This window comes from Somniosus microcephalus, chromosome 11 (genome assembly GCF_052327205.1).
Source record: "Somniosus microcephalus isolate GS21.2 chromosome 11, FLI_Smic_1.0, whole genome shotgun sequence".
Taxonomy (NCBI): Eukaryota; Metazoa; Chordata; class Chondrichthyes; order Squaliformes; family Somniosidae; genus Somniosus; species Somniosus microcephalus.
In genome coordinates, this window is record NC_140997.1 from 46448420 (window position 1) to 46520508 (window position 72089).

Below are 72089 nucleotides of genomic sequence, written 5' to 3' on the forward strand. Positions count from 1 at the left end.
TCAAAATAAGAAAATAACATTAAAAGATACCAATTTCCACCCTTCCCTCACCTTCACATGGTCCATCTCCAACTCTTCCCTTCCTCGACTTCTCTGTCTCCATCTCTGGGGATAGGTTATTGACCAACATTCACTACAAGCCCACTGACTCCCACAGCTACCTGGACTACACTTCCTCCTGTAAGGACTCTATTCCATTCTCCCAGATTCTCCGTCTCCGCCGCACCTGCTCCGACGATGTCACCTTCCGCACCAGTGCTTCTGACATGTCTTCCTTTTTCCTCAACCAAGGATTCCCCTCTACTGTGGTTGACACGGCCCTCGACCTTGTCAGTTCTATCTCCCGCACTTCTGCTCTCACCCCTGCCCCTCCCTCCCGGAACCACGATAGGGTTCTCCTTGTCCTCACCTTTCACCCCACCAGCCTCCACATTCAACGGATCATCCTCCACCATTTCTGCCACCTCTAACGTGATCCCACCACCAAACGCATCTTCCCCTCCCCTCCCCTTTCAGCATTCCATAGGGACTGCTCCCTCCGAGACACCCTAGTCCACTCCTCTATCACCCCCAGCACCCCTTCCACTTCGTCTGGCACCTTCCCGTGCAAGCGCAGGAGATGCAACACCTGCCCTTATACCTCCCCCCCCCCCCCTTCCCACTGTCCAGGGCCCCAAACACCCCTTCCAGGTGAAACAGTGATTTTCTTGTACTTCTTGCAATCTAATATACCGTATTCGCTGCTCACGATGTGGTCTCCTCTACATTGGGGCGACCAAACGCAGATTGGGTGACCGCTTTGCAGAACACCTCCGTTCAGTCAGTAAGGGTGACCCCGAGCTTCCAGTCGTCCGTCATTTTTTAATTCACCGCCCCATTCCCACTCAGACCTCACCGTCCTCGGGCTCTTGCATTGTTCCACGGAAACCCAGCGTAAGCTCGAGGAACAGCACCTCATCTTCCGATTAGGCACTTTACAGCCTTCCGGACTCAATATCGAGTTCAACAATTTCAGATCATAACCTCGGCCCCTATTACATTTTTATATATTTTTTATCCACACCTTTGTTTTGTGCCCTTCCCCCTTTTTTTCTCTCCCACGTGACAGCTGTCTCTCATTTTGCCAGCACATTTCACACTTCACGCTGCATCCATTTAATAAACATCTAGAGCCGTCTTTTGTCTCTTTACTAGTCCGATCACCATCTCGTCTCGTCTTGAATACCTCTTAATATCTCTTCACTTCTCTTTTGTTCTTTCATCCCCATTTCCCAGCCCCCAAACTGGCCTTTTAATCTGTTTCATTTCCTGTGTTTTCTCTCAGTCCTGACGAAGGGTTTTGACCTGAAACATTGACTCTATTTCTCTCTCCATGGATGTTGCCTGACCTGCTGAATTTTTTCAGCATTTTCTGTTGTTATTTTGGATTTCCAGCGTAAAAGATACCAGTTTTCTCACTAATAGCCCAGTAAATAAAGCCATCTTCAGTGGGGCACTAAGCCAGAAGATCCAATGTTCAGATCTTGATTTGTGCTTAATTAGTTGAACTTGGCCAGGACGGCAGATACAATTGACCCTGAGCTCGTAAGAGGGAGAAGAAAAAAACAACCAAAGTTCCCCCTCTAATCACTAACTAGTGATCCCCCGTTGAAAAATGCATGTATGTCAATGTCAGGTGAGAAGATTGAACTAAACAGTGATCCCCTTAATGATCCAAAAAGTCTGCCAGCATTGACTGTCTAGACTCGCACATGAGCGTTTCCCGTGGGTTCGTTGCTGCTGCCGCCGCTTTTGGGGGCCTACCTGCCTCGCCTCTGGGCCTACCTGCCTCGCCTCTGGGCTTACCTGCCTCGAATATAGGCATACCTGCCTCGCCGATGGGCTTACCTGCCTCGAATATAGGCATACCTGCCTCACAGCTGCCGCCTTGTCTACCACGGGACCGCTGCTGCTGCCGTCGCCGCTCTGGGCCTATCTGCCTCGCCGCCGCTTTTATCATCGCCGCCACTCGACCGCCTCGTCTCCCGCAGGTTCGCTGTTGCTTTTTATTTATTATTATGTGTATCCTGAGCGCGAAAGTGGTTATTATATATAGTCGCCAAACACTCTTGGAATTACGGAACATCCCAGTGGATTTTTACGGAAATACAGACATCACAACAAGAAACTTAACAAAAGACTTACCTGTGGAGGTACTGAGGGACAATGGAGAGCAGCGGGGGCAGGGGAGTCCACCCCTCGACCAGAACCATCAGGCCCCGGGGAGTAGGTGCAGACGAGCCCACAGGCGGGGGTCGCGGGCAGGCCTGCTAGTTAGATCACGCAGACGGGGGTGGAAACCAGCTTTGCCCAGCATTCTCCTTGCCAATGTTCAATCTCTGGCAAATAAGATTGACGAGTTGAATTGCCGTATCGCCTCAGCGGGACATTAGGGAGTGCTGTGCCATGTTCCTAACAGAGTCGTGGCTAACCTCCATGATACCTGACGAGGCAGTGCAGCCCCAGGGATTCCTTCTGTTTCGGGCTGACAGAACAGCTGATTCAACGGGGAAGAACAGAGGTGGGGGTGTCTGCTGCCTGATCAACAACAACTGGTGTACAGATGTCCAGGTACTTTCACAACACTGTTCACCTAATTTAGAACTACTAACAATTAAGTGTCGCCCTTTTTATTTACCGAGGGAAATCTCTGCTATTCTCATGGCAGCAGTCTACATTCAGCCACAAGCTGATGCAAACGCTGCACTGAGTGAACTTTACAGTGAGGTCAGTAAACTTCAGAACCGGCATCCCGAGGCAGTTCCTATCATTGCGGGAGACTTCAACCATTGTAGTTTAAAGAAAGTATTGCCGAAATACTTTCAACGCATCTCCTGTCTGACAAGAAATGGAAAAACTCTAGATCACTGCTGTACAACAATAAAGCACGCCTACCGTGCCATTGCTCGGCCGGGCTTCGGCAAATCAGACCACATTTCCGTACTTCTACTTCCTGTTTACAAACAGAAGTTAAAGAGCACACCTACAACAGTAAAAATGGTGCGAAGCTGGACAGCGGACACAGAACTACAACTGCAGGGCGGGCTGGAAATAACGGACTGGAGTGTTTTCAAGAACCCAGGCCTGGATGTGTACGCAGGCCACGTTACTGGATACATTAACAGACTGGTGGATGAATGCATTCCTACCAAGACAGTCCGTTTATTTCCCAACTGCAAACCATGGATGAACTCAGACATCCGCAACAAACGAAGAGAACGGCGTACCGCTTTCAAATCAGGGGACACCGAACTCTACAAGAAGGCCAAGTATGACCTCAGAAAGGCTATCAAAGCAGCAAAAAGAGACTATAAGAACAAACTAGAGTCTCAGTACGGCAGGGGCTCCGACGCCAGATGCATGTGGCAGGGACTAAGGGCCATCACCAACTACAAGGGGAGCTCAGCAGGAGTCACCAACACCGATCCCTCCCTACCAGATGAACTGAATACTTTTTATGCTCGCTTTGAGAGGGAGAATACTGAGCCGGCCATCAAAACCCCCAGCCACCCAGAGGATTACACATTACAGCTGACTGAATCCGAGGTCTGGAGAACCTTCAGGCGGGTGAAAGCATGGAAGGCAGCCGGCCCAGACGGGATTTCACCCCGTGTCTTCAAGACCTGCGCAGACCAGCTGGCTCCTGTGTTCACGGACATTTTTAACATCTTATTGCAGTAGTCTGTTGTACCAGTGTGCTTCAAGGAGACAACCATTGTGCCGTTACCTAAGAAGACCAAGGTAACAGGCCTCAATGACTATCGTCCCGTGGCTCTAACATCTATAGCCATGAAGTGCCTGGAAAAGCTGGTCATGACACACATAAGCAGCATCATATCCGATTCCTTGGACCCGTTCCAGTTCGCATATAGGGCGAACAGGTCTGTAGACGATGCCATCTCCCTAACACTACACACCGCCCTGGAACACCTAGACAGGAGGGACACTTACGTCAGACTGTTGTTCATTGACTACAGCTCTGCATTTAATACTATTATTCCCTCCAAGCTGGTCCTGAAACTGAGGGACCTAGGCCTGGGCACCCCCATCTGCAATTGGATTCTGGATTTCCTGACTGGTAGGCCTCAAGTGGTGAAAATAGGGAACAACACCTCATCCACTCTGGTCCTCAACACCGGAGCGCCACAAGGCTGCTGCCTCAGTCCTTGGCTGTACTCTCTGTTTACACATGACTGTACAGCCATACACAGCAACAACCGGATTATCAAGTTTGCCGACACCACAGTAATTGGCCTGATAAGCAACAATGACGAGACGGAGTACAGAGATGAGATAGTCCAGCTGATGAGATGGTGCAATGACAACAACCTTGCCCTGAACGTTGACAAGACTAAGGAGCTCATCGTGGACTTCAGAAGCTACCGAGGGAACCATCGCCCCATCAGCATAGACGGGACACCAGTGGAAGTCGTCAGTTGCTTCCGATTCCTGGGACTGCAGATCTCTGATGGCCTGGCCTGGAACCATAATACTGAGGCTATGCTGAAGAAGGCACACCAGCGCCTCTACCCTCTATGGTGCCTGAGGAAATGCGGCATAAGCACACAGTGGCTTGTGAACTTTTACCGCGGCACCATAGTGTCCTGACGAGCGGTGTCAATGTGTGGTATGGTAACACCACTGCACAGAACAAGAAAGCCATCCAGAGAGTTGTGAATACGGCAGAAAAGATCATCGGGTGTGCACTTCCATCCATCGAGGAGATCTTCCAGACCAGGTGCCGGAACAAGGCCCGCTCCATCATCCAGGACCCCAATTACCCTGGGCACAAACTGTTCTCCCTTCTGCGGTCTGGACGCCGGTACCGCAGCATCCGAACCAGGACCAGCAGGTTTAAGAACAGTTTCTATCTACAGGCAGTGCGCCTACTGAACTGCTAACCGCACTGCCCCACATATTATAGTTATATGTTTATGTAAATATATATATATTTATATTACCATATATTTATCATATTACATTACTATTATTTCCAGTGGTAATTGAGGCTTTTTTGCACTATTCATCATACCCTGCAACTTGGACTGTTATTGCTATACTTTCTGCTTATTTGCTTATTGTTTTTATTTATACTTGTTTTTACTTTTTGCTTTTATATTTATATGCTTGTATTGTGGGAGTGAGTGGGGAGTAAGCATTCCATTGTACTAGTTACATATGGCAATAAAATGATCTTGAATCTTGACAAATGATGTCAGGCAAGGTATCGTGATGGCTGCTGACATCAGTGGAACTGTTTCCCAGCGAGAGTCAGGAAGGGGAGGGGGGAAACATTTTGCGAGGGGAAAAAACGGTTTGTATCTAAAAATGTAAATTATTAATGAAAACAAGAGGCACAGGAATAATGAGTGAATATAGTAGAAATGTTGCAGTGTTGTGATAGTAATAGCACTGACATTGTTTCAGTGGATTGAGATAGAATTAAATGACCATATACATAAACATTTTATTGAAAAGTTGGAAAAATTCTGTAAATCAGTATTTAAGACATATTACAGGTAAGGTTACAATACACTGCAAGATAATTCTTCAGTTTCATAAAACAGAAAAAATACAGATTATAGTGCACCATCTTTCCACTGCATTATCATCAAGGTTCAATTTTTTAAATATTATTTATCAATTCCTGAATATGTACATGTAGAGGATAATTTAAAGTATGATTCATGGGATTGTCATCTCAAAATATTTTCCATATTTTCATGTTTTTTTTAATTGAAAATCAAGTTGTATGGACAGGGTCGATCATGCAGGACATCACCAAGCTTGCAAAGAGTAAAGGAGAAGGTGAGTTAACTAGCAAGTTTGTAATGTAATAATCAAACAGTTATAATATCACTGCAATTAGTACAATAGAACAGAGACTTAAGGGCAATTAGGGATGGGCAATAAATGCTGGCCTTGCCAGCGACACCAACATCCCAAAAACTAATTAAAAAAAAAAAAAAAATTAATTCAGAACAATGTTTCCTCTGTGGTTTGGGCATTCGATTCTGGGGAGCAAGGGATGTAGAAAGACAGATGTCAAAACCATTTTGTTTCAAGATTATATATGTTTAGATGTGGCATATGGAACTGATCACATGATTTTAATGTGATAACATCATGTGACATCCAAGTAATTTGTGTCAACTTTGAAAATATTTCTTTCAAAACTTGATTCACAAGAGACTTGTAAATATATACATAATTCTATTCAGTATAATTTACTTTACATATGACAAGCAAAGTTATCTACTCTCACCATCTGGTAAATAAAATGGGCTTGGTATGTTCCTTTATCTGATATATGTAGGACTTAATAGAATAGTTAAACATGCAAAAAATGTCATGAAACTGATGTCAGCAAGTTCAATCAAAGTGAAGGCAGCATTACAATTTCTGTTTAAGAATTTCAAGTTAAAATATTGCCCATCATTCTGCTCTAACAATATTTTGGAATGAATAATCATTGATCCTTTCTTTAGATAATCAATTCAAATATAATAAAATATTTGGCGCTGCGTTAGAAAATTTGTCACTTTTTGCTGCCAATTTCATGTTTTCATTTATTTCAGTGGGACAATCGGCAGCTGTTGCCAAGATGAAAACAAGTAGACAGTTTATAAAGTTATCTTTATGATGTAAATATGAAAGCAAGTAGGGCAGTTTATAAATCTATCTTTATAAAGCATTTTCTTTTGTCTGTACAATATTTAGGTCAGAAATGGAAGTGGAGTTTTCAAAAAGCTCTTTCAGTAAAATACTCTATCAATGAAATAATGGCTAGATCTAACATAGTCGTCTCCAGTTACTGATTTTGGGGGAGAAGCAGTTTCAGAGGAAGTTCTTTTTTAAAATTCATTCACAGGATGTGGGCGTCGCCGGCAAGGTCAGCATTTATTGCTCATCCCTAATTGCCCTCGAGAAGGTGGTGGTGAGCCGCCGCCTTGAATAAGTAGCTTGCTTTGCCATTTCAGAGGGCAGTTAAGAGTCAACCACATTGCTGTGGGTCTGGAGTCAGATCAGTTAAGGACAGCAGATTTTATTCCCTAAAGGACATAAGTGAACCAGATGGGTTTTTATGACAGTTTTGTGGTCACCATTACTGATGCTAGTTATTTTATGCCAGATTTATTTAATTAATTGAATTGAATTTGAACTCCTGTTTATTCATGAACTCAGGATTATTAGTCCAGGCCTCTGGATTACTAGTCCAGTAACATAACCACTATGCTACCATACCCCAAGGTTCAGAAACCCAGAAAAGAAAGCCCATTAAACATGGGCCTTTTTGTTTAGGCTAATTTGACATTTTGATGAACATTAGGCATCTAACCTATCAAGCTAGTTTTATTATGAACCCTGTGGCACATATATGTATTTCACTTTCCAGAATTTCATCTTTCTTTCAATTGTAAATGGATTAACTTCCACAACAAATTTCACTGCCACATCATCCTCCATTTAAATGCTTTATGTTACAGAATTTGCAGAAAGACAAGAAAAGTTGTCACCTGAGAAACATATTTCATTAGAAATTCAACATGTATAGATGTGCTAAATAGTAGAGTATTCTGAAATGTTGAATTATTACCTACATGGACATTTACATTATCATTGTGTCATATCACAATCAGCACAATTCTAATTAAAGATTAGACTAAGAAACAACACTGCTCTAACATACTACACATTTAAGAGTTTCATTAATTTTTTTTCTTCAGGTTTATATCAGACATACAAATATTAAAATCAAGACCGTTAACAAATGGGTCGGACAAAAAAAAGGACAACTCCTGTTGGATTGACTTTAAAATTGTGTGTCTGATTTGAAGTAAGAGACCCAACAAGCTTCTTGTCAAAAACATCATAAATGGTGTAACCAAGATTACAATCCACAATATATAGTGCAGGCAGACTTAGTGTGAAAATCCTAGCATTCCCATAAGTGGCTGTGTAGAGATAGGCTACAGCAAATTGTCCATCAGTCAGGTTCCGCTTCCAGACTTGAACATCTTGGTCCTACAAGCAAGAGTAAAGAGCATAAATCAACCTTCACCTTTATAGGGTAGAGGGCTATAAAAATAGACAACCCCACATTACAGTCGTAGCAATGTTCTGTGCCACAAACTGAAAGGAATGGATTTGTTTTACCCAATTCTTAGATGGCAGGTTCCTGATCTCATCTGGCCTGGCAGAGGAGGCATCAAGTTGAAGGTAGGTACTTTCTGACAAGGAGGGGAGGGGGAACTGTAGGATGGTTCATCTTCCACACTTCCTTGCATAAGGCGGGGGTGGGGGGACGAGATGAGTTTGTTTGCTAACTTTCTCAGCAAGGAATGGGGGCACCAAAAATGACAAACAAATAAAGCAGCCAAAGGCAACAAACTAGTTGTCATATATAAATGGAATAATTTAGGGGGGAATTCTGAGTTGTCAGTTGAAGTACTATTAGTTGACAAGGTAAGGAAGAATATTGGCAAATTCATTTAAATGGAGCTATCAAAGAAACTATTTATATTTGTTTTAGGTAAATACCTCAAAACAAGAGCGAGTGTATTTTTAATTTTCATTCCCCTCCCTTCCCACTTGTACTCAACATGTATATTAAAATGGAACTATAGGTACCTTCTCAATCCTTACACCTTGCAGCCCTAGATGGTCCTGGTCTATATGAATAAGCAACCTGTTCTGCAGAAGAGTCTTGGCATCGTTAGAGATTGTACGAAGATCATTGGACATAAAGAAAGGAGCTGCCAGCACTGCCCAGAGAGCCAGCTGTGCTTTGGACTGGTCATAGTTCAGGCCGAAGTCACCAACAATTAGCTGGAATCAACAAACAGTGCAAATGATAATTTAGATACTTTGAACTTCCAGCCCTAACTCTTATTTTTTTAATTCACAGGGAAATATTGCTTTTCTTCTCCGTGTGGGAGGCTTTGTGTGATATCATGGGTTAATAATTTATAATAATTAATAATAAAGACAAAAGGAGTTTCCCCAATGCCTTAGCTGATAAATGCACCACACAGTGTGGCGTGTACACACCAACTATCCACACATGACATGGACAATCAGCATCCTGTTCATATTTACCAGTCAAAATCAACCTGGGGATAAGATCCCTTCCTTAAGTGCCACTCCCCAGTTCCTACTTGATGGTGCTCCTGCTGTGATTGATGGCGCTGTACACTGCGGGTGCAAATTCAGGCACTTGGTGGAGAAACCAGGGGAGCAGCACTTTGGAAGGAGAGCCACAATATTAGGGGAGGGTTAGAGGTTGGGGGGGCGGGAGTATTGCTTTAGAGTCAGAGTTATACAGCACAGAAAGAGGCCCTTTGGCCCATCATGTCATCGCCGACCATCAAGCCCTGTCTATTCTAATCCCATTTTCCAGCACTTGGTCCATAGCCTTGTATGCTATGGCGTTTCAAGTGCTCATCTAAATGCTTCTTGAATGTAGTGAGGGTTCCTGCCTCTACCACCCTTTCAGGCAGTGAGTTCCAGATTCCAACCACCCTCTGGGTGAAAAAGTTTTTCCTCAAATCCCCTCTAAATCTCCTGCCCCTTACCTTGAAACTATGCCCCCTGGTTATTGACCCCTCTACTAAGGGGAAAAGTTCATTTCTATCTACCCTATCTATGCCCCACATAATTTTGTACACCTCAATCAGGTTCCCCCCCTCAGCCTTCTCTGCTCTAAGGAAAACAACCCCAGCCTGTCCAGTCTCTCTTCATAGCTGAAGTGCAGGTAACATCCTGGTGAATCTCCTCTGCACCCTCTCTAATGCAATCACATCCTCCCTATTGTGTGGCGACCAGAACTGCACACAGTATTCCAGCTGTGGCCTAACTAGCGTTTTGTACAGCTCCATCATAACCTCCCTGCTCTTATAGTCTATGCCTCGAGTAATGAAGGCAAGTATCCCATATGCCTTTTTAACCACCTTATTTACCTTTCCTGCTGCCTTCAGGGATCTATGTACATGCACACCAAGGTCTCTCTGATCCTCTGTCCTTCCTAGGGTCCTACCATTCATTGTGTATTCCCTTGCCTTGTTAGTCCTCCCAAAATGCATCATCTCACACTTTTCAGGTTAAATTCCATTTGCTACTGTTCTGCCCATCTGACCAACCCATCTATATCTGTAGTGTATGTACCCGTCTACCTTTAAGAGAACTATTGTATGTAACCGTTCACCTTTAAGAGAACTATTTTAGGTGTGGCACTACTTTGTTTGGCTTCTGTATACTGTAATACCGACGGTGACCACACCAGTATATAAGTGTTGTGTCAGGATTTATTGGGCAGATTCGCCCTGACCTTCGAATAGTAAAGTCCTGTTTTAAGTTACTCTGGTAGTCTGTGTATTAATTAACTAAACAACCCACAGACTTTACAGTGGCGACGAGTCCGATCGTACCCTGCGGCAACAATACTTCCGAAGCAGTTAACGAGCGTCGAGAAGAGGCAACCGCCCTCGTCGTTCTGCTGGGAGAAAACCTCGAGGCTGCAGAACTAGAAAGGAGGAAGAATTTAGAGACAAAGACTTCCATCAGCAACAGGCACTGACTGTCCCTTCTGCCACGGTGAGGAGTGAGCCGATCAGCACGAGAAGCAAGGCGGCCACGGTGACTGTGAGTAAGGGAAAGTAAAAAGAATAACCGGAGGAAAAGGGCGGTGCACTCGACCACGGTCGAGGGGGAAAGGAGCCGGACAGAAGTCGGGTCCAGAGGCGCTGAGACTGGGGCAGCGTGGAGCAAGGAAGCCGCGGTACAGACAGGCTGGGGGACGCAACGGCGTCGTGAGACAGCTAGACCGCGACCGGCGAAAAAGGCCGGGCAGCGACCGAAGCCACGAAGCGCTGCGACCGGGAACGTAGGCGCGGGAAGAGATAAACTCAGCCGCAGCCGGGGAGGGAAGCACCGGACTGCAAGAGGGCTGGGAGGCGCGATTGGGAGCCGAGCGAGCAGGAGAGGCAGAGCCGGCCAAGGGAGACTGAGCGAGAGCCAGTCCAGCGGCTGAAACTGTTCTCCGTCAACGGCGAACAGTTTCAGCCGCTGGGCTGGCTCTCGCTCAGTTCCCCCAGCGCCGGTAGAGCCGAGCGAGCGGGAGAGAGACAGAGCCCGAGCAAGGGGAACTGAGCGAGAGCCAGCCCAGCGGCTGAAACTGTTCGCCGTCAACGGGGGGTACCCAGCGCCGGTTGCCCAGCCGAGAAAAGGGAAAGCACTGAAGCCGACGCGCAGGCTGTGAACCTGAAAGCCAGCGGCCGTCGCCCGTGGGGAAAGTGTACCCCTCCCGCCAGGGAAGAAACGCGGGAAGCCGCCATTAGGCGGGGAAAAAGACAGAAGCGGGAAACCGCCATTGAAGTGGGCAGGAAGAGAAGATAAGCGCGGGAAACTGCCATCTTGGGGGAAAAAAATTTTTTTAAAGAAATAATTCATGGTGTTTATCAGGAAGAGAGGAAGATGCCTAAGCGTGGTAACATCAATGATTTTAATTCCGAGGTAGAAGACTGGGCCACGTATGTGGAACGCATTGAGATCTATTGTGAGGCCAATAAAATAGAAGAAGATGACAAAGCTATAACCTTGCTAAACTCGATGGGCGCGAAGACATACGGGCTCTTGAAGCATCTACTATCACCAGCTAAACCGGCGGATCAGACTTTCGATGATATTGTGGCTGTTCTGAAGGATCACTTGAACCCCACACCGTTGATGTTGGCGGAACGATTCAAATTCTATGCGAGAACGCAACGGAAAGACGAAAGCAACGCAGAATACTTGGTCGAACTGCGTAGACTAGCGAAATACTGCCAGTTTGGAGGGAATCTGACAGAGGCATTGCGAGACAAGTTCGTGTGCGGATTGGCAAAGGAAGGAACGCAAAAGCGACTACTCGAAGAGAACGACCTTACACTTGACAGGGCTGTCCTTATTGCAGCATCGCACGAAGCCGCAGCGAAGGGAACTGCGGAAATGCAGCTAAAGACAGCGGCACTCAGTGTGGATCAAATTACCTCGACAACAACAAAATGTTACCGTTGTGGGAAGACAACACACGACCAGAACCAATGCTGGTTTAAGAACCAGGAATGTAGGAAATGTGGCAAACTGGGTCACATAGCTAAGGTATGCCGGTCAGGGAAGAAGACCAACAACCAAAGGACCAACAACCAAAGGAAGCCATCACAGGAAAAGTACAACAAGGTACACAAGGTGGCTGAGAAGAGTTCAGACGAACAGAATTCGGACTCAGACCCAAACGGCCAGGAGCTGGGTAGTCTGAGAATTCACAATGTGAGTAAGGAAGCTGACCTACAAACTATCTGGGTCATGCTAAAAATAGCTGGAGTCCAAGTGAAAATGGAGTTGGACACTGGATCAGCTCTATCAGTCATAAATCGAAGGGATTACCACCGGCTATTCTCACATATACCCTTAAGAGATACCAAGTTCGTATTGCAGACATACACGGGGCATAAAGTATACCCCATGGGAAAGATAAGAGTCAAGGTGAGAGATGGGGTAAAGAACACCCAAGAATGAACTTATACGTACTACCTGAGGGAGGACCACCACTTCTAGGACGGGAGTGGATCAAGAAAATAGACATGGAATGGCACTATCTAAAAGCCATAACGAGTGAGGACTCGGTGCAGACAATCAGCTCAGATTCTGAATCGGATGACGATGAGACCAACCCAAATGTGAAAGACAAGGCTAAAATGGACTTGCTGACTAAGGTTGGAAAAACAAAGGCATGCAGAAAGGCTTATGCTCCAGAGAAGAACAAAGTTTCAGAACAGATCTCCACCGAACAACGACAACATAGTTTGACAGAAAATTCTGAGTCTGTTCAGTTTAAGGACATATCCATGACGGAAGAACACCGAGCTCGGACTCAACTTTATTTCAAATTACGACAACAATTAGAACAATTGAGTTACCGTCTCGTACAAGAGATGAAAACAATGAAAAAGTTCTATGACACCGAATGGGAGAATCTGGAAAGACAACAGAAGCAGCTAGCTCAAGCAGAGAGCGACCATAGAGCCATCGTGACCAATCACCGATCACATCTCCCTTATGATGTTCAGGAGTTAGAATATTTGCAGAAAGAAGCAAATGAAGAGGAATCTTCAGGAAGCCAGGATTTTATTCCAGTTCTTCTCTACGACTCCTTACAAGCAGAGTTTGAGAAGTTGAAGGAACAGTATGAACAGGCCCAGGCTACAATCCTGGAGGGGGTTAACTCGGCAACCTCCGAAAAGCTAGTTTCAGTGGAAGCTTATGAGCAACTAAAGGTTGAACATGAGCAAGAAGTCCAAAGGCTGCAGGAAATTCTTGATGAGCTCAAGGCCAAGACAGACTCATCGGTAGAAGTTCCATCCATAGATGAGAAATTAGAGGTGAAAGACATGGCAGAACATGAAAGACAAGATGTCCGAGAAGTCATAAAAATATTGAAGGAAACCCAAGACAAATATGAGGCGGCAATGACCGAGGTTCAACAACTTGAAGAATAGATTCAACTGGGAATTCTTTCAGTGAAAGAAAAGGCAACTGTAAGAAACACAGAGACTGTAAGAATGGCCCCTGAACATGAGCTAGAGAGCATCAAGGCGCAACTTCTCCGAGCGCTTAAAGCCAAAGTACAAGAGGAAAAAAAGGTGAAAGCATTGGAGGAAAAGGTGGATGAAATGGAGAAGACTCTGATCCACAGGGTCCCCGTGGAAGAGTTAACGGTCAGCCAACTCCTTCATATGCTGAGAGACAAGACTCTGCAATGGGAACCATTTGAACACGAGCTTCAATCTTCAAAGGGAAGGGGTTCGGAGCTCTCAAAAGTTTGGGGAATAGTTGAGGTTGCAACACAGATTTTACGGGGCTGCCGAAAGTACGCTGAATCACGTCAATGTGAACTACAGAATGTTGAAACAGCTGCTCCAGTAGAAGGATTGAATAGCCCGATCAATCAATCCCCGATGGAAGGGGAAGTATTGGAATCACAAATGAGGTCATTAGTGAAGGATTGGCAGGAAACCCAGGAAGAGCGGGATGAATATGAACGCATGAGGAAGTCTCTTCAGGAAAGATGTCTAGGGAGGGAACAACAGTCGACTAACGTCCAGTTGGGTAAGGAAGAAGTAGCAGGCCCTCTCGCTAGACTAGCTCAGGACGACACCGAATATTACCATGACCTGTTGAGTGACACGGAATATTACGATGACTTGGTCTGCCCAGCTTGTGATGAAAACTCCCAAAGTGCAGAAATCAGGATGAAGCACTTAAAGTCTAAGGAACATAGGGAGATGGTGGCGCTACAGCTGGCAGCGGATAAGGGAGCCCCGAGAGTCTCCAAGAAGCAGAAAAGAAAAAGACGAAGCAGAAGACGATAACCATCTAAATCATTATCACTTCTATCAGATCATGCACGTGGGCCCTACGAAGGGGGCCAAATCAGTTGGAAAGTGGGAAAAATTACCAAGGCAGTCCAGCTGTTTGTAAAAGTCAGCACTGCTGGTTCAGCAGGACGGAAGTTCAAGCTGTTAAGCCAAGGGAAAGACTATTGGATGAGTCACGCTAGAAATGTGAACCGGCTACACCACAGAGATGTTGTTCGGACCGAGTCAAGACCAGAGACTGAATCTGTGAACTGTTCCCGCAGAGACTGAATCTGTGAACTGTTTCCCGCAGAGACTATATCTGTGAATTGTTTTACATGAAGTTGATTATATGTTATGTTTAATGGGGAATAAGTATGTTGTAAGCTAAAAAGGGAGGATTGTAGTGTATGTACCCGTCTACCTTTAAGAGAACTATTGTATGTAACCGTTCACCTTTAAGAGAACTATTTTAGGTGTGGCACTACTTTGTTTGGCTTCTGTATACTGTAATACCGACGGTGACCACACCAGTATATAAGTGTTGTGTCAGGATTTATTGGGCAGATTCGCCCTGACCTTCGAATAGTAAAGTCCTGTTTTAAGTTACTCTGGTAGTCTGTGTATTAATTAACTAAACAACCCACAGACTTTACAATATCGTCCTGCAGCCTTTGGAGAAATGGAGGGGGGCGGGGAAGAAGTCAAAATCTGGGTTTTTGCTTAAGTGGGGGGGGGGGGGGGAGGAGGAGAGAAGGAGGAAAAGCCAGGTAGCATCTTTTGGCTGGGGACAGTGGCGGGGCGGGGCAGGGTGGGTGTTGCTGTTGGAGACAGGCAGGAGAAGCTAAGAGTAGCACTTTGGAGTTTGGCAGAGTCATTGAATTCGAACCCCAAAGTGCTGGGAAAAATCAGGTAATAAAATGCCATGTAATAAAAACAGAATTTGGCATATTTGGTCACAGTAAATTGTGTGTTACATAGCTTAACACCCCTATCTATACAAAACAGTATTTCCTCTGACTGAATGAGGAGCACTAGTTATATTAATGTTTCAAGCCTGCCATTGAATTTATTACTTCTATTGTACTAAAGTAGTTTGCATTAATAATATAATAATCATTTGATTTTGACCATACATTCAGACTCACACCTGAACCCTCTCCATTTTCCCTCTTACCCAGTTGTCCTCTGTGTTTTCCCCTCTTCAATGCAAAGTGAGGAGAGGAGTGAGTGCATGTTCCTATAGTTGATCGAAATGCAAATTGTTGCAAAATGTGCACTAGCTACATATATTGTACCATATCTGGATCGTTCCATCGTCCTGGACCTGCAGCCGGCTGCAACTCTTCCTGGTTGTTTCCAAACCAATCTATAATTGTTAGCACAGTATTCCACGAGTCATCAATATCATCATAGTTTCTCCAAAGATTACAGACTTCACCAATTAGTGTGTAATTCACCTAAAGGAATGTAGAACAGAAAGAAAATGTTTAGTACAATAAGAACATAAGAATTGTCGGCCATACGGCTCCTCGAGCCTGCTCCACCATTCAATATCATGGCTGAACTTCTACACCAACTCCACTTTCTTGCCCTATGCCCGCCCATATCCCTTGATTCCTTTAGTGCCCAAAAATTTATCAATATCAGTCTTGAATATATTCATTGACTGAGCATCCACAGCCCTCTGGGCTAGAGAAATCTAAATATTCACAACCCTCTGAGTGAAGAAATTTCTCTTCATCTCAGTCCTAAATGGCTGACCCCTTATCCTCAGACTATGACCCCTAGTTCTAGACTCTCCAGCCAGGGGAAACAACCGCTCAGCATCTATCCTGTGAAGCCCTCTAATGGGTAGCTAAACAAAGCAATGCAGCACTTGCCTTACTACAACAACAACAACTTGTATTTATATAGCACCTTTTTTATGTAGTAAAATTTACCAAAATGCTTCAGAGGAGCGAGAGAGAGGTAGAGCGGTGGCTAGGTGTAGGGCGGGAAACCCAGAGCTTAGGACCTAGGCAACTGAAGGCATGGTACAATGGTGGAGTGTAGATAATTGGGGATGCGCAAGAGGCGAGAATTGGAGGAGTGCAGAGATCTCGGAGGGTTGTAAAGCTGGAGGAGGTTAGAAACATAGAAACATAGAAGATAGGAGCAGGAGTAGGCCATTCAGCCCCTCGAGCCTGCTCCGCCATTCAATGAGATCATCAAATCAAATCAAATCAAATCAACTTTTATTGTCATTGTTAGTGCACAAGTGCAGTACAACGAAATGTAGGCTTGTGGCTCCCGAGAGTGTACATTTAGATTAAGACATTTAAACATTCAACATACATTTGGCTTGTAATACATTAACATAAACATAACCATAATAAAGTGCATTGGCAGATGTGCAGGCTTTAGAGTTTATTTGTGGAGTTCAGTAGGATGACAGCCCTGGGAAAGAAGCTGTTCCTAAATCTGGTCGTACGGGTGCGAATGCATCTGTAGCGTCTCCCAGATGGCAGGAGGGCGAACAGACTGTGGCTGGGGTGGGTAGGGTCTTTGATGATGGACCGTGACCTCCGTAAACAGCGTTTCTGGTGTATGTGCTCTATGGTCGGTAGCCGGGTGCCGGTAATGCGTTGGGCAGTTTTGACTACCCGCTGCAGGGCTTTCCGGTCATAGTAGCTACAGCTGCCATACCATACTGTGATACAGTTTGTCAGGATGCTCTCTATTGTGCAGCGGTAAAGTTAGGATCAGGGGTGACAGGTTACATCCCTTCAACCTCCTTAGGAAATATAGGCGCTGCTGGGCCTTCTTCACCAGAGAGGAGGTATTGAGGGACCAGGAGAGGTCTTCTGTGATGTGGACTCCGAGGAACTTAAAGCTGTCCACCCTTTCCACCACAGCCCCATTGATGTGGATGGGGGTGTGACTTCCGCCTTTAGACTTCCTGAAGTCCACAATGATTTCTTTGGTTTCTTGATGTTAAAGGCCAGGTTGTTATCGGTGCACCACTTCACGAGATGCTGGACCTCCTCCCTGTAGGCTGACTCATCGTTGTTGGTGATCTGGCCTACTACCGTGGTATCATCCGCAAACTTGATGATGGTGTTGGAACCATGAACAGCCACACAGTCGTGGGTGAAGAGGGAGTAGAGGAGGGGGCTCAGCACACATCCTTGTGGGGCCCCTGTGTTCAGGGTCGGGGGGGGGGAGGTGTGGTTACCTAATTTGACAGACTGGGGTCTGTTTGTTAGGAAGTCCAGGGTTCAGTTGCAGAGGGAAGTGTTCAGGCCAAGAGTTTGGAGTTTGGTGGCCAGCTTGTTGGGGACGATAGTGTTGAATGCTGAGCTGTAGTCTATGAACAGCATTCTGATGTAGGTCTCCTTACCATCTAAGTGATTCAGTGCCGAGTGTAGAGCAGTTATGATTGCATCCTCCGTTGATCTGTTTGCACGATAGGCAAACTGGTGTTGGTCAAGAGAGGTGGGAACACTGGCTTTGATGTGAGCCAGGACCAGTCTCTCAAAACACTTCATTATGATGGGTGTGAGTGCGACAGGTCGATATTCGTTCAGGCACGTCACAGCCGTTTGTTTTGGCACAGGAATAATGGTAGCGGTCTTGAAGCATGTAGGGACTACTGCCTGGGCCAATGACAGATTGAAGATGGCGGTGAAGACATCAGCCAGCTGATCAGCACATTCCTTGAGTACCCGTCCAGGGATGATATCCGGTCCAGCAGCCTTTCGTGTGTTCACTCCGCGTAGAACACCCCTTACGTCTGAGGTCGACAGAGTGAGCACCTGGTCTTCCGGGGGTGGCAAGGCTTTGGTAGCCGGCTCCCTGTTGTCCCTGTCGAAGCGAGCGTAGAAGTTGTTAAGCTCCTCCGGAAGGGAGGCATCGCTAACCGGGGGGCTGGTGTTTTTGCCCTTGTAGTCAGTGATGGACTGGATGCCTTGCCACATGCGCCGGGGGTCCAAGTTGTTGCGGAAATGATCCTCTATCCGCAGTGTCTGTTTTCTTTTGGCAGTCCTGATCCCCTTTTTTAGGTTGGTCCTAGCTGCACTGTAAGCCGCCGCGTCGCCAGATTTAAATGCTGCGTCGCGTGCTTTCAGCAGTGAGCGGACCTCTCCGTTCATCCAAGGTTTCTGGTTGGGGTATGTCCTGATATTTTTATGGGTCGTGACGACCTCGACGCAGCTGTTAATGTAGAATAGCACTGTGGATGCGTATTCCTCGATGTCATTATGGGCAAACATGCCCCAATCAGTGCATTCGAAGCAATCCTGAAGCTCCGATACTGCCCCCTCATGGCTGATCATCCAAATTCAGTACCCTGTTCCTGCCTTCTCTCCATATCCCTTGATCCCTTTAGCCTTAAGAAATATATACAACACCTTTTTGAATATATTTAATGAATTGGCCTCTACTGCCTTCTTTGGTAGAATTTTCCACAGGTTCACCACTCTCTGGGTGAAGAAATTCCTCCTCAACTCTGTCCTAAATGGCTTACCCCTTATCCTTAGATTGTGACCCCTGGTTCTGGACTCCCCGACCATCGGGAACATCCTTCCAGCATCTAGTCTGTCTAGTCCTGTTAGAATTTTATAAGTTTCGATGAGATCCCCTCTCATTCTTCTAAACTCCAGCAAGTACAAGCCCAATCAACCCAATCTCTCCTCTTACGTCATTCCTGCCATCCCAGGTATCAGCCTGGTGAATCTTCACTGCACTCCTTCCATGGCAAGAACATCTTTCCTCAGATAAGGCGACCAAAACTGCACACAATACTCAAGGTGTGGTCTCACCAAGGCCCTGTACAACTGCAGCAAGACATCCTTGTTCCTGTACTCAAACCCTCTCGCTACGAAGGCCAACATACCATTTGCCTTCTTAACCGCCTGCTGCACCTGCATGCTTACTTTCAGCAACTGGTGCACAAGGACGCCCAGGTCTCGTTGCACTTCCCCTTCTCCCAATCTATTGCCATTCAGATAATAATCTGCCTTCCTGTTTTTGACACCAAAACCTCGCATTTATCCACGTAATATTGCATCTACCATGCTTCTGCCCAATCACCCAACCTCTCCAAATCATACTGGAGCTTCTTGGCATCCTCCTCACAGCACACACGCCCACCCGGCTTTGTGTCATCTGCAAACTTGGAGAAATTACATCTAGTTCCCTCGTCCAGATCATTAATATATATTGTGAATAGCTGGGGTCCAAGGACCGATCCCTGCACTACCCCACTAGTCACTGCCTGCCACTCGGAAAAAGAGCCGTTTATTCCAACTCTTCGCTTTCTGTCTGCCAACCAGTTCTCTATCCAAGTCAATACCTTGCCCCCAATCCCATGTGCCATAATTTTACACGCTAATCTCTTATGCGATGGGCCGAAGGGCCTCTTTCTGTGCTGTAAAACTCTATGACTCTATGACCTTATCGAAAGCCTTTTGAAAATCCAAATACACCACATCCACTGGTTCTCCCTTATCTATTTTACCAGTTACATCCTCAAAACATTTCAGTAGATTAGTCAAGCACGATTTACCTTTTGTAAATCTATGTTGACTTTGCCTGATCCGGTCACTTTTTTCCAAGTGCTCTACTGTTACATCCTTTATAATGGACTCTAACATTTTCCCCACTACCGATGTCAGGCTTACCGGTCTGTAATTCCGCGTTTTCTCTCTACCACCCTTTTTGAACAGTGGGGTAACATTAGCTACCCGCCAATCCATGGGTACTGTTCTAGAGTCTATCGAATTTTGGAAGATGACCAGCAATGCATCTATTATTTCTAGGGCCACTTCCTTAAGTACCCTAGGATGCTGATTATCAGGCCCTGGGGATTTATCGGCCCTCAATCCCATCAATTTCCCTAACACCATTTCCCTACAAATACTGATTTCTATCAGTTCCTCCCTTTCATTAGACCCTATGTTCCCTGACATCTTTGGGAGGTTATTTGTGTCCTCCTTTGTGAAGACAGAATCAAAGTATGTATTTAATTGGTCAGCCATTTCCTTGTTCCCCATTATAAATTCCCCTGATTCTGACTGCAAGGGATCTACGCTTGACTTCACCAATCTTTTTCTCTTCACATATCTATAAAAGCTTTTACAGTCAGTTTTTATGTTCCAAGCAAGCTTACTCTCATACTCTATTTCCCCCCTCTTAATTAATCCCTTTGTCCTCCTTTGTTGAATCCTAAAGTGCTCCCAATCCTCAGGTTTACTGCTTTTTCTGGCCAATTTATATGTCCTCTCCTTGGATCTTATGCTATCCCTAATTTCCCTTGTTAGCCATGGTTGAGTCACCTTTTTTGTTTTATTTTTATGCCAAACTGGGATGAACAAATTCTGTAGTTCATCCATGCGCTCTTTGAATGTTTGCCATTGCCCATCCACCGTCAACCCTTTGAGTGACATTCCCCAATCAATCCTTCCCAACTCGCACCTCATACCATCGTAGTCTCCTTTATTTAAATTCAGGACCCTAGTCTCTGAGTCAACTATTTCACGCTCCATCTTAATGAAGAATTCTATCATATTATGATCGCTCCGACCCAAGGGGCCTCGCACAACAAGATTGCTAATTAATCCTTTCTCATTACATAAAACCCAGTCTAAGATGGCCTGATCTCTAGTTGGTTCCTCGACATATTGGTCCATGAACCCATCCCGTATACACTCCAGGAATTCCTCCTCCACAGTATTGTTACTAATTTGGTTAGCCCAATCTATATGTAGATTAAAGTCACCCATGATAACTGCTGTGCCCTTATTGCACGCTTCTCTAATTTCCCTTTTAATGCCATCCCCGGCCTCCGCATTACTGTTTGTAGGTCTATATACCACTCCCACTAACGTTTTCTGCCGCTTGGTATTTCTCAGTTCTACCCATACAGATTCCACGTCATCAGAGCTAATATCCTTATAATATAGGTTACAGAGATAGGGAGGGCTGGGCCATGGAGGGATTTGAAAACAAGGATGAGAATTTTAAAATCGAGACATTGCCGGACCGGGAGCCAGTGTTGGTCAGTGAGCCCAGGGGTGATGGGTAACAGGACTTAGTATGAGTTGAGATACAGGCAGCAGAGTTTTGGATGAGCTCAAGTGATATGTAACTTTAGTTTTCTATCATGAAGTCAGAAACCAGGCTTGTCCCTGGAATTGTCATGTGTTAAGTACAACACAACACTCTTTACATTTGCAGAAGATGTTATACCTAATGAAATGTCCCACAGTGCTTTACTGGGAGAGCCTAGGACTGAGCAGTAAGTAGACAAGAAGATAAGAGATGACCAAAGGCTCAATCAAAGAGAGAAGTTTTGAGGAGATTTTTGAAGAATGGGAGAGAGATAGAAAAGTGAAGAAGTTCAATTCTAATTTTAATTTAAAATATTGAAAATTAAGATGGTAAAAGGTGCTGGACGGATAGGTTGACTACCTGGGAGTTTTTAAACTTGGCTTCACACCGGACTTATCATACAGAGGCCCAAGTGGGTTGACTTTAGTGTGCTTAAGAGTCAGACTATCACTTTTATATCTGTTCATCTGAAACTGCTTCCCATTGATGTGAAAGTGATAGATCATCGAGGGCAGCTGCACTTTCTTGGTTTATTCATAGTTATTCCTGTTTTACAAAAAAAAACTTCCTTCCAGGCATGAAAGTAGAGCAACAGAATCCTCCATGAATCTGAATACCTCTGCAGTCTCGTGGATTTAATAATCTGCTGGCAAAATGAACACAGGTGCAGATCGGCAACACAGAGCCATATCAGTACAAGGTCATACTTACATGGGCACAAATACATAACATCTGTTAAGAGAGGGAAATAAAAGGCTTTTTTTCTCCCACCTTTGGTGGTAGACCATCTTCATAGGCTGGCCAGCTACAAGAATATATGATTGGCCTTCCTGTAGCATTGAGAGCATGGCTCATCTTTGGATAACCTAGGGAATAGAATTCTGACATTAGAACTGGTGAAATAGTAGCAGTCAAAGTGCTAACCGTGTTTCAGATATGGAGCATTAGGTAGCATAATACAATAGCATATGTAAGCATTAAATGAGTTTTATGGAAATATTACTGTTGTGTAATAGACAACACTACTTAATAATCTTCATCAAACAGTTTGGGAGAGAAATTGGTCTTGGGTGAAAAAGAAAATCGGGCAGGGTGTAAAACGGGCTGTCGATTCGGTACTGCTCGTTTTGCACTACCGCCCAAGATCAATCCCCACCACCCCCCCCTTTTCAGGCCCTAATAAAGCCAGTTTCTCATTAAAGTCAGAATTCTCTCACTTTAATAGGAAATGTGTACTTTAGGTGAGCGTGAAATTGGAATGTACTCTCAATCTTCATTAATTTTATTTTTTCCTGGAAACTAAATTCATTTTACTTTATATAGTAAATCTGGGATGTTATGATTAAGGTTATCCACCAGGTGGTGCTGTAGCCAATGCTGCTGCTAAGGTCAGAGGTTTGCTTCCTGCCTAGGTCAGCAAAGGTGGAATGCCAGGATGCAGGCATGATGTTTGTTACTCTGTTTGTTTAATAAAATACTCGTACTAGTTCCACGATATCGCCTCTTCGAGTTCTTGTTCCACTACATGGATTTATCACATTTGGCGACGAGGTAAAAAGGACCCTGGATAAAGAAGAGAAGTCTGCCAGGACTTTTAAACAACAAAATCATGAGCTGAAGTTAGCTACCAGTTGGAAGAGAGCATGGCTGCTACGGTAGGAACGGTTTCCGCTTTTGATAGTCAAGCACAAACCTGGGAGGAATACTGTGAAGTGTTGGGTTATTTTTTCGAAGCAAATGAAATAAATGATGCCAAAAAAAGGAAAGCCATTCTGCTTAGTTCAGTGGGAAGCCAGACCTACAGTTTGATGAGGAACCTGCTCAGTCCTGAAAAGCCTGGAGACAAATCATTTGTTGAATTAGTGGCTTTCCTAAAAGAACATTTCAACCCTAAGCCTAGTGAGATTGTACAGCGGTTCAAGTTTAATTCAAGGAACAGGAAAGAGGAAGAGAGCATAATGGACTATGTAGTGGTGTTGCGTAAATTAGCACAAGATTGCAATTATGGGAACAACCTGAAGGAAATGCTGCGAGATAGGCTAGTTTGCGGAATTATGGATGACCGAATGCAGCGTAGATTATTATCCGAGACTGGGCTTACTTATGAAAAAGCATTGGAACTTGCTCAAGCCATAGAGACAGTGAACCGAGATATAAAAGAAATACAGGGTTCAGACAGGGCTAATGCTATGCAAGTTGCAGGTCAGGTTGTTGTGCACAAGTTGAACATACGTCAGAAACCACAACGTGAACATGTGAAGGCATGTTATAGATGCAAGGGTGATCACCTGGTGAGTGAATGCCGGTTTCTGGAGGAAAAGTGCTACAAGTGTGGGAAACAAGGACACATAAAACGAGCTTGAAGGGCGAAATCACGTGGAGAAATCCAAACCAAAAGGGGGAGGACAGCAAAACCAAGGGAGAGAAGTGAAAAAACATGGAGCACACCACATCAGCGGGGAAGCTGAGGAAGAAGAGGACATGTTCATAATGTATAGCATGTTAGGAGCCACTTTTGGAATGTTCTCTATCACATTGCAACTGACAGTAAATGACTCTCAGGTGAACTTTGAAGTGGATACAGGGTGCGGCGTGACCATAATGAACAAGGCAGAGTACTCAAAATTGTGGAACCGTGCAAAAGTTTCAGAGTTAAAGCCTTGCTCCCTGCATCTTAAAACATATACAGGTGAACGAGTAGCAACATTAGGTACAGCTAATGTAGCTAATGTGCAACACAGGGACACAGTGGAAGAGCTACCTGTAGTTATAGTATTGGGTACCGGACCAAACCTGTTAGGTCGGGGCTGGATAAAAGAACTTAAATTAGACTGGGGAACAGTAAATCAAATAGATGCGGGCAAACAGTTGACTTTGCAAGAAGTGTTGAGTGAACATGAGAATGTGTTCAAGGAGGAACTTGGCACATTTAATGGCCCCCCAGCTAAGATTTATGTAGACAAGGAGGCACCGCCAAGGTTTTTTAAACAACGACCTGTGCCTTATGCCATGAAGCCAAAGGTAGAGGCTGAGCTTGACCGTCTATTGAGAGAGAACATACTGGAGCCAGTGAAATGTTCAGAATGGGCAGCTCCCATAGTACCTGTTTTGAAACCGGACAATTCGGTAAGACTTTGTGGAGATTATAAATTGACAGTCAGTCAATCGGGTGTCCAAACTAGAGCAGTATCCGATTCCCAAAACAGAGGATCTCTTTGCAAACCTGTTGGAGAACACTGACACGGCACTTGTGACTGCAGAGCAAGTAAGAACATGGACAGGTAAAGATCCAGTACTGTCTAGAGTTTGAGAATATGTGGTGAGGGGATGGCCACATCATCCGGAAGGGGCTGACTTCACACCCTACAGTGTCAGGAAAACAGAGCTGAGTGTGCAGGATGGTTGCGTGTTGTGGGGAGCACGAGTGATTATTCCACAGCCAGCACGACAGTCTATCCCAGAGCAACTACATCAGTGTCATCCTGGGGTCTTGCGTATGAAAGCCTTGGCTAGGAGTTACTTGTGGTGGCCAAAGCTAGATGAGGAGATAGAAAATCTAGTCAAGACATGCAGCACTTGTCAGGAACACCGGAAGGCACCAGCAGCGGCTCCTCTCCACCCCTGGGAGTGGCCGGATAAACCATGGAGAAGATTTCACTTAGATTATGTGGGTCCATTCATGGGGAAGATGTTCCTCATAATCATTGATGCACATTCCAAATGGATGGATGTTTATCCTGTAAATTCTGCTTCCGCCACTACTACTATAGACTGCCTGCGTCGGAGCTTCAGTAATCAAGGACTACCGGAGATCGTGGTGAGTGACAATGCCACTTGTTTTGTGAGTACAGAGACAAAAGAGTTCTTGAGAAAAAATGCCATAGTGCAGGTGACCTCAGCTCCATATCATCCGTCCTCGAATGGACTTGCGGAGAGAGCCGTACAAACATTTAAGGAGATGATGAAAAAAAGTGCAGAAGGGAGTTTAGCAGCCAAAGTGTCATGGGTTCTGTTCAGCTACAGAATAACACCTCAATCCACCACAGGACTCTCTCCTGCTGAGATGTTATTAGGTCGTAGACTATGCTCCACTCTTGACCTTGTCCACCCAGACCTAAAAAGGAAAATGGAAAACAGACAAAACAAACAAAAAGAGAACCATGACAAAAGAACAAAGAGCCGAAGTTTTGGAGAAGGAGATGCGGTCCTTACCAGGAATTTCAGTTATGGACCAAAGTGGATTCCTGGCTTCATAGACTCAATGACAGGTCCAGTATCATACAAGGTCATGTTGGGAGATGGTAGGGTAGTACACAGACATGTAGATCAGATACTTCCCCGACAAGGGGAAATTGAAATGAAGGTTCCAGATGCAATGACTGAAGACAGGGTTGCCCCCAGTTATCCAAGTGCATCTGTGGTGCTACCCCCAGCGACAGAGACAATGCCACAGGAACCTATTCGTCAAGAGGAAACCATCGTTGCAGAGTCAGATACTCTGAGCACTGCTCAGGAGCAGCTGGTGGCTTCACCACAAACAAGCAGGGACTTTACTGTTAGACGTTCACAAAGGACTCGTAAGCCACCAGAGAGATTGATACTGTACTGTTAGATTCATCAAGTATGGAACACGATGAATGGAGACTCCTTATGTGACCCTCAGGAATGGTTGTCTGTTAAGAAATTCATACTGAAATCTTAAGGGGGGAGGGATATAGTAATCTGGGATGTTATGATTAAGGTTATCCACCAGGTGGTGCTGTAGCCAATGCTGCTGCTAAGGTCAGAGGTTTGCTTCCTGTTAAGGTCAGAGGTTTGCTTCCTGCCTAGGTCAGCAAAGGTGGACTGCCAGGGTGCAGGCATGATGTTTGTTACTCTGTTTGTTTAATAAAATACTCGTACTAGTTCCAAGATATCGCTTCTTCGAGTTCTTATTCCACTACATGGATTTATCACACTTTACTTAGTTAATAGTTTTTCCAGGCCAGATTAAGGACAGGGAAGTTCGCCTCTATGCCCTAAAATTTTGTGGCAAGAACTTAGTTGAGACTTAACACCAAAAGATGACTCTTCCAATTGTTCAAATTCCTATTACGTAAATATCCCTGAGTAGTTAACAAAATTTGAGGGCAAAGAAGTTAGTAATTTGTCAGGGACATCATGGCGGGTAATCTTAACCCCAGAAAACGTGTTGGTTTGGGTCGGGTGGGAAGTTAAAATATTGGACATTTCAAACACTGTTAATCAGGCTGGTTGTCGAGCAAGGAACCTGGGAAAAAACATTCAAACACTTGCTGGAGTTAAAACTCGACGGCATTCGGGGAAACCCGTACTTCCGGGTTTCCTGACCATAATTCCTCCGCCGCCACACCCCCCACCCCCCCCCTCCGAAATCATGCCCCAGTAAATATCGGGGCGCATGGTTGTACTAAAAAAAATCTTCAAGCAGCAATATACGATTCAAACCAAGGGAGCAAATAAAGGATTCAGGAGGGAAGCATAAATACCCTGATATGCTTCAAGTGAAGAAGACTTGATAATGCACAAGTGATGAAGTGAATTGCTACATCTATTACTGGTGAATCTCAGAACTAATGTGAAATTTTAACAACTCCATAACAAAGCCAATTAAATTCAAAGATCTTGTCAACTCCACTAGATACTGTACAGGAAAAAGAAAGCCACTTTTGCAGCTTCTGTTCCATAAGTAGGCTGTAAGTACAATATTGCTGCAATAAAGTACCATAATAGTTGGAGAGAGAAGAAATTCTCATCATAATGCAAATACCATATACATGGGGAAGAGTTATCTTTCAATAACACATTTTATTTTTCAAAATGTCTTAAAACAAAAAAACTTTCTTCTAGCAATTTTCTCCTCTCCTGAAGGCATTTTTTCCTTTTCATGCTCCATAGTTCCATAAGAACCAGTTACCTTGTCCAAGTGACCATTATTCATTTGTGAGTATATCACAGCCAGACAAAATTCTGTCATCCCCCAACATTCACACTTCTAGCAGAGGTCACTGGATAGTGGTCAAGAACAGAAATGGGTATATTGGTTTCTCCCCTCCTCATCTCAGGGGTGCCGAGAACAATTCTAGGGCTTGTATTTCTGCACCAGCCAAGACCAGCTAGCTCACTACAGACCTGGAGTTGGACCTGGGGCCTAGCTGGTCTGTATAGCTGAGGTAATTACATTTTTTGACTAGTGAATCAATGGGGGAGCCCTGCTAGTAATTTGTCATTTTAATCCCTACTAATTTGGTTCACAATATGGTGGACAGACTTCTGAAGGGAAGGAATTTAAATTTTATTTACAATATTCCAAACTAAAATAAAATTGTTACAAATAAAATAGAATATTGCATTATATATTAATACACTGACAGTATAAACTTCAAAATGCTAGTTATCCTGTCAGTGTGCAACTTGCTCAAGTTTATGTTGACTTGTGAATTATTTAGTTCTGTCCTTGTCAAGAGAGAGATTTTGTACTCAGTAGCCTCTTGTTGAATAAATGGAAAATGCTCACCAAGATAAATTAAATGGCGTGTTATTATTACATGGCCTCAGAGAGGTGGTACCTATTGCTTTTTCGGTGGAGTTGGAGTTGCAGCCATCGAACTTCAGCATGTCTACTTCCCATTCTGCAAATGTCTTGGCATCAGTGTCAACGGTCTCCAGTGTGGTGCCAAGATACCCACCACAGGTTGAATTACCCAGGTCCCCATAAATCCCTAGCTTCAGCCCTTTAGAATGAACCTAGCGTAAACAATGAAGATCAAGAAGTAAATAATGCAAACTATCAAGATAAAACATGAGTAAACATGTCACTTTGTAAAGTTCCATTTCATTATTTGTAGTTAGAAGATTTATACATACTTCAGTCACCACTTCAAGAAAGTATCTGACTCAATGGCAGTAAGTTATCAATAGTGTTTTACAAATCATTCTCACTGTAGTAAACAAAATGCTATTTTAACTTTTTTTAAGGGGCTCCTTATTTCTATTTTTAAATGTTTTCCTAAATAATTGAGACTAAGTACTTGTTGACAATGATTGTTAGTATACAATGTCTCATTGGATGAGTGGATAAACCTCAGGTCATTAAAAAGGACTAATATCAGAAATGGTGATGGCTATTTATAAACAATGGCCCAGAATTTGCAGTTGTCATGATGGCAAAACTGTCCATGCTCGCCGTCATTACTGTGTGAAATTGACAGCAACTTTTAGCTTCCGCACATACGCAGTTAAACGCGGAAATCTGGAAGTTGCTGTCAGTGATACCCTGCTCCTCCACAGGGTACGCTGTTGCAATCTTCGCAGATGCAATCAACAAAGGATAAGTGATTTGGTGTGAACTTCAACTGTTTACGCACTATTCTCGCTGTAAAAAAACAATTAAAATGTTAAGCCCTGCTCAGTCAGGAGTAACTGAGATTTTAACGGCGTACTAAGTCATGATTACTGCTGAACAACCTCTCTGGCCTTGAAAAACTATTTTTACAAGTGTGGAGTCTCATCCCCTCAGAAGAACATTTAAAAATTGTATGATTTTTTTTAAATAATAAAAATTCACTTTTTAAAGTTTGTTTATGATATTTCAGCTTATCCCTTAATCTCATGTGTATGTCCCAATCTTTATTTCACTTTCTGTACAATGTTTAAAATGTGAATTATACTCCACGCTTTTTACTTTCTGCTTTGCTGTCTGTTAGAATTTTTCAATCTGATTAGTTGATCTGCCTGCCCTGTTGCTGGATGCCACAGATCCCCTATAAATAGCACCAAATTCAAAGTGATGTTGGAATAGAGGACATCTATGCTCTAGAGCCTGCTAAATCTTTGTGGGCAGCTTTTTTTTGAGGTCAGCACCGCTGACTTCAAAATCTGGACCAATTAAAATTAATTCCAAGTACAATATACTAAAACAAGATCAAATCTAGGCATTTGAAAGTGAGTTTCTATCAATTGAAAGTGCACTTCTGAGTTTTAACACATTTCAGTTGCCTATAATGACAGTACAAAGGGTTTTTTATTTTAACCATGGATTTTAATGCCCTTAGAATTTCCTATTGCGATCATCCCATATTACTAGAATATTGGCAAACTGAAATCACACAATTAAAAGGGTCTAAAAGAAACAAGATACTGGAGCTTGAATGAAAAAATGATTTCAATGGGATGAAAATCGGGCAGGTTCTACAATGGGCTGGCAATCCACTCTGTCAGGCTACCACCCAGGCAGTGAAGTTGAAAATTGCCCCCATTGTATCAATGATTCCTGACATGACGGGAGTTCCCAATGGTCTCAGTTCAATTTTCTCCTCTGTTTTTGCCTCCTCCATAAACAAGGTGGAAATGGCCCTTTTAGCCTTCCAGCTATTTGAGAGGTAATTTGCTCCCTGGCATTCTGAATATAATTCCAATGCAATAACTTGATGCAAACCCATTAAAGTTGTCACTACTTGGTGCCCTTACCATAGCTCAGAGTTGCACTGTGTATCACACCTGATACCAATGCAATAAAAATAAAACACAGGTTGTGTGATATCACTAGCCTGATGTCTGCTTGAAATTTGAAAAAATTACTCACATAATCGGCCAGTGCTTTAATGCCACTTGGGAATCGTTCTGGATCTGGCTGAATCTTCCCATTAACATCTCTCACCATTGCTGACCAGCAATCATCAATGTTTATGTATTGATACCCCAGATCTTTCCAGCCATCCTCTACTAGCTTGTCTGCCATCATCCGAAACAAGCCTTCACTGTTATGATGAAAAGCCAAGAAGATGGTCATCAAGTTGTTTTACTTACACAGTTAGGAATTTTGGCTGTTTTTTTTTATTAACTATGTACTCAAATATCAGGTAGAGCTTGCAGACTGTCTTAAATAGAAGTCAGATGTAGCCCCAGTACACACATATTGGTGCACTGTGACATGAAACAATATAATTGGGATTCTCTTAGGATTCCCCAGATCCTGAGCTCTCACTTTCGAGCAGGGATGCCTAGGTTTATACCAAATAAAGATGATATGAATTGAATTGCTTCCCTGAAGAAAAGAGGGAGTAAAGTTTACAGGATAGCACATAACTAGAAATGCATTTGATATAGGATAATACATTGGCTGGAGTATGTAAATATAACACCTAAGTGTATGTTACAAGGCAGTACCACACTGAGGTATTCAGAGGACATCATAAACCATGAGAACCAAGCTCCACCTGTTTAACTATCATCTGAATCACAAAATGTATTACTGCCTGGAAATACATTTTCAGCTGTGTGTTACCCACGTACATATAACAAAGTACTTCCAATTTTGAGGAAATGACTGGTGAAGTTAAACAGTAGGTTGTCCAAAACAGCCACCAAAATTGTATCACCTCACTTATACTGGAATGAATCAGATTTTTATTTCAACAAATTTTAAAGGAAAATAATTTAATTAATTCACATTATATAAAAACATAAATCAGATGTCAAATCACCTGTACCACTTTTGAATACCCTCCTACTGGCTAGTTCAAACATTATTGGCACAAGCCTTAGAAAAGGTCACCCACTCTCAGCTGGGGCAATGGTGCTTTATGGGAAAAATGGAGAGACCTACAGAACTGGGAAAACAATAAACTTACAAACTGGCATAGGAAAAAATTGAAGCAATCAGAATGTACCACCATATGAATGTAAAACCTGTAACCTTACACTACAATGTAAACAGCACAGGGAAAGCTAAATGACCTAATACTACTTGACATCATTTTTAGGATTGCAGGTTCAAATCCTAGCTTGCCCGTCAGTTCAGTTGCCTCAATTATGGAGTGTTCTTTGCTAGATTACTGGAGTACCTCACACAATTAAAGGCTGGAATTTTGCTGGCGCTCAGAGGGCGGGTTTGGAGGCGGGTCTGCTGTCAAAATAGCAAAGATTGACAGCGGGTATGAAAGCCGCTGTCAACCTGCCTTCATGTGAGTCTCCCAGGTGTCGGGTTTGTCAGCGGAGAACTGACCCAAAACCAAGCGGCGGGGGAGACAATTTAGCTCATTAAATAGCTTGTTAAGAGCCAATTTAATGGTATTTTGAGGCTTCCTTCCAATTTTACGTACTCCCTCATGGGTTACCCGCTGTTCGGGGAACATGCCAGCTCAACCTGGTGTGAGTTGAGTCTGCTCTGATGTATCTGATAAGTTGACAGCTGCAGAGGTGGTGTAAAGGATGCCATGTTGCAGATGGTCAGTTTCAGAGCGTAGAAACTGTTGGTTACAGCATTTGTAATACATATAGAGATTTCTTTAGCTTGCAAGTGTTTAGAGCCAGCTGTATGTCCAGTGCCATCTCATTGGAACAACCTCTCTCACCATTGACAGATCGCTTCTGTCATCTCACCTGCAGCTGCCATTTATTGTAGCAACATCGGTGCCCTTAAAACAATCAGACCTTAGTCCTCTGAATCCTTCCACGATCAGCCCCAACACCAGCATCACCAGGCACACCAGCATCACCAACCTTCTCCGCCATCACCTGATGCTGCACAGGACACATGGCATCAGGCCCTGACAACATTGCTGCCCAGGAGGCCGGCGATGGCATCACCATGACCAGATTTACTTCACTTGACACTGTAAACCCTCGCTGCCACATGATGCGCCAGGTTGACACCATCCCACACCAGCACCGTAAAGCATCCCTTTAATGTCCAAGCCATTCCATGCACACTGATCACTATAGCGGGGGGAAGTTATGTCTCAACATTCACTGGAACTCAGTAAGACACTTCTCAAGGTGCGCACAGATCTGTCCAATAAGGGGCAGTGTTGAAAATATAGATTTCACTGTATGACAACACATTACCAGAAACTTCACATGAACATTGGCTAAACCTTTCACGTGCCTACCCTTGTGTGTTGTTAGTTGGTATGCTTGCAGTAGGATGAGGGTGAGTGTGAGGGATGGCTAGTGAGATGGGGAAGTGATAATGTAGATAGAGAGGGTTGGGTGGAGGTGCAAGGTAAGTTGGTATGAGTAAGGATGTGCAGGAGAAGGGTATGGAAAGCAGAGTGATGGGGATGTGTTGAGTGGCATAGCAGGGTGAGTTTGAGTGTGGCTTTGAAGTAGAGTTTCGTGATTCACTGAGATCATTGAAAGGTTGGTGCCACTGCAGCCAGGGACCCCTGATGACATCTCTGCTTTTGCCCTCCTGCGCAATGTGCAACCAGGCTGCGTTGGAGTGCTGGGGAGGTCTCTTCTGCCCTTGGAAGGGAAGAGAACCTCCCTGCATGATGTGACTCCCTCCATAAGCATACAGAGGGAGTCATTGGAGAGCCTGGGTGCAAGCGTCCACCTTTGTGCAGTGCTTGTCAGTGTTTGCAGCACCTCAATGCTGTCAAACACTGACAGAACAACTGGCAAACTCAATGTGGCCGTGGTCCCTTTAAGGAAACCGGCTGATGACGCATCATCAAATTACATTATCAGACCCGCTTCCTGTTAATTGACCAGGAAGCCCACAGGGCGGGCTTAACAAGGCCAATCAAGGGAAAATCCCTTTGACAAAGCAGCTGCAGCCAGGAGCAGGACCGGAACCCGGCAACCAGCTATCCTGCTACCATCCCGACACCGCTGAGAAAATCCAGCCCAAAGTGTTCCTTGCCAAGGGGAGGGGAGAAACAAATTCAAAGATGTAAATTGTAGAGCTGTTCAAAATCTGTACTACTAGATGGAGCATGGAATGGCTTAAAATGGGAGAAAAATTAAAAGAAAAATATCGAAAAAGAGGCAGAAAACATTTGATGCCAAGCACACCGGAAGCTTAGGGCGGTATTTTGTGAACTTGCAGCTCAGGCCAGTGGTGGGCCTTGATAGCCAGACCGTGTGTCGTAACAGGTCTGATTTAGGAGATGTAAAAGGTTGAGAGCTACTGTTTCCACTTGTGGGGGAGACCAAAACTAGGGGCCATAAATATAAGATAGTCACTAATAAATAAATATAAGATAGTCACCGATAAATCCAATAGGAAATTCAGGAGAAACCTCTTTACCCAGAGAGTGGTTAGAATGTGGAACTGGCTACCAGATGGAGTAATTGAGGCAAATAGTATAGATGCATTTAAGGGAAAGCTAGATAAACACATGAGGGAGAAAGGAATAGAAGGCTATGCTGATAGGGTTAGATGAAGAGGGGTGGAAGGAGGCTCGTGTGGAGCATAAACACTGGCATAGACCAGTTAAGCCAAATGGCCTGTTTCTGTGCTATACATTCTAAGTAATTCTATGTTTTGGAGAGGGTACAGAGGAGGTTTACTAGGATGATACCAGGGATGAGGGACTTCAGTTATGTGGAGAGATTGGAGAAGCTGAGATTGTTCTCCTTAGAGCAGATAAGGTTAAGGGGAGGTCTAATAGAGGTATTCAAAATTCTGAGGGGTTTTGATAGAGCAAGTAGGGAGAAACTGTTTCCTCTGGCAAGTGGTTCGATAACCAGAGGTCACAGATTTAAAATAATTGGCAAAAGATCTAGATGGGAAATGAGGAGAAATTATTTCACACACAGGGTAGTTATGATCTGGAATGCACTACCTGAAAGGGTGGTGGAATCAGATTCCACCGGAACTTTCAAAAGGCAACTGGACATGTATTTGAAAGGAACTAATTTGCAAGGTTATGGGGAGAAAGCTGGGTTGTGGGACTAAATTGGACAGCTCTTTCAAAGAGCTGGCACAGGCATGGTGGGCCGAATGGCCCCCTTCTGTGCTGTAAGATTCTGAGATTGTATATCTTACAGCAAGTACTTTACCATGTGGGCTCTATCCTGCGCTCTTAGTCTACAAATGTATGTGCTTCTGCAGTTAAAAGTTTCCGTGGAATATTGGCTGGTGTTTCCCATGTACTTACGGTGATTAACGGCAACAGAGCAGGACCAGCTACAAGGAATTTCTGGAAATTGATAAATGCTATGTATTGGAATACCAAACTAGAAACAGATTGGCCTTTGGACTGTTTACTAAATCTAAAATAAAATTGAGCTTTTTTAATAAAGATGGTTCTGTGGCAAAACCACTAAGTGACTTACATAATTGTCTGTAACCAATGTTATTACCTTTCAAGCTGGCTCTGGTTAAACAGAGCTAGATCGACAACATCGCGATCTGACGCGATGACGTCATCACGTGGGTCACGTGACGTCCCCTTCGGCGGGATACGTCATGACGTCAGAGGTAGAGGGCAGGACCAGCCAGTCCTCGTGTGGATTGAAAGAGAAAAGACCTGTTTTGAGCTTCTCCTGTAGTTTCTTGTTTTGTAAAGTTCTTAGACAATAAATTCAGTTTGTTAACTTCCAGTAAGTTATAGATTCTTTGTTAGGAGTGCAGAGACTCCTACATTGGTGACCCCGATTCCTCGCGATCATTTTTCGCGGTGAACGCCGAACACAGGCCAGTGATGGAGGCCAACACAGTGGCCTTGAAGCTCCCCCAATTCTGGGAACAACAGGCAGCCTCTTGGTTTGTGCAAGCCGAGGCGCAATTTGAGCTCCACAACATCGTTCAGGTTCAGACCAGATATCTCCACGTGGTCTCCGCCCTCGAGAGCTCGACGGTGTCGAGAATCATCAGCCTGCTGGAGAGTCCTCCGACTGCTGACAAGTATGTTGCCATCAAGACACGATTGCTGCAGGTATTTGGTCTCACCAAAGCGGAGCGCGCGCGCGTTTACTGGCTCTACCAGGGTTAGGAGACTCCAAACCCTCGGAAATGATGAGTCATATGCTGACTCTCCTGGGGTCCAAGCCCCAGTACTTTCTGTTTCGCGAACTGTTCCTTACTCAACTTCCTGAGCAACTACAGGCATCCTTCGCCCGAGCAGAAACCGCAGACTGGGTCGCGCTCGCCGAAGAGGCGGATAAGATTTACACGGTCCGGCAACAATACTGCGCCCTCGTGCAATGCCCCGCCACGAAGAGCCTGGCCCCGGCTCCGACAAAGGTGCCTCCGACGACCGGGTTCTGCTACTACCACGCTCGTTTTGGCCCGAAGGCCCGCTGCTGCCGCTCGCTGTGCACTTTCGTTACCAGACCGTCGAATAGACCGCCACGAGTCAAGCACGACGGTCCCGGTACCTCCCCCGCAGCCGCGATGGCGACCGGTGCTTCCGGGAATCTCACCTACATAACCGACTCCATCTCCGGCCGTCGTTTTCTATGCGACACGGGGGCGCAATGCAGCATACTGCCCGCCTCGGTCATAGACCTTCGCTCCGGCAGCCGTGGTCCCCCTATGCAAGCGGCCAACGGGGGTTCGATCCGCACTTGCGGGAAGTGCCTCGTCCGAGTATGTTTCGGTGGACAGTTTTTCAGCTGGAATTTCATCACCGCTCAAATCTCACAGGCCCTGTTGGGTGCTGACTTTTTAGGCGCCAACGGCCTGTTGGTGGACGTGAAAAATCGACGCCTCATTCGCGCCGCCACGCTCGACGATATTTCGGGGACGTGCAGCACGGCTGCGTCACACACGATTTCATGTGCGCGGCCGCAGCCCGACGATTTTGCCCGGCTCCTCGAGGATTTCCCCGAGCTGACGAAGCCCAACCTTTCGGCTCCGACTGTCAAGCATAGGGTGGAGCACCATATTTCAACTACCGGCTCGCCCGTTTACGCCAGGGCGCGACGTTTCAAGCCCAGCAAGCTAGCGGCAGCAAAGGCGGAGTTCGCCGTGATGGAAAAAATGGGGATCATCCGTCGGTCCAGTAGCCCCTGGTCCTCCCCGCTCCACATCGTCCCCAAGCCCGGCGGGGGATGGCGGCCCTGTGGGGATTATTGCCGCCTCAATGACATAACGACGCCCGACCGTTACCCCATCCCCCATATACAGGACTTCTCAGCACATTTGGCGGGGACGTCCATCTTCTCCAAAATCGACCTCGCCCGTGGTTACCATCAGGTGCCGGTACACCCTCAGGATGTCAAAAAGACAGCGGTAATTACCCCCTTTGGACTCTTTGAATTCCTGCGAATGCCCTTTGGGCTTAAGAACACGGCACAGGCGTTTCAGCGCCTCATGGATTCAGTCCTGCGGGACCTTGACTTTCTGTTTGTTTATTTGGACGATATTCTGGTTGCCAGCACCTCCAAGGAGGAACACCTCGCGCACCTTCGGGTCCTTTTCAGACGGCTTCAGCAGCACGGCCTCATCGTTAACTCGGACAAATGCCATTTCGGCCTATCGCAACTGGATTTCCTGGGCCACCGCATAACCCCCACGGGGGCAACGCCACTTCGGGTCAAGGTGGAAGCAATTGCGGCGTTCCCGAAACCGAAATCCGTGAAAGCTTTACAGGAGTTCCTGGGGATGGTTAACTTCTATCATCGTTTCATCCCCAGGGCTGCACAGCTCATGCCTCCTCTATATGAGGCCCTCACAGGCTCGACGGGAAAGGACCCTGTGGTATGGTCACAGGACATGGATCGTGCTTTCGAGGAGACGAAAGCCGCACTCGCCAATGCGACCATGTTAGCACACCCACTGCCGGGAACCACCATCGCTCTCACGACGGACGCGTCAGACTACGCGGTGGGGGCCGTCCAGGAGCAGTGGGTCGACGGCGCGTGGCAACCCCTGGCCTTTTTTAGCCGCCAGCTACAACGGCATGAACGCCGGTACAGTACTTTCGATCGAGAGCTGTTGGCTTTGTTTTTGGCCATCCGCCATTTCCGTTTCCTCCTCGAAGGACGATGCTTCATCGCGTTTGTCGACCACAAGCCATTGCTGTTCGCAATGGCCAAGTCTGCGGAACCATGGTCGGCTCGGCAGCAACGGCAGCTGACGTACATATTGGAGTTCACCACCGACATCCAACATGTGGCCGGTAAGGACAACGTCATCGCCGATTGCCTATCCCGCGCCGCCGTCCAGGCCGTCCAATTGGGCATTGACTACGCACAGATGGCGGTTGACCAAGCGGACGACCCGGAGACCCAGGATTTTCGTTCGGTTCCAAACAGCCTCCAGCCGAGGGATGTGCCTTTCCATTCCACAGGTACCACTCTGCTCTGCGACGTTTCACTGGGTGCACCCCGTCCGATCGTCCCGTCTAAATGGCGTCGTACGATTTTCGATGCCTTACACGGCCTATCGCACCCTGGGGTGCGGGCATCGCAAAAACTGCTGGTCTCCAAATTCGTATGGAGGGGAATACGCAAGGACGTCAGGGACTGGGCGAACACTTGTGTTGTTTGCCAACGGTCCAAGGTGCAGCGCCATGTCAGAGCCCCGCTCGCCACCTTCGAGGTCCCGGAACGGCGATTTGATCATATTCACATCGACCTAGTGGGACCACTCCCACCTTCCCGGGGCTTTACGTACCTTTTGACGATGGTGGATCGCACCACGAGGTGGCTGGAGGCAGTTCCCCTGACGTCCACCACATCTGCGGACGTTGCTCGAGCTTTCGTTTCATCCTGGATAGCCCGTTTTGGTGTCCCTGCGGATATTTCGTCGGATCGGGGGCCGCAATTTTCATCCGAACTGTGGAACGAGGTGATTTCCGTGTTGGGCTTTAAACTCCACCGCACTACGGCCTATCACCCACAAGCGAACGGCTTGTGCGAGCGGTTCCACCGCTCCTTGAAGGCGTCGCTCAGGGCCAGCCTGCTGGATGCATCCTGGGTCGACAAACTACCGTGGGTGATGTTAGGACTCCGCACGGCGCCGAAGGAAGACCTCCAGTCGGCGGCGGCGGAGATGGTTTACGGGCAACCGCTTCGAGTCCCAGGTGAATTCCTGCCGTTACCTACACGACCATGGTCCGCGGCCACACAAAAAGAGACCCTCCGTGATGCGGCCGGCTGTTTCTGCCCAGTTCCGACCTCACGGCACGGTTTGCTTTCGTCCAACGTCCCGGGGGAGTTGTCGAAAGCCAAGTTCGTGTTTGTGCGCCAGGACGGCCATCGTACCCCGCTCGCACCGCCATATGCCGGACCCTTCAAAGTTTTGCAGGCAGGGGACAAGAGTTTCGTGATTGATGTCGGGGGCAAATCGGATCACATCTCTGTCGATCGCCTCAAGCCTGCGCATCTGGACCTCGAACGACCGATCGAGCTGGCGCAGCCTCCGCACCGCGGCCGGCCGCCGGCCGCTACCACACCTGACAACGCCGTGCTGCCTACCAGTTCGCGGCCTGCTCAGCGTTTTCCCCTCTGGGAATTTCGGAGTCGGTCCAATAGACTTGTCCGACCTCCTCAGCGATTGACTCTTTTCGTTAAAGACAATTCTGGGGGGGGGCGTATGTGGCAAAACCACTAAGTGACTTACATAATTGTCTGTAACCAATGTTATTACCTCTAACATTAATTGTCTGTAACCAATGTTATTACCTTTCAAGTTGGCTCTGGTTAAACAGAGCTAGATCGACAACATCGCGATCTGACGCGATGACGTCATCACGTGGGTCACGTGACGTCCCCTTCGGCGGGAAACGTCATGACGTCAGAGGTAGAGGGCGGGACCAGCCAGTCCTCGTGTGGATTGAAAGAGAAAAGACCTGTTTTGAGCTTCTCCTGTAGTTTCTTGTTTTGTAAAGTTCTTAGACAATAAATTCAGCTTGTTAACTTCCAGTAAGTTATAGATTCTTTGTTAGGAGTGCAGAGACTCCTACAGTTCCAAAATAATGGATCATCAGTCTCTGGACAGTGACCCAACTTGGTTTCCCTGACTCACATAATATACAGATTAGTACAGCAAGTAAGGCTTAGGGCTCAGGCTACCTTGCGCCAGTCCATGCATTGCTAGTAAATACAGTGTGTATTTTTCACTGTGGTACTTTGTGCAGTGTGTAGTGTATGTACCTTTAAGAGAGAACTACTTTTACAGCTCCTGTATACTGTAGTACCGGCAGTGGCCATACCTGTATATAAGCCTTGAGCAGGCATCTGTACTGTCAGTCTTTAGACTACTCTCCTCCAGTAAACACCTGTTGATTGTTAATGTACAGCCTCCGTCTAGTTATTGGAAAACACCATATTTTAAGATTCACGGATTCAACAGTGGCGACGAGGTCGATTCGAATCTACCTGCAACTCTGCATTTCCCTTCAAGGATTCGCTCCGGGAGGACGGTGGAAGAAAGTCGAGGCCAGAAGCACGGGCGTCGACCACGAGCAACCGCCCAGTCATCCGGCAGAGAGTGAACATCGCAGGGGAGGCTGTTGAGAGTTGGGCTTGGTTCTCCAGCCACGACGATCCAGCAACAGACTGGCAACAGGTACAGCGCAGACCCTTCCCGGACAGCGGCGGCTGGAGCCGACCGACGGCACAGAAAAGGCCGAGCAGCGTCGACGGGGTAAGAGAGAGGGTAAAGCGCACAGGGCGCAGCCGGGGGTTGAAGACCGAGCGGCGTCGACGGAAAACAAAAAGAGAGGGTAAAGCACAGCCGGGGTTCAGGACTGAGCGGCGGCAACGAGAGAGGCGCACAGGAGAACGCACAGAGCGCAGCCAGGGCTCAAGAGCTGAGCAGCGTCCGCGGGGAAAGAAAGGAAACGCGGGAGATGCCATTTGAGCTGCGGAGAAGAAGGGAGAGCGCGGGAGACGCCATTTTAGAAGCCGCAGCGGAGAAGAAGGGCGAGCGCGGGAAGAAAGTAAAGCGCGGGAGATGCCATTTTGAGCCAGCGGAGAAGGGAGAGCGCGGGAGACGCCATTTTAGACAGTTTAACCACACCCAGGGATGCCGAAGAGTGGCAGTGTCACTGCGTTCGACAATGAAGTCGAAGATTGGGTGACATATGTGGAACGCATTGAGGTGTACTGCAAGGCGAATGAAGTGCCAGATGCTAGGAAAGCACTGGTTTGTTGAATTCCATGGGTGCAAAAATTTATGGGTTACTGCGAAACCTAATAACCCCAGAGAAGCCAGTGGATAAGGATTTCAAAAGCATAGTGGAAATCCTACAGGACCACTTAAACCCCACACCGCTGCTGATAGCAGAAAGATTTAAGTTCCACAAAAGGAACCAGCATAAAGACGAAAGTAATGCTGAGTATTTAACGGAACTGCGCAAGCTATCGAAACACTGCCAGTTTGGAATGGGACTAGCAGATACGTTAAGGGATAAGTTTGTGTGTGGGCTTCAAAGTGAAGGAACCCAGAAACGGCTTCTATCAGAAAAGGATCTTACGCTGGACAAGGCTTTCAGCATGGCAGTATCACACGAAGCAGCCGCACGGGGCGCTGCAGCGATACAACGGAGACCGCAAGAATATGGCACCAATGAAATGTCATATGGAGCAGGGAAGTGTTATCGCTGCGGCAGAACAACACACGACCAGAAGGATTGTTGGTTCAAGGACCAAGTGTGCAGACAGTGTGGAAAAGCAGGACACATAGCAAGAGTCTGCAGGTCAGGGAAGAAAACCAGCAGCAAGAAATCTCCACAAGAGAAGTACAAAAAGGTACATAAGGTGATGGACAGTAGTTCAGACGAACAGAAAAGTGATACAGACTCCGGAAGCAAGGAGCTGGGTTGTCTGAAACTACATAAGGTAATCAAAATGGAGGATCACCAGACTATCTGGGTCACGCTCAAGATAGACGGAGTCCAAGTGAAAATGGAATTGGACACAGCATCAGCCCTAACAATCACAAACCGAAGGGACTACAAGCGGCTATTCTCACATATACCCTTGAAAGCTACAGAGATTATCTTGAAGACGTATACGGGGCAAAAAGTCTACCCCAAAGGAAAAATAAGGGTGAACGTGATATAGAAAGGCCAGGAAATACCCAAAATGGACCTATATGTATTGCCAGATGGAGGACCACCACTACTAGGACGTGAATGGATCCGGAAGATACAATTAGATTGGCATTCCATACAGGCACTGAAGGTTGAGGCCAAAAAGGATGACGACGTCACACCTGGACGACTGTCAAAAATGCTAACTGACGCACAAGAAGTGTAGTGTATGTACTTTGCAGAAGGAACTATATTCTGCAGCCCCTGTATACTGCAGTACCAGTAGTGACCACCCCTGTATATAAGCCTGTGTAGTAACATTTGCATAGTAGTTCCAGGTTGCCTCCATTCAGTAAAGACCTGTTATAACCAACTCCTGCAGTCCGTGCCCCAATTATACACGGACATAATACTGGCGACGAGCAGATACGAACTTACCTACAGTCTGCACCACCTCATGGGGATCCACCCCTGAAGCGGTTATCAGAGGTCAAGGCCAGAAGGAAGAAAGAAACAGAAGAAACGGGCGTCGACCGTGGACATCCGCCTCTGAGTCAGCGGAGTTGAAGATTTGCAGGAGAGGCTGTCGAGAGCGGGGCTTGGTTATTCTGTCGATGGTGTTACAGCTAATCGGGCTGGTGGCAGGTAGTACACTGATCCTTCCTGGGCTGCGGCGGTCTAGAGCTCGAGCGGGTGGCTTTGCAACGGGGCTGAGCAGCGTTGTCGGGAAGAGGAGAGAGAGGGTGGAGCACACAGGGCACGGCCGGTGCTACGAAGCCGGGCAGCGTACAGACCCGAGAAGAGGGAGGAAAGAGTCCCGCAGGGTTGTTCCGACGACGGGGAAATAATAAAAATTAAACGCGCAGAAAGCCGCGAGGAGCTGCAGTTTGCCACGGGAACCGCGGAGAGCGGCGTTAGCAGCAGCGCGGGGGGAAGTGCGCGAAGACCATAGGGCGTCGCCATCAAGGCATAAAACACCAGCAACAGCGCCATCTTAATCCAGCGGGGAAGAAGGCAAAGCATGGGAGGCGCCATTTTGTTAAATCGGGGAAGCGCCATCCTAGATTTCCAAGATGCCGAAGACTGGCAATATCACTGCCTTCGATAATGCAATAGAAGACTGGACCACGTATGTGGAAAGAGTCGAGGTATATTGCGAGGCAAACGAAATAGCCGATGAGAAAAAGGCATCGGTACTGCTAAACTTAATGGGCGCAAGAACGTACGGCCTATTGCGGGACCTGATTACTCCAGCCAAACCGAAGGCGAAGAGTTTTAACGAAATTGTTGCTATCCTACAGGAACACCTAAATCCTACACCGCTGCTGATAGCAGAAAGATTTAAATTCCACAGGAGAAATCAGCATAAAGATGAGAGCAATGCTGATTACCTTACGGAACTCCACAAGCTATCAAAGCACTGCCAGTTCGGAGCAGGACTGGCAGATACCTTACGGGACAAATTTGTCTGTGGACTCCTGAGTGAAGGAACCCAGAAGAGGTTACTCTCAGAGAAAGAGCTGACGCTAGATAAGGCTTTCAGCGTGGCAGTATCGTACGAAGCAGCAGCAAGGGGAGCTGCGGAAATACAGCAAAAGCCACAGGAATACGGCACCCACGAAATGACACGGGGATTCGCAAAATTTTATCGCTGCGGCAGAACAACCCATGACCAGAAGGACTGCTGGTCCAAGGACAAAATATGCAGGCAATGCGGAAAGATGGGACACATTGCACGAGTTTGCAGGTCTGGGAAGAAGACCAACGACAACAAAAAGGCTACTAAGGAACCGTACAGGAAAGTACAAAAGATGACGGACAGTAGTTCCGAAGACCAGATGAACGATAGTGAATCCGGGAACAAGAGACTAAGCTGTCTCAAACTTCACAACGTAATCGCAAAAGAGGATCACCGAACCATTTGGGTCACCCTCACGATAGCAGGGTCCCAAGTCAAAATGGAATTGGATACAGGATCAGCTCTAACCGTCATGAATTGACGAGACTACGAGCGGCTATTCTCACACATACCCTTGAAAGAGACATCCATTGTCTTGAAGACGTATACGGAGCAAAAAGTATACACCAGAGGAAAAATAAGGGTGCCTGTCGAATACAACGGCAAGAAAAGACAGAAATTGTATCTGTACATACTGCAAGATGGTGGACCACCGTTATTGGGATGTGAATGGATCAGAAAGATAAGTTTAGACTGGCACTCCATTCAGGCACTGACAGTGGCTGGTAAAAAGGATGACGACGTCACTCCTGGACGATTGTCAACAATCTTAGCTAACGCCAAAGAGGTATTTCAACAAGAACTGGGAACTCTTAAAGGCGTAACCGCCTCAATAAAAATAGAAGAGAATGCAATTCCCAAGTTTTTCAAAGCAAGACCGGTACCATATGCAATTCGCCCAGCCGTCGAGGCAGAGCTGGAGAATCTGGAGAATGCAGGCGTGTTATCTAAGGTAGACTGGAGCGAGTGGGCGACACCCATCATTCCTGTCATGAAGAAAACGTTAAACAATAAGTCTGAGGAGCCAAGGAAGGTTCGCATCTGTGGGGACTTCAAGGTGACGGTGAACCCAGTCCTTCACACAGTACAATACCCTCTTCCAAGGATAGAAGATATCTTCGCCTCACTATCTGGAGGGAAGTGTTTTACAAAAATTGACCTAGCACAAGCATATTTGCAGATGGAGGTTGAAGAATCCTCTAGGAAGTATCTCACGATGAACACTCACAAAAGTCTTTACCAGTATAATCGACTGGTATTCGGAGTAGCATCAGCTCTGGCGATATGGCAAAGAGCGATGGAACAAGTCCTGCAAGGAATTCCGGGGACTCAGTGTTACTTGGACGACATCCTAGTGACAGGTGAAGATGACAGCGAACACCTTGCCAACCTAGAGCAGGTGCTCACTAGACTACGTGAACATGGGCTATGGGCCAATCGCCCCAAGTGCGAGTTTTTTAAGAAACAGATATCGTATTGTGGCCACGTGATTGATGAAGAGGGGTTACATAAGTCCCCTGACAAAATTGAAGCGGTAGTTAAGGCTCCAGCGCCTGAAAATGTGTCGCAACTGAGGTCATACCTCGGATTGGTGAATTACTACCATAAGTTTTTGCCGAATTTGTCCACAATTCTGCACCCACTGAACGCCCTACTACAAACGGGAGTAGCATGGAAATGGAGCGATGAATGTAAGCGGGCCTTTCAGAAGAGTAAGGACCTAATCACTTCAAGAGAAGTATTGGCTCACTACAACCCATCACTACCGATAAGACTGGCGTGTGATGCGTCTCCCTACGGTATTGGGGCGGTACTGTCACATAAATTCTTTGATGGTTCAGAGAGGCCGATAGCTTTTGCGGCACGCTCGTTAACTTCAGCCGAGCGTGACTACGCCCAGATTGACAGAGAGGCCCTCAGCCTGGTGTGGGGGGTGAAGAAGTTCTATCACTACCTGCACGGTCAGAAATTTACTCTACTTACTGATCATCAACCCCTTGTCTCCATTTTCAACCCTCAGAAGGGCGTACCAATAATGACAGCACAACGGCTACAGAGGTGGTCCCTTTTCCTAGGGGCACACCAATATGACATCGCGTACAAAGGAACGAAACAGCATGGGAATGCTGATGGATTGTCGCACCTACTGTTGCCGACGGTGGAAGAAGAACTTGCAGTGGATCCAGTGGAGATATTCCACTCGACCATAGTCGAATGTCTCCCTGTGACGTATGCAAACATAGAAAAGGAAACACGAAATGACCCGACGCTCTCCTGGGTCTATGATTTAACGGTGAAGAGATGGCCAGCACATGGCGAACCACTGCTGCCAGCATTCTCGCCGAGAAGAGAACAGCTGTCAGTGTGCAGAGGAACCTTGATGTGTGGATCCAGAGTAGTAATTCCACCCAAATTGAAGGATAGGGTGCTCAATGAGCTTCATGAGGGTCATCTGGGAGAGGTAAAAATGAAGAGCTTAGCCAGAGCGTTTGTGTGGTGGCCGGGAATCGATAGAGAAATCGAAGAGATGACCAAGAGCTGTACAGGATGCCAGAAGGTCCAAAACGCCCCACCACAAGCCCCTCTACATCCATGGGAGTGGCCCTCATCTCCATGGCAAAGGGTGCACATTGATTTTGCTGGTCCATTTATGGACTCGATGTTTTTAATTGCGGTGGATGCACATTCAAAGTGGCCAGAGGTAATAAAAATGTCCTCAACCACCACAGAAAAAACTATCACAGTCTTACGAACCATATTCGCCAGAAATGGGCTGCCTGAACAGATTTGCTCCGACAATGGACCACAGTTTGTGTCTGAAGAGTTCCGGAGGTTCTTAAAGAACAATGGTGTTAAGCATTACACATCCGCCCCATATCATCCAGCCACTAATGGATTAGCCGAGAGGTTCGTTCAAACATTCAAGAAGGCTATCAAGGCAATGTGTAATGAAGATATACCCCGACAGCACAAGGTGGATAACTTCTTGTTTGCCTACCGGAATGCGACACATGCGGTTACCAACCAAACTCCAGCCATGATGTTCTTCAATCGAAGACTACGATGCCGCTTGGATTTGGTTAAGCCAAACATCAGAAGAGATGTGGAGAACAGGCAGTTTCAGAATATGAATGAAAGGCCGACCAGGAGTTTTAAGATAGGTCAACCAGTTTTGGCCCGGGACTACCGCACAGAGAAATGGCAGCCAGGAACGATCTGTACACGGCAAGGACCTCTAATGTATACCATGGACGTTGGAGAGAGCATTGTAAGACGCCATGCTGACCAGATTCTAGAGTCACTGGGAAACGTCAACTCCACACCACGATCTGATACACCTGGCGATGAAACCGAAGTACCAATTGCATCTACCGCAGAATCGGTGATATTGGAAGCAGACGAACCAAACAACGACACTGATTCTGACTCAACTTTGCCAGAAGAACCTGATACCCCAAAGAGGCGTTATCCAGACAGAATCAGGAAGCCTCCTCAAAGACTGAACTTATAATTGCTTAACTTCAACTAATGTGTCTAGCATCTGTAATTGTAAATATGTTATTTCATTGTTAATCGAATGTTATGTACTGTTTAGCTAAAAGGGGAGGAATTGTAGTGTATGTACTTTGCAGAAGGAACTATATTCTGCAGCCCCTGTATACTGCAGTACCAGTAGTGACCACCCCTGTATATAAGCCTATGTAATAACATTTGCATAGTAGTTCCAGGTTGCCTCCATTCAGTAAAGACCTGTTATAACCAACTCCTGCAGTCCGTGTCTCAATTATACACGGACATAATAAGAAGTGTTCCAGGAGGGACTCGGAACACTAAAAGGCATAACAGCAACGATTAAAATAGAGGAAAATGCAAGCCCAAAGTTTTTTAAGGCCAGACCAGTGCCTTATGCGATCCGACCAGCCGTCGAAGCAGAGCTGGAAGGTTTGGAACGTTCAGGAGTACTGTCCAAAGTGGACTGGAGCGAGTGGGCTACACCCATCGTTCCTGTAATGAAGAGGTCGTTGAGTAATACGCCTGGGGAACCAAAGAAGGTCCGCATCTGTGGGGATTTTAAGGTGACCGTGAACCCAGTCCTTCACACGGTACAATATCCGCTTCCACGGATTGAGGATATTTTCGCCTCGCTATCTGGAGGTAAACGCTTCACTAAGATTGATCTGGCCCAGGCGTACCTGCAAATGGAGGTAGAAGAAGCCTCGAAACAATACCTCACGATCAACACTCATAAAGGTCTCTACCAATACAACCGGCTGGTGTTCGGGGTAGCATCGGCTCCGGCTATTTGGAAAAGGGCAATGGATCAAGTCCTGCAAGGGATTCCAGGGACCCAGTGTTATTTGGACGAAATCCTGGTCACGGGCGAAAATGACAGTGATCACCTCGCCAACCTGGAGAAGGTGCTCACTAGATTGAAGGAATATGGGCTACGAGCTAATTGCCACAAGTGCGAGTTTTTCCAGAAGCAGATCTTGTATTGTGGCCACGTTATTGATGAAGAGGGGTTACATAAGTCCCCTGAAAAGATTGAGGCAGTAGTCAAGGCTCCAGCACCGGAAAATGTGTCACAACTGAGGTCGTTCCTCGGGCTGGTGAACTACTACTATAAGTTCTTGCCAAATTTGTCTACAGTATTACACCCACTGAACACCCTACTGCAAACGGGGGTACCATGGAAGTGGAATGACGAATGTAAACGAGCTTTCCAGAAGTGCAAAGAATTGATCACATCAAAAGAGGTGTTGGCCCATTTCAACCCAGCACTACCAATTCGGTTGGCGTGTGATGCATCACCCTATGGTATTGGAGCGGTGCTGTCGCACAAATTCCCAGACGGCTTGGAGAGGCCAGTAGCCTTTGCATCTCGGTCACTAACCTCAGCCGAGCGCAACTACGCCCAGATTGACAGGGAGGCCCTCAGCCTAGTATGGGGAGTAAAAAAATTCAACCACTATCTGCATGGGCAGAAGTTCACCTTGCTGACTGACCACCAACCACTTGTCTCCATCCACTAATGTACACAGTGGATGTCGGGGAGAACATTGTGAGACGCCACGTCGGCCAGATCCTAGCGTCACAGGAACGAGTCAACCCCATGTCTCGCGTACCTGGGGATGAACCCGACATACCGGTAGCATCTACCCCAGAAACAGTAGCAGCGGAAACTGATGAACTAACCGACGAAAGGGGGCCAGAATCGCCTCCGCACCAAGAACAAGACACTCAGGAAAGGCGCTATCCAGAAAGGATCAGGAAGCCGCCCCAAAGACTGAATTTATAAATGGACTATTTCAGTTAAATGTGCATGTTAAAGTGTCAACTGTTATTTGAATGTTATGGGTACTGTTAATCTAAAAGGGGAGGAATTGTAGTGTATGTACCTTTAAGAGAGAACTACTTTTACAGCTCCTGTATACTGTAGTACCGGCAGTGACCACACCTGTATATAAGCCTTGAGCAGGCATCTGTACTGTCAGTCTTTAGACTACTCTCCTCCAGTAAACACCTGTTGATTGTTAATGTACAGCCTCCGTCTAGTTATTGGAAAACACCATACTTTAAGATTCACGGATTCAACACAGTGGACTGTGCAGCTTATGCTATTTGGTAATAGTAACATTTGGCCTAAAGTCTTACACAGGTAATGAACATGTTCAAAATTGAACAGGTCAATTGCTACTAAGCCACACCAAATGACAAAAGAAAGAAAGACAGACAGACAAAAGAGAGAAATTAAGCAAGACCTGATTTGAAAGTTGAAGAAACAATCTTCATCTCAGGCCTGGCAGAAACCACTAAACCAGGAACATCTTAGCTTTTTGCCTTTGTAGGCAGTTTAGGTGTATACCATGGTGCCTCAAGGGTCACATATAAAGTTTAACTCATTGTCCCCATGAATTTGCATATATCTCAAGCTGTTTCCTAAATTACAACGGCGACTACGCTTCAAAAAAATTGGCTGTAAAGCGCTTTGGGACATGCGGAGATCATGAAAGGCACTCTATAAATGCAAGTCTTTCTTTTAATACTGGTAATCTGATTTGGGATTTATTCACCAATGAGGTAACTGCACCAAGTTGAAACCCCTTGGTATATGATTGTCAAATGGAGCGAATCAGTGGGCTAGAAACATAAACACAGATAAGAGCTCAGTTGCCTGGGTTTGTGGGTCATGTATGGGTTCACAGACCGTAGTTTAGATAACCCCGCAGTGGCTGGTATGAAACACTTTTTAAAGAGAGAAGTCACTGAGTTCACTGATGTCCAGATGATACTTAAAATGCATACCTAATGCAGGTGTCAGGGTACATCTTGCAATCTATGGTGCATCTGAAGCGTTCCCAGGCTATCCAGCCCATTGGGGGAGTTCTCGCCAAACCATTATCCAGAGACTGGCACGGTCCAGCTAGTGTCATTAGGGAGGATATGAAGAGGGAAAGTATTCTGCAATGCATTAAGACCCTTTCTGGAAAAAAATGACTTTTTAGCCACATTAGTTTTAGGACCCATTAATACATTTCTATTATTTTCTTAGCTGAGTCTATGATTGTTAAAAGAATGCATAAGTTGAGATAAGTTAGGGATAAGGGAACTTTAAGAAAAATCTCAAATGACTTTCTCAAATTTATAATTAGTGCCATATTCTAATCTTCTAATGATTTATGCAAACAAAACAATCTAGAAGTCTAGCCTACTTTCCTTCAAAATATTGGCAAAATGTAATACTTTTTTTTAACCACGGGAACTTTTTACTTCAGCTATTTTTCCTGTCCCCTCAAGGGTATCAAAAGATTCACGTGGGCTGGAAACACAGAAACAATTCCCCCCTTCCCGCCCCCACCAAATAGCAAATTGTTACAGTTTTATGTGCAAAAAAATAGCCTGTGCCCTTTTGTAGGAATTAAGGGCTAGAAATTCAGTAGGCTTTGCGCCCAGTTTTCGCCCAAAGAGGGCTTTTGCGCCACTTGCTGAGCTTTCGCCGATATTCAGCGCTGCGGTAATGGCGGCGTTAGCCAGTAGCGCTGCACCGCCAATGATGACGTCATCGGTGTGCGCAGTGCCCCGCTACCGCCCCGCTACCGGCCCAACCGTCATATTGAGTTGCGGCCGCCTCTTCCGCAGCGGCCGCAAACAGCGATCAGAAAACAGGGCCGTACTGTAGCATTAGTGGGGCGAGTTAAGGCGGATGTGCGGCCGGCCGCTTTTTCGGCGGCCACCTGCCCGCACCTCCTTCCCCGGCCTCCTCCACCACCGCCCCCCCCCCCCCCGCGGCATTGCCGGCTGTTTTCCGGGAGCCCGACACTTCTCCGTGGTGCCGGGCTCATTTGCCGGCACTAGCGAGCGGCGATCTCGCTGTTGCAGGCACCTCCCCCTTAAGAGAGGGAGGAAGGCCTGCAGTACCGCAGCCTGCCACTCCGCAGCGGGTGGCGCTGCGGCACCTAGCGCGCCGATATTCAGTTTCAGCGCCCCAAGCGGGGGCGCCGAAACCCTTGAATAGCGGCCGGCTTCGACGTGGGGCGCTGAAACTGAATTTCCAGTGGGCGCAAGTGGCTCCGCGCGCAGCGGTAACTTCTGGGCGCAAGCGAGCTGGCGGGCCCAAACTGAATTTCTAGGCCTAAATCTCTTCACCTTCTCTCCATCATCATAACATATATTTTGTTCCTTTTTGTGGTTCAAAATTTCCTGGCTGACTTTAGCTCAAACATCACTCACTTTGGAAACTGAGATACCTTTTGTTGATATTAGTAATAATATTAATAGTAATATTAGTAACACTATAATATTTATTGACCTGTAGGGAAGGAGGGCTATGAACTTCCAACCAGCCAGCGTTTTGGTTGTTCTCTGTTCGAGATCCTGAGTGCTAGCACCCTGGTACAATTTGATCACTGTCCTTTAAAAAAAATGCAAAGAAATAATTATGATGACATTGGGGACCAAAATGGACTACAGCTTATGTCTTGTCCAAAATGCTCTGTGCTGCCCTAATTTAGTCTCCACTAACCTCACTTCAATTGATAACTGAGGGAAATGGACCCCAAACTCCTTTAGTCTGTAGTTTAGTCAATATAAGATGCAGTCATGCAGAACAACTTGGAGGAAGTGCTACTCACCTTTCCCTCTCCAGGCAGAATAATCCAGTTCCCCCTAAGAATTTGTTACCTTTATTTCCCCCCAAATACTAAACTGTATTTAGGTTACAAAAATGCATGGCTGGTATCATTAATCAGTGCTTGAACCATAACTAACATCTCAGAGGTCCTGTTTATTTTAAGCTATATCTATCTGTATCTATCCAGTATTTTGTAAGAAATGTTTTTCATATGGAGGCTGCATGGGAAGATGAGAAATAGAACGGCCTAGAAAGTGGACATTGACAGAAACCTGCCGATGTCACCTTGGGTTTATGGCCACTGAAAATGGCCGCAGCGCCACCGGGCAGAAATTCGCACTGCGAGCTGGAGATTTGTAGCGTAGCGCTAACTTACCATGTAATGCCCTCCTGGTGACGTTAGTGGAGGCATCCGACCCGAACTTCCCATCCAAGAGTGGTATTGCAGCTTCTTATAGCCTCTGGGAGCAAGGCTTTGGAGTTCGCAAGGAATTGTAAGGGGCAATACGTTCAGAACTAATAAAAATTAAAATGCAGTGAGAAAATGCAGTTTTCTGCCCTTACTGCCTTTCAAAAAAAATTACCATTAAAAAGAAGTCCCAAATAGGAGTCTTCAGTCTTAAAGCTGAATTCCCTTCTGAACCTCAAAAAATGGGAAAAGTGCTTCAACACTAACACAAATGGCTCAGCAAGCCAGGGAATGGGCAATAACAACAGGAAATGCTGGAAATGCAAAGGCAGAAAGGGAAAGGGTGACCAACAGGCAGAGTAGTAGGCGCAGGCAGGTAGTGCAGGAGTCCTCTGTGGCCATCCCCCTCTCAAACAGATATACCACTTTGGATACTGATGGTGGGGGGGGGGCGGGTGGTGGCTTACCAGGGGAAGGCAGCAGCAGCCAACTTCCTGGCACCAGGGGTGGTTCTGCTGCACAGGACGGGAGGAAAAAGAGGGGTAGAGCTATAGTGATAGGGGATTCTATTGTAAGGGGAATAGATAGGCGTTTCTGCGGCCGCAAACGAGACTCCAGGATGGTGTGTTGCCTCCCTGGTGCAAGCGTCAAGGATGTCTCCGAGCAGCTGCAGAACATTTTGGAAGGGGAGGGTGAACAGCCAGTTGTCGTGGTGCATATAGGTACCAACGATATAGGTAAAATCCGGGATGAGGTCCTAAAAGCTGAATACAGCGAGTTAGGAGGTAAATTAAAAAATAGGACCTCAAAAGGTAGTAATCTCAGGATTGCTACCAGTGCCACGTGCTAGTCAGAGTAGAAATAGAAGGATATTTCAGATGAATATGTGGCTAGAGGAATGGTGCAAGGGGGAGGGATTCAAATTCCTGGGACATTGGAACTGGTTCTAGGGGAGGTGGGACCAGTACAAAATGGACGGTTTGCACCTGGGCAGGGCCGGGACCGATGTCCTAGGGGGAGTGTTTGCTCGTGCTCTGGGGGAGGGTTTAAACTAAAATGGCAGGGGGTTGGGAACCTGAGCAGGGAGACAGAGGAAAGGGAAACAAGGATAAAAGCAAAAGACAGGAAGGAGAAAAATAAAACTGGCAGACAGAGAAATCAAGGGTTTAAATCAAACATGGCCACAGCAAATAATAATTCTAAAAGATCTAAGAGCATTAAAAAAACAAGCCTGAAGGCTTTGTGTCTTAATGCGAGGAGCATTCGTAATAAGGTGGATGAATTAGCTGCGCAAATAGAGGTAAACGAATATGATATGATTGGGATTACGGAAACATGGCTCCAGGGTGGCCAAGGCTGGGAACTCAACATCCAGGGGTATTCAATATTCAGGAAAGAGAGGTAAAAAGGAAAAGGAGGTGGGGTAGCATTGCTGGTTAAAGAGGGGATTAACACAATTGTAAAGAAGGATATTAGCTCTGATGATGTGGAATCTGTGTGGGTAGAACTGAGAAATACCAAGGGGCAGAAAACGTTAGTGGGAGTGGTATATAGACCTCCAAACAGTAATGCGGAGGTCGGGGAAGGCATTAAAAGGGAAATTAGAGAAGCGTGCAATAAGGGCACAGCAGTTATCATGGGTGACTTTAATCTACATATAGATTGGGCTAACCAAATTAGTAATAATACTGTGGAGGAGGAATTCCTGGAGTGTATATGGGATGGGTTCCTGGACCAATATGTCGAGGAACCAACTAGAGATCAGGCCATCTTAGACTGGGTATTATGTAATGAGAAAGGATTAATTAGCAATCTTGTTGTGCGAGGCCCCTTGGGTCGGAGCGATCATAATATGATAGAATTGTTCATTAAGATGGAGAGTGAAGTAATTGACTCAGAGACTAGGGTCCTGAATTTAAATAAAGGAAACTACGATGGTATGAGGTGCAAGTTGGGTAGGATTGATTGGGGAATGTCACTCAAAGGGTTGACAGTGGATAGGCAATGGCAAACATTCAAAGATCACATAGATGAACTACAGAATTTGTTCATCCCAGTTTGGCATAAAAATAAAACAAAAAAGGTGACTCAACCGTGGCTAACAAGGGAAATTAGGGATAGCATAAGATCCAAGGAGAGGACATATAAATTGGCCAGAAAAGCAGCAAACCTGAAGATTGGGAGCAGTTTAGGATTCAACAAAAGAGGACAAAGGGATTAATTAAGAGGGGGAAAATAGAGTATGAGAGTAAGCTTGCAGGGAATATAAAAACTGACTGTAAAAGCTTTTATAGATATGTGAAGAGAAAAAGATTGGTGAAGTCAAGCGTAGGTCCCTTGTAGTCAGAATCAGGGGAATTTATAATGGGGAACAAAGAAATGGCTGACCAATTAAATATATACTTTGGTTGTGTCTTCACAAAGGAGGACACAAATAATCTCCCAGAGGTGTCGGGAAACATAGGGTCTAATGAAAGGGAGGAACTGATAGAAATCAGTATTTGTAGGGAAATGGTGTTAGAGAAATTGACGGGATTGAAGGCCGATAAATCCCCAGGGCCTGATAATCTACATCCTAGGGTACTTAAGGCAGTGGCCCTAGAAATGGTAGATGCATTGCTGGTCATCTTCCAAAATTCGATAGACTCTGGAACAGTACCCATGGATTGGTGGGTAGCTAATGTTACCCCACTGTTCAAAAAAGGTGGTAGAGAGAAAATGGGGAATTACAGACATCGGTAGTGGGGAAAATGCTAGAGTCCATTATAAAAGATGTAATAACAGAGCACTTGGAAAACAGTGACCGGATCGGACAAAGTCAACATGGATTTACAAAAGGTAAATTGTGTTTGACTAATCTACTGGAATTTTTTGAGGATGTAACTGGTAAAATAGATAAGGGAGAAGCAGTGGATGTGGTGTATTTGGACTTTCAAAAAGGTCCCACATAAGAGATTAGCGTGTAAAGTTAAGGCACATGGGATCCTGCTCCTATTTCGTGTGTCTAATTCGGTTAGATTCAGGAGATGGTTCTGTGATAGTGGATTGGCGGTTAGGATCACATCAGCCATGATCTTATTGAATGGCGGAGCAGGCTCGAGGGGCCGATTGGCCTACTCCTGCTCCTATTTCTTATGTTCTTATAGGATTGGGGGCAAGGTATTGACTTGGATAGAGAACTGGTTGGCAGACAGAAAGCAAAGAGTTGGAATAAACGGGTCTTTTTCCGAGTGGCAGGCAGTGACTAGTGGGGTACCGCAGGGATCGCTCCTTGGACCCCAGCTATTCACAATATATATCAACGATCTGGACGAGGGAACTAGATGTAATATCTCCAAGTTTGCAGATGACACAAAGCTGGGTGGGCATGTGTGCTGTGAGGGGGATGCCGAGAAACTCCAGTATGATTTGGACAGGTTGGGTGATTGGGCAGAAGCATGGCAGATGCAATATAACGTGGATAAATGCGAGGTTATCCACTTTGGTGTCAAAAACAAGAAGGCAGATTATTATCTGAATGGCAATAGATTGGGAGAAGGGGAAGTGCAATGAGACCTGGGCGTGCTTGTGCACCAGTGGCTGAAGGTAAGCATACAGGTGCAGCAGGCGGTTAAGAAGGCAAATGGTATGTTGGCCTTCGTAGCGAGAGGGTTTGAGTACAGGAACAAGGAGACCATATCTTGAGTATTGTGTGCAGTTTTGGTCACCTTATCTGAGGAAGGATGTTCTTGCCATGGAAGGAGTGCAGCAAAGATTCACCAGGCTGATACCTGGGATGGCAGGAATGACGTTTGAGGTGAGATTGGGTCGATTGGGCTTGTACTCGCTGGAGTTTAGAAGAATGAGAGGGGATCTCATTGAAACTTATAAAATTGTAATATGACTAGACAGACTAGATGCAGGAAGGATGTTCCCGATGGTCGGGGAGTCCAGAACCAGGGGTCACAGTCTAAGGATAAGGGGTAAGCCATTTAGGACAGAGATGAGGAGGAATTTCTTCACCCAGAGAGTGGTGACCCTGTGGAATTCTCTACCACAGAAGGCAGTAGAGGCCAATTCATTAAATATATTCAAGAAGGAGTTGTATATATTTCTTAAGGCTAAAGGGATCAAGGGATATGGGGAGAAAGCGGGGACAGGGTACTGAATTTGGATGATCAGCCATGATCGCATTGAATGGCGGAGCAGGCTCGAGGGGCCGAATGGCCTACTCCTGCTCCTATCTTCTATGTTTCTATGAAACATTCAGCAGGTCAGGCAGCATCCGTGGAGAGAGAAAAAAAGAGTTAACATTTCAGGTCGCTGACCCTTCGTCAGAACTGGAAAAAGTTAGAGATATAACAGATTTTTAAGCAAATACAGGGGCAGGGAAAGAGTGGGGGGGAACAAAAGGGAAGGTCTGTGATAGGGTTGAAGCAGGAGAGATTAAAATACAAAAGGGATGATAATGGGACAAGTTAAGAAACAAAAGACGACTCTAGGTGAGGTGTAAATGGCAATGGCAGAATCATCAACAGCTGTCATGTGAGAAAAACAAATATAGGGGTTCGAGGTTATAGTCTAGAACTCGATGTTGAGTCCAGAAGGCTGTAAAGTACCTAATTGAAAGACGAGGTGCTGTTCCCCGAGCTTACACTGAACTTCGTTGGAACAGTGTAAGAGGCCGAAGACCGAGAGGTCAGAGTGGGAGTGGAGTGGAGAATTAAAGTGACAGGCGAACGGAAGCTCAGGGTCATGCTTATGCACTGAATGGAGGTGTTCCGCAAAGCGGTCACCCAATCTGCGTTTGGTCTCCCCAATGTAGGGGAGACTGCATCGTGAGCAGTGAATACAGTATATTAAATTGCAAGAAGTACAAGTAAATCGCTGTTTCACCTGGAAGGAGTGTTTAGGACTCAGGGAATGGGCATCCAGGCTCTCGCACACAGCGCTCCAGTTTTGTGCAGGAGTCAACACTGCAAGAGAGGCCCTCTAGAAAGAAGGATGTGGGACTACATCACCGAGGCCATCACTGCCAGCAGTGTCACCCCCACCACCTGGCTCCAGTGCCCAAAGAAGCTTCATGACCTCAGGCCACTGGAAAAGGTCAGTGAATGCATCTTTAAAAGCCATCTCCTACCAACTGCATCACTAGCCTCACACACTGCTCAATGCACGACTTCCCCCAACTCGCCCCAATCACTCACCTACCAACACCTGTATCAATCACGAGGCACATCTCCCATTCCTAGCCTCACCTCACCCCCTTGGAGGAGACGGTGCTGGCCATTCTTGGCAGGGGCATGGCTGAGCCTTTGGCCAGCGGCGGAGCTGAAAGGATACAAGATGCTGGTATCCTCTTTCTCGCATGCACCACTTGCTTTCCCGCCCTCCCCTCACCACAACTCCACTCTTTTGCTTTCCTCATTTCACATACCCAAGAAATGCAGCCTGCCCACCCAATGGTTGGCCAAGAAGAGAGGAGAGTGAAGAAGAAAAAGAAACACCATCACTCGATGTCACTCCAGCTACCAGCTCCTCAAGGTCGACCAGCAAGGCCATTTGCAGTGTCCCCCACTGAAAGTCAGTGGCCTTCCACCAGCTGTGCTGCAGCCACTGGGGTAGCACTGAGTGACATCAGTAGGAAAGGCAAAGGCACACACAAGACACTCACTAAGAGAATGCATAAGGTTGATGAGTTGATTTCTTGATGTCATATTTGATGGATAGATGTATAAAGTTGGTTTGGAAAGTTTGCTTTTATTTCAGCATTGTGGCCAAGAGGACACTGCGATGGTCAGTAACAGAGGGAAGGTAAGGTGTGGGACTAATGTTCAAAGTGGAACTGGGGTTGTGGTCACCGGGACTGCAGGCAGATGATTCCATCCCGGATACCCTGGCCAGAAAGAGGCTGTCTGAGTTGCATCCTTCCTTTTGCTTCCTCCTCTTCAGCTTCCTCCTCTTCTGTGTTTTCCTCTTCCCTCTGTGAGCAGATGCTGTAAATCTGAAATGACAGCATAAAATGCTGGAAATACTCAGCTGGTCAGGCAGCATCTCGACCTGTGACGTGAACTCTGTTTCTCTCTCCATGGATGTTGCCTGACTTGAGTATTTGCAGCATTTTCCATCTTCTCAGAGGCCTTCCTTTACCATCTGAGGCCTTGCAAGTGTCCAGTAGCACTCCCTACACAGTTAAAAAAACTTTTAACGTGTATTGCAGCAAGCCACTTCAGTAAATTTTTTTAAAAACAGTCCAAAAGCTTAAATGCAAACTTAACTGAAAGATGTGTGTGTCCCTTTAAGAGGTGCTGACAGCGCCTTTGTCAGTCTGCTTGCACGCTGGGTTTACCTGGCGTGCTTAGGACCCAGCACTGAACTCAGCACTAGTGTCGATGTTCACCGTGGTGATGTTAAGTCGGCGTGTCTGCCATTTTTTTTGTAGGGCACTATTTCCCGCTACCGGGACTTGGAAAATGGAGGACGCCACGGGAATCACCACCAGCTGGTGGAAGAGCAGCGGCCACCACTGCTTTCTTGACAGTACGCTGTGCTAATGGGTGGTGCTACATAGGGACTTTCTCCCCCAACCAGTTTCATTTATATAATGCCTAAAAGGTAGTACCAAGACACTGAGCCAAAGAAGGGGACATTGAGATAGGTGACCAAAAGCCTGGTCAAATGGTAGGTTAACTGTTTAGTTGGCACCTATAAACTCCAGCCAAATGATTAACATTACACAGAGAAAGAAGGAAGGTTTGCACTTTGTCACATGCTGCCTCCTGGCTCCTTTTGTGCTGCTATCTTCATTTTTGTTTAAACAGTAACAAGCGGAAGCAGCATGCTATAGACAGGGCTAAGCGATCCCACAATCAATGGATCAGATCAAAGCTCTGCAGTCCTGCCACATCCAGTCGTGAATGGTGGTGGACAATTAAATAACTAACGGGAGGAGGAGGCTCCATGAATATCCCCATCCTTAATGATGGTGGAGCCCAGCACGTGAGTGCAAAAGACAAAGTATAAGCGTTTGCAACCATCTTCAGCTAGAAGTGCCGAGTGGATGATCCATATTGGCCTCCTCCTCAGGTCCCCACCACCACAGAAGCCAGTCTTCAGCCAATTTGATTCACTCCACGTGATATCAAGAAATGGCTGAGCGCACGGGATGCACCAAAGGCTGTGGGCCCCGATAACATCCCAGCTGTCGTGCTGAAGACTTCTGCTCCAGAAGTAGCCGCGCCTCTCGCCAAGCTGTTCCAGTACAGCTACAACACTGGCATCTATCCGACAATGTGCAAACTGCCCAGGTATGTCTTGTCCACAAAAAGCAGGACAAATCCAATCCGGCCAATTACCACCCCATCGGTCTACTCTCAATCATCAGCAAAGTGATGGAAGGTGTCGTCGATAATTTACTCACCAATAATTTGCTCACTGATGCCCAGTTTGGGTTCCGCCAAGACCACTCGGCTCCAAACTTTATTACAGCCTTGGTCCAAACATAGACAAAAGAGGCGAATTCCAGACGTGAGGTGAGAGTGACTGCCCTTGATATCAACGCAGCATTTGACCGAGTGTGGCATCAAGGAGCCCTAGTAAAACTGAAGTCAATGGGAATAGGGGGGAAAACTCTCCACTGGCTGGAGTCATACCTAGTACAAAGGAAGATGGTTGTGGTGGCTGGAGGTCAATTATCACAGCCCCAGGACATCGCTGCAGGAGTTCCTCAGAACAGTGTCCTAGGCCCAACAATTTTCAGCTGCTTCATCAATGACCTTCCCTCCATCATAAAGTCAAAGCAGAAATGTTCGCTGATGATTACACGGTGTTCAGTGCCATTCACAACTCCTTAGATAATGAAGCAGTTCATGCCCGCATGCAGCAAGACCTGGATGACATTCAGGCTTGGGCTGATAAGTGGCAAGTAACATTCGCGCCACACGAGTGCCAGGCAATGACTATCTCCAGCAAGTGAGCATCTAACCACTGCCCCTTGACATTCAACGGCATTACCATCGCTGAATCCCCCACCATCAACATCCTGGGGGTCACCATTGACCAGAAGCTTAACTGGACCAGCCACATAAATACTGTGGCAACAAGAGCAGGTTAAGGGCTGGGTATTCTGCGGCGAGTGTCTCACCTCCTGACTCCCCAAAGCCTTTCCACCATCTACAAGGTACAAGTCAGGAGTGTGAGGGAATACTCTCCACTTGCCTGGATGAGTGCAGCTCCAACAACACTCAAGAAGCTCAACATCATCCAAGACAAAGCAGCCCGCTTGATTGGCACCCCATCCACCACCTTAAACATTCACTCCTCCACTACTGGCGTACTGTGGCTGCAGTGTGTACCATCTACAAGAGGCAGCACCTCCCAAACCCACAACCTCTACCACCTAGAAGGACGAGGGCAACAGGCAGCACGGTGGCATAGTGGTTAGCACTGTTGCCTCACAGCGCCAGGGACCCGGGTTCGAATCCGGCCTCGGGCGACTGCCTGTGTTTGCGTGGGTTTCCTCCGGGTGCTCCGGTTTCCTCCCACAGTCCAAAGATGTGCGGGTTAGGTTGATTGGCTATGATAAATTGACCCTTAGTGTTAGGGGGATTAAATACGTGGGGTTATGGGGATAGGGTGGGATATGTGTTGGTGTAGGGGTTGCAGGGATCGGGTGGGATATGTGTCGGTGCAGGCTCGATGGGCCGAAATGGCCTCTATCTGCACTGTGGGGTTTCTGTGAAAAAAAAGGTGCATGGGAACACCACCACCTCCAAGTTCCCCTCCAAGTCACACACCATCTTGACTTGGAAGTATATCGCTGTTCCTTCATCGTCGCTGGGTCAAAATCCTGGAACTCACTCCCTAACAGCACTGTGGGAGTACCTTCACCACACGGATTGCAGCGGTTCAGGAAGGCGGCTCACCACCACCTTCTCAAGGGCAACTAGGGATGGGCAATAAATGCTGGCCTTGCCAGCGACGCCCACATCCCATGAACGAAAAAAAATCTATAACTGTGCATCATTTAGTGTATTACATGCGCTATACCTGACCTGGGGTGGGGGGCGGCAGGGGGCTTGCTGGGTGGGATGGGTACTTGAAAGGGGACACTATTCGGGTCCCTGGTATTTGCATCCCTCCCCTGATGAGTATATATTATCCCTCCATAAACTCGGGAACTTGTATAAGACTCACTTTAGTTTCATGTGAAGGGAGTGAAAAATCACAGGAAAGTAGTTTGTGATGTCACTTTGCCATTGTGATATCATCATAGTGGAAACCTGATTTTTATTTACTTTGGGTGCCAGTATATCGGTGCCCCAGAAGCAGTTTGATAAGCTGCACAGTCCCAATCTCAATATATATTTAATTCATATTCATTTCGGACTCGGTTTCTTTCTTCTCACGGTTTGCGCCCATGGGGTTATCTGAAAAGAGACATATTATAGTAATATATTCTCTAAAATATTTCCAGCATGCATTACAACCATCCGGAAAGGGATACCGGAACGTACGCGTTGGTTCCTCACGGTAATTACAGGGTCGATTCGCCGTTTACACAGTTACCTGCCTGCTCTTGGCGTAAAGTTCGTCGTCTGCCTAACGCCGTCTGCCGAACGCCAAGGGGTTACACATAACATCAGATTAATCCTTTGTAGAATCGCAATTATAGCCTACAAACTGAGCAACCAACATCATTTCCCCCTGTAACAGAACTAGGTAAGACAGTTATAGAAGGTGGATTCTATCTGTAGATTTAAAACTGATCTGGCTAATTACAATCATTTGCCCTGGTTTTTTGTGCAAAGCAATGACAGCATTAAACAGACGTTTAAGTCCATGGACTCCAGCAGTAAACCAACTCGTCGTTCAACACCCGCTTCATTAAAAAGATGTGATAAGTGGACTGTTTAATTTACGAGGAGAAAGATCTGGTGAACCGTACCTGCTGGTGACACTCGTCTGAGGTCACCTGGTGATGTGTAATGTCAGTGTCTTCTGGCTTCAGGGAAACGGACGCATGGTCCTGCCGGCTGCCCCAGAGCGCTCAGTTAACACGGGGGACATGCCAGGCTGAAAGCCCGGCTCAATCTCTGATGCCCCAATTGTAAGGAAGCCGGATTCAGTTGACGCCAGGTGAAATGGTCACTAATAAAGTAGCACCGAAAGAGTATGGGGAGGTGGAGAATCGTCACGGATAACCACATATGATGCTCTTGAGTTTCCTTGTAGCCAAAAGACACATTGTGATGGGATATAAGTCATCCATATCGTCACTAAAGGAACAACAGACCCATATAATTTACAATAAAGTAACACAGAAAGGTGGTACATAGAACATTGGGTAAACTGGACCCGTCGAGAAGAATTCTTAGCAGTCCCTATGCAACTCGGAGGAGGGATAGCGGATAAATCAGGCTGGGCATGGAGAAAACGGCATATCTCCTTCCGAATTCAAACAATTCTCTCCACTCAAGGGTGAAACAATGCACAAGCTCGAATCTGCGGGTAAGAGGGAAATGAAGTTAGCTAATAGACCGACAACAGCCTTGTTTAATAATTAACCAAGTGCACGGATCCATTCAGAGAATGGACAGTAACTGGGTCGACCAATAATAATTAAAAATGCAGTCAAGAAGTCCCACTCAATCATGAGATGCAAGTATCTGGAGATAACCCATCCGAATGTGGGACCACTCTCCACTCTACTCCAGGTGAACCCAAATCTATCGGCCGAGTGCCCTGAAAGGACACCTGGAGAGAAGCAGCGAGACCATCTGAAACAGATAGAGCATGTGGCAGTGTATTCTCGCCTAACAGCACTAACTTTCCCCAGTTAGGATAAGGGTAAAGAGTGTCAACGATTCAAATCACCGCGGATAGTCAAACATAAATGAGAACTTAGCTTCGCAGAGCTGCCTCAAATTAGGCGTCGTGTACACAATTCGGAACCTGATCTGCGTCAGAATGAAGATTTCAAATATGGAGGGAACTGGGGGTCGCACAGTCATGCCTTGACACAATTGACCTTAATCAGCAGAGAACCGAACTGTTCAATACATAACATCGCAGGGAGAGGGGACAGGGGAGATATACAACCAGCTCGTATGTTCTTTCGCTATAATCTCTCAACCATCTTGGTCGTCTCAAGCCCAAATCTATCGCTAGGGCAAATAGAAGCGTGGATAAGAGGCAACCCTGTTGTGTTATCCTGGATAACCGAAAACACACCGACTCTTCTGCTAATACACACCGGGACTGGGCCGTTAAACAGAGGCAAGAGATCCAACATCCAATAAAGGTCTCACCTAACCCCATTCGAGAACTGGTTGCAAAAACACTTCCACTCTGCTCGGTCAAAAGGCTTTCCCCGCATCTAAATATGGTCCAACTGCGGTGTTTCATTGCAATACTCCAGGGTTGCAAGGAGAACATGAAGCAGAGGCAATTCATTCATTATTATATGAGGGCCTTCTACAGATGAAGCCTACCTGATTTTCATATACCCATTTGCTGATCCAAATTTTGCTAGTAAGAATTTTGACCAGAATATTAGAGTCACAACTAAATATAGGATGCATCGTTTAAAATCAAGGGAATTGTAGCATCTCTCCATCTATCAGCGGTAATGCATGGCTCACCGATCCTGTCTGACAAGATCAGCGCCAGTTCATGTGCAAATGGTTTCTCGAATTTGTTTTAAGGATCAGTCTTGTCCAGAGCTCTCCCCCACCCCCCGTCCCATTTGTTTGTCGTACCTCCTTCAAAGTGATGGCAGAACCCAACTCTTCACAGATGGCTTCTTCTAAGCTGGGCAGAGGAGGATCCTCCAGATAACAATCAATACTATCAGGTCCGGCCATCGGCTCTGTGGTACAGAGTCCAACAAAAGTCGCAAACACTTGATTGGATCAATGAAGGTAACGATAGCTCTGCCTGGCTATCATTTACGTAGGAGGAGATGCCAACAATCGACCAATGAGAATGTTGGCTGGATACAGGCTCAGGGTTACCTGCAATGCTCTCTGTGGTTAAGTAGCTCTCTAATACTCATTATCATGAAAAATGGCTACTTGGGCAAGGTATTGGAGAGTTGTCAGCACCTGTGGAACTGTTTCAGCTCCTTCGGGAGAGCAGAGGACAAAATTGGAAAGAAAGAAGTATCACAACAGGAAAGCTTAACTTTTATCTGGCAGCAAAGTTATCCTTGGACGGATCACAGTAAATCTTTTTGCGTCCATCAGGGAGGTCTGAAAATAATTACGTTTGTTCACACAGAGAAATCAAGTGGAAACAGTGAGTTGGGTATTATTCATTCATAATGATAAAGGAAGTCCACAACCATAAATAGAAAACAGGACTAGGGAGGAGGAAATCAGTTAGCGTTCCCATTTCTGAACATTGTCCATTGTTAGAAAACATAGGTATGTGGACATTGGGTGAGGACAGGATTAGATGTGCACCCCCCCCCCTCACCATCCTCAAATAACTGGAAGCCATTTATTATCCTATTGAAGTATGAGTACTTTTGTTACACTCTAGTTCCTAAAATAGATATGCTTATAATACAGATATTGTCTTATGATTTTACACCTGCTGTGTCAGATGTCTGATGAGTTCTTTCATCAGATATCATAATGCCACAGGAGGTCCACTGGTTTTGTTAGAATTTTCTTAGTCTACCTGCAGAAACTAATTTTTTTGCCATACAGAACAGACATAAATGAAAATGCAAGAAGCAATTTCAAATGGTTCACGATGTGATTCTTGTGCTGCTTTTAGTTAATTATTCAACATTTAAATTTAACAACCAATGGGCTAAACACTAGCTGGCTTCACAACTTGGAAAATGGCCTCTTTAATCTACAGAAATGTAGGAGATATAAATCAGGACCTATCATCTTTACACAGAAATTAAAGAGTATTTTATTCCAAATCGGTACAGAAAAATAAGAAGTAAAATAACAGGAACTGGATCATATGTAGGCTATGGAGCAGCTATTAAAATAATATCAAAACCAGCCTTGTGACTAGACATCAAAACCCAAAAATAAGTTGTGGATTGTCCATATCAGGTCACAAGTTAAATATTTTTGGTATGCTATGTGCAGTTACAGGGAACAGCAAATACTACTAAACAAGCTGCAAACTGAACTTTGAATTGGAACATGTCTCAGTTCTTATATAAGCAAGCCAACTTGTTTATAACTTGAAAGTTTATAAGTCCTATACCAGTTTTATATCAAGTGCTTTCGGGCCTCACTCACGTCTGTCAAAATCACCTACTACTCCATGATCACCCTGTTGAGTAAAGATAACACCCGGCTTCTTTTCTCCACGACAAACTGTCCCCTGCTTCCTCACCTCCAAAAACCAGTGCATGGAACATGTCAGACTTCTTTGTCACCAAGATTGAGACTCTCCGATCAGCTGCTTCTTTTGCTTCAGGCCCTTCCCCTTGCCCACCAAGCCAAACCTCTCTCCAGGCTTCCACCACCGTAGTCCCAAACCTTCATTTCCCTCTAGCTTCTGACGAAAGGTCATCGACCTGAAATGTTAACTCTGTTTCTCTCTTCACAGATGCTGCCTGACCTGCTGAGTATTTCCAGCATTTTCTGTTTTTATTTCAATGTAGATAAGTGTGAGGTTGTACATTTTGGTAGGAAGAATAACGAGGCCACATATTGCTTGGAAAGTAAGTGTCTAAATTGGGTAGAGGAGCAGAGGGTACAAATATACAAATCACTAAAAGTAGCGACGCTGGTTAATAACACCATTACAAAAGCAAACTAAGCACTGGGGTTCATTTCTAGAGGGCTATAATTGAAAAGCAGAAAAGTCGTGTTAAACTTGTCTAGAAACTTGGTTAGACTACACTTGAACTAGAGTGTGCACAGTTCTGGTATCCGTATTATAAAAAGGATATAGAGGCACTGGAGAAGGTGCAAAAAGGATTTACTAGAATGATACCAGGTTATACCTATCAAGAAGGATTGAACTGGCTGGGGGACTCTTTTCTCTAGAAAAAGGAAGACTGAAGGGTCAACTGATAGAGGTCTTTAAGATTATAAAAGGTTTGATAAGGTAGATGTAGAGAAGATGTTTCCACTTGCAGGGGAGACCAGAACTAGGGGCCATAAATATGATAGTCACTAATAAACTTCTTTACCCAGAGAGTGGTTAGAATGTGGAATAATAGATGCATTTAAGGGGAAGCTAGATAAACACACGAAGGAGAAAGGACTAGAAGGATATGTTGATGGGGTTAGATGAAGATGGGTGGCAGGAGGCTCGTGTGGAGCATAAACAGCAGCATGGACCTGTTGGGCCGAATGGCCCATTTCTGTGCTGTAAATACTATGTAATACTATATAATGTTAGCTCCTTTTGTGTCATATTAAAACTGTTTTGTTTTTGTCTGAACTTCCCTGGTGCCATCTTTTGGATTAGAATATGTATGGTTATATTCTGTTCCGTTAGTCTATTGTAAATTGTTTCACTTTCCATTGCTCAGGCATATCCTGAAGTGAGGTCAGAGTGGGGATGTTCGCTGATGATTGCACAGTGTTCAGTTCTATTCGCAACTCCTCAGATAATGAAGCAGTCTTTGCCCGCATGCAGCAAGACCTGGACAACATTCAGGCTTCGGCTGATAAGTGTCAAGTAATATTTACCAGAATCTTAACTGGACCAGCCAAATAAATACTATGGCTACAAGAGCAGGTCAGAGGCTGGGTATTCTGTAGTGAGTGACTCACCTCCTGACTTCCCAAAGCCTTTCCACCATCTACAAGGCACAAGTCAGGAGGGTGATGGAATACTCTCCACTTGCCTGGATGAGTGCAGCTCCAACAATACTCAAGAAGCTCGACACCATCCAGGATAAAGCAGCCCGCTTGATTGGCACCCCATCCACCACCTTAAACATTCACTCCCTCCACCACCAGCGTACCGTGGCTGCAGTGTGTACCATCTACAAGATGCACTGCAGCAACTCGCCAAGGCTTCTTCGGCAGCACCTCCCAAACCCGCGACCTCTTCCACCTGGAAAGACAAGGGCAGCAGATGCATGGGAACATCACCACCTCTAAGTTCCTCTCCAAGTCACACACCATCCTGACTTGGAAATATATCGCCGTTCCTTCATCGCCGCTGAGTCAAAATCCTGGAACTCCCTCCCTAACAGCACTGTGGGAGTACCTACACCACACGGACTGCAGCGGTTCAAGAAGGTGGCTCACCACCACCTTCTCAAGGGCAATTAGGGATGGGCAATAAATGCTGGCCTTGCCAACGACGCCCACATCCCATGAATGAATTTTAAAAATCCTCTGGGGAAGTGGTCTAAGTAAGTCCCGAGGTTAATTAGAAGCTTGTTATTGTTGGAAGTTTTTCCAGGTTGGCACTGCTTGGCCCTTCTCCTTGTTCTCTTAACTACCTCTTCAGATTATCTCAAGGTTATAAAAAAGCCCTAAATAATTGGGTCTGTTTCTCTTTTGGATTTTATATAAATTGCTCAGTTGTGATTTGTTGGTGTTTGTTTAAAGTCTAATGTCTGGAATGTGCCATTTCATATATGACGTCTTCAATGTTATGGTCAGTCTCAAAACTTTTATATAAATGAGCAGATCGTCCAGTTCTGATGAAGGGTCATCGACCTGAAACACTGACCCAGAAATTCGGGTTGGGGGCTTCCCGTGGGTGCAAGCCCCCGACCTACACTTACCTAGCGCGCCGGCAGTTGAGCTCTGAGCCTGTGTAGAATTCCGCTCCGGGGCCTGGCCCAGAGGCCGGCGCGCTGTGCTGGCGTGTCCCAGGGGCGTAGTTAGTGCGATGCGTCCCCTGGGATCACGTGAGCCATGGGCAGCCAATCGGAGGAGGGAAAAGCCCATTCATAAGATTGACAGAAAGACCTGTCAAAACGTATGAATGCTGAGGGCCCAAAACAGTAGTTAACCTTCAAATAAATTTTTAAAAAATCACACTTTTTAAATAAACTATAAATTACATTAAATAACTATTTTAAACAATAATTTAAATTTTTGAAAAAAATAATGTTATAAAAAAACGGGGCTAAAAATAAACTTACCTTGCTTTAAAGTATTTAAAAATAACAAACCTGTGGAAAAAATGTTTTAATTTTAATTAATTGACCACTTACCTTTTAAAATGTAGTCCTTGCACCTGGTTTTTACATTTCTAAAATCTAAAGACCCACCCTCACGGAAAAACCTGTAAAAAAAACGTAAGTTCAAAGTGCACACGCAGACTCCCGTGCGCACGCGTTCAACCTCTGAACCCCTTCGTTCAGAGGAACGGAAGTGCCGGTTTCCCGCGCATGCGTAGTGCATGCAAGAAACCGGCACTTCCATCGGGCCCACGCGTGAGTACCCCGTGCGTACTCACGCGTTGGGACCCGAATTTCTGAGCCATTAACTCTGTTTTTCACTCTCCACAGATGCTGCCTGACCCGCTGAGTATTTCCAGCATTTTCTGTTTTTATTTCAGATTTCCAGATTCCGCAGTATTTTGCTTTTGTTTTAGATCGTCTATGGAGTTATTCACAACAAATCAGATGACACATTGTTTTAAAATGGTAAGACCATTATACTTTTTATATAAAATGTTTTATTCTGTTGCTAAGGCGGAGCTGTGTTTAACTTGTTAACTTGGCCTCTCCCATTAAGATCAGAACATTTAATTGCTATGACTAAAAGTGTTAGCATGGTTCAGTTGCTAGCATTCTTGTCTCGGAATCAGATGGTCATGGGTTCAAGTTTGACTCCAGAACTTAAGCACATAATCTAGGCAAGTGTAATACTGAGGGGTGTGCTGCATTGCTGGAGGTGCAATCCCTTGGATGAGACATTAAACTAGTGTCTATCTGCTTATTTGAAGATATTTGAAGAAGAGCAGTTGAGTTCTCCAAGTGTTTAGGCTAATATTTATTCCTCAACCAACACCACCAAAACAGATTAGCTGGTCATTGCTATTTATGGGGCCTTTCTGTGCACAAATTGGTGGCCATGTTTGCCTACATAACGACAGTGACTACAATTCTAAAGCTATTCATTGGTTGTAAAGCACTTTTGGACCTTCTATGGATAAGAAATGTGTTGCATAAATGTAAGTTCTTTCTCTCTTGAAACACAGTCTGAGGACACTCAGAGTTTAATTGTTGTCAGAGCACTTTGCAGGTTGGAATGTGCTTGTCAGTTGCTGGTTGCATCTGAGACACACCCAGCATTTTAAGATTGTTTTGCACCTGTGAAAAATTGTAACATCTGGAGTGTGCCACATGTCAGAATGTATGGTTTTATTGTTTTTCAGATTGGTATGTGAGTCGGGTACTGTAAGAAGGAATCAGAGCCATTATCTGGGATATCTGTCTCAAAAAGAGGTCCTGCTTACCAGACACTCAGCTGAATCTGGCATCCACAAAGCTGTTCTGCTCCCTGTGGAAATCTGATTTCATTGATGGGCTTCTCACTGCCAGAGGTGTGTACAACATCTGTCTTTCTTCCTCTGTCCTAGCCTGGATCAAAGGGAAGTGAGAGATATAACTGAGACTGGAGTAATTGCTGGTTAGTTCCCTTCTCACTGTACTGCTACATGGACACTATTGTGTTTCTCTCACATAGTAGCTTTTCACCTAGATTGTGTGATTCAAGTTACCAAAGTTATTGCAGAAAATAGCTAAGGTTTAAGGACGTTTATTGTTTTGGAACTATTTTAATGTATTGGTGAAAAATTAAACAGACTAATACTTTGTTTCTGTTTTTATTTGTGTCTTTTAATAAATACCAATTAATAGTTTTTAGCCTGAACAATATATCAGTGTCTTATTTTCCTCCAGTTTCAGAATAAGCATATTGTTTCCAGTGTACATACCAAAGGAAAAGGAGGTTATTGTTCGCCCACAGCATGCCATGCGCTGGGAATATTGCACACAAGATCAAGTATCTGAGCATATGGGGTGCTAGCTCATCCATAGAAGCTTACCTTTACGCTAAACACAAGTGTAAAGTATTGGGAGGGAACCCAAATTATAACAGTACATAATTCTTCCATAGTGTACTATTTAAAATTGTGTACTGTATACTGTGTGTTCCTACCTCACTTGGGACTAGTCTGCTGGAAATTTAAAAACACAGCTGCTGTTAAAAATTCATATTCAATAATATTTAAAAATTAATTATCTGTCAGCAAGCTAGAGGCAGTAATCTAGTATTGGGTTCCGCTTTGTTCATTTGGTTATGACTTCAAATGATCCCTCCATTAATGACAGTATTCTCTTGTTAGCACTCGATGATTTGTAATACTTACCAAACATCCTACATATTAATATTGATCTTAGGATGGGTTTATTTTGCAATATTAACATCACTGCACAGTATAAATCGTGAATTAGGGCCCAACCAACTCTCACACAGCTGGGGTCTGACACTGCATAGATTATTGCTGCAGTGTAATGACAAACCACATTTAAAATGTCCCTCGACAATTTTAAAACCAACGTGGAATTAATTAAAATGTTTATAAAGTGCAGAAACTCTCGACCGTGTAATCTAAACACTTAAATTTTAACTGCTGGGCAAGGAGCTTTGCAACATTACAGTTCCATCAGGAACTATAAACAGGGTACAGGATGGCTGGAACTAATTCTGCAGCTAGCTTATAAATATGCCATAGTTTACTGATTGAATACTGAACGTTTTCTTCCCAATACTTGTCAACTGACTGCGTTTGACAGGAACATAGACATTTTGGCAGGCCAGCCCACTTAATTCAGACTGGACTCCTCTCCAGTTCAGAAATTCTTGTTCTCAGGAGATTTCCTCCCCACAGTATGCAGAGGCTGGAACCACTTCCACTGTCAGCAGGGCTCAGGTGTGAGCAGCATTGAGGGTAAAAAGGGGTTTTGTGGGAGGGGGGCAAAAGGATTGAAGGATGAGGGGACAGCGGCGAAAGTGGAGGTTAAATGGAAGGGGGAAATGGGAAGTGGAAGGCTGAAGGAAAGATAATTGGTGGGCAAAGGGAGTGGGAAGGTGAAGGGCAGGGGAGAAAGTGGAGGGCAAATGGAAGTGCGAAAATGACAGCTGAAAGGGAAGAGGACGGAAGCCAGAGTATCTGCTTTGGGAGGAAACAGTGAGAAGCTCACAGTGGCATTTTGGGCAAGAAGGAAGCTAGGAGCAGCACTTTGGAATGAGGGAAGAAAGACAGTGTCTACGTTAACAGAGCGGGCATGGCATTAACTGAGGGGATGGAATGAAATTGAGTGCCAGCATTAACTGATGGGGTGAAATGGAGGAGAGTGACAAGATAAGCTGTGGGTGTGGAGAGGTATGGAGAGTGTCAGCATTAACAGGGAAGGAAAATTAGGGAGGGACAGTGCCACCATGGGGGTGGAAGAATGCTAGGCTGAATTGAAGGGGATGGAGAAGAGTGCCAGACTGAATTGAGGGAGAGCAGGGATAAGAAATTCAGTATAAACTGGGAATATTGCAGGATGAGAGAGTGTCTCTATGAAAGGGTGGGGACTTGAAAGAGGTACAGCGACCCTGTAAACTGGACCCAGAGAGGCTACAGTGCCTTTATGAACTGGGTTTGGGGGGTGGGCTAGATGTAGGATATTGACTACAGAAAATGCTGGCACTTGATCCAAGAGGCCATACTTCACGTGTGAGCCTAAAAAGAAAGAAAGAATTGCATTTATACAGCGCCTTTCACGACCAACGGATGACCCAAAGCGCTTTACAGCCAATGAAGTACTTTTGAAGGGTGGTCACTGTTGTAATGTAGGAAACACAGCAGCCAGTTTGCACACAGCAAGCTCCCACAAACAGCAATGTGATAATGTAAAACCTGTTTTTAGTGATGTTGATTGGGGGTTAAATATTGGCCGGGGTAACTCCTCTGCTCTTCAAATAGTGCCATGGGATTTTTTCATCCACCTGAGAGAGCAAATGGGACCTTGATTTAACGTCTCATCTGAAAGACAACACCTTCGCCAGTACAACACTCCCTCAGTACTGCACTGGAGTGTCAGCCTAAATTTTTGTGCTCAAGTCTCTGGAGTTGGGACTTAGAACCCACAACCTTCTGACTCAGAGGTGAGGGTGCTACCAACTGAGCCACAACTGACATTCAACCATTTAACAGCCTAGATAGTGAGTGTTGGAAGACCATTGAATGGTGAGGAACATTACAGTTGAACCCAATCATGCATTATATTATATCCATGCATCGGTCGTAAGTGAGGAGCATGTGTCTAATGATCATATACTTTCTAGTTCCTAGCATCATCCCATTAGCGAAGAGCCCATCCAAATATCCAGGCATACACTCTTCCAGCAAGGAACACGGGATAGCAATTAAAAATGGTAGTCCCAGCTGATGTTCCTCTCTGTAACCAGGGCACTGAGGCTAATTGAAGTACCACTATTGTTGGCCTGAATGAGATCAGGTAAATAAGCACAGTTCATGGATTGAATCCAAGACCTTCCTGGTCTGGACAACTCAGTTACTCACCGCCTTAACCAGCTGAGCTATTGGGAGAATCTAGTATAATTTGGCTATGAACTATTACCCAAAATTGATTCTTTTTGCCTCACCTCAGGTTTTCCCTTATTCTTCCCTCCTGCTGAGGTATGGTTCCACGGACAGTGCCATCACTATGGGACCTCACCCAAGTGGCCACTCAGCACATATAAACCAAGAGTATCAGTGCTTCGTTCATCTTGGAAAGCCTTACAGCCAAACCAGATTATATTTTCACCAAACACACAACATG

The 72089-nt window shown here is 45.7% G+C and overlaps 1 protein-coding gene and 1 long non-coding RNA gene across 2 annotated transcripts; one reads left to right on the forward strand and one right to left on the reverse strand.

Moving 5' to 3' along the window:
* Positions 1–5486: 5486 nt before the first annotated feature.
* Positions 5487–50677, reverse strand: LOC147110542 (alpha-N-acetylgalactosaminidase-like). Its single transcript, XM_086000606.1, has 8 exons — positions 50587–50677; positions 49083–49260; positions 30127–30301; positions 28112–28289; positions 22296–22390; positions 15731–15892; positions 8671–8868; positions 5487–8064 (listed from the first exon to the last, which is right to left on the reverse strand). Exons 2-8 carry the CDS (start codon positions 49247–49249, stop codon positions 7804–7806), a joined length of 1236 nt encoding a protein of 411 aa, XP_085856732.1. The 5' UTR covers positions 49250–49260; positions 50587–50677; the 3' UTR covers positions 5487–7803.
* Positions 50678–63101: 12424 nt separating this feature from the next.
* LOC147110543 (uncharacterized) lies at positions 63102–69067 on the forward strand. The gene is made up of 2 exons (XR_015079942.1): positions 63102–67892; positions 68627–69067. It is a non-coding gene; the product is annotated as an uncharacterized LOC147110543 (long non-coding RNA).
* The last annotated feature ends 3022 nt before the right edge of the window (positions 69068–72089 follow it).

Coding starts and splice junctions, on each gene's coding strand:
- LOC147110542 (XM_086000606.1), bottom strand. CDS start 49,249: ATGCATTGCAGAATACTTTCCCTCTTCATATCCTCCCTAATGACACTA. Junction 15,893..22,295: donor AAGATGGTCTACCACCAAAG/GTGGGAGAAAAA, acceptor ACATTCCTTTAG/GTGAATTACACACTAATTGG. Junction 8,065..8,670: donor AAGGTGTAAGGATTGAGAAG/GTACCTATAGTT, acceptor TCTTGCTTGTAG/GACCAAGATGTTCAAGTCTG.